General features: G+C 38.6%; 8 protein-coding genes and 1 pseudogene across 8 annotated transcripts; 6 read left to right on the forward strand and 3 right to left on the reverse strand.

Moving 5' to 3' along the window:
- Positions 1-9,601: 9,601 nt before the first annotated feature.
- LOC145492201 (uncharacterized) lies at positions 9,602-32,374 on the reverse strand. Its single transcript, XM_081471545.1, has 11 exons — positions 32,203-32,374; positions 29,218-29,598; positions 28,402-28,605; positions 27,495-28,009; positions 26,504-26,629; positions 25,863-25,952; positions 25,107-25,481; positions 23,458-23,638; positions 22,775-22,939; positions 11,351-12,021; positions 9,602-10,645 (listed from the first exon to the last, which is right to left on the reverse strand). Exons 1-11 carry the CDS (start codon positions 32,288-32,290, stop codon positions 10,250-10,252), a joined length of 3,192 nt encoding a protein of 1,063 aa, XP_081327671.1. The 5' UTR covers positions 32,291-32,374; the 3' UTR covers positions 9,602-10,249.
- LOC145492206 (uncharacterized) lies at positions 14,998-17,943 on the forward strand. Its single transcript, XM_081471552.1, has one exon. The coding sequence runs from the start codon at positions 14,998-15,000 to the stop codon at positions 16,147-16,149; it is 1,152 nt and encodes a 383-aa protein (XP_081327678.1). The 3' UTR covers positions 16,150-17,943.
- On the forward strand, positions 17,990-19,799 carry LOC145492211 (uncharacterized). Its single transcript, XM_081471563.1, has one exon. It carries the CDS (start codon positions 18,062-18,064, stop codon positions 18,959-18,961), a length of 900 nt encoding a protein of 299 aa, XP_081327689.1. The 5' UTR covers positions 17,990-18,061; the 3' UTR covers positions 18,962-19,799.
- LOC145491673 (uncharacterized) lies at positions 19,297-20,762 on the forward strand (annotated as a pseudogene).
- Positions 32,375-32,657: 283 nt separating the features above from the next.
- Positions 32,658-35,229, forward strand: LOC145492204 (transcriptional adapter 3-like). Its single transcript, XM_081471549.1, has one exon. It carries the CDS (start codon positions 32,731-32,733, stop codon positions 34,078-34,080), a length of 1,350 nt encoding a protein of 449 aa, XP_081327675.1. The 5' UTR covers positions 32,658-32,730; the 3' UTR covers positions 34,081-35,229.
- Positions 35,230-35,301: 72 nt separating this feature from the next.
- Positions 35,302-37,461, reverse strand: LOC145492216 (profilin-2-like). The gene is made up of 2 exons (XM_081471567.1): positions 37,274-37,461; positions 35,302-35,764 (listed from the first exon to the last, which is right to left on the reverse strand). Exons 1-2 carry the CDS (start codon positions 37,382-37,384, stop codon positions 35,489-35,491), a joined length of 387 nt encoding a protein of 128 aa, XP_081327693.1. The 5' UTR covers positions 37,385-37,461; the 3' UTR covers positions 35,302-35,488.
- Positions 37,462-37,561: 100 nt separating this feature from the next.
- On the forward strand, positions 37,562-46,633 carry LOC145492207 (replication factor C subunit 4-like). The gene is made up of 13 exons (XM_081471553.1): positions 37,562-37,779; positions 38,944-39,102; positions 40,172-40,232; positions 40,685-40,743; positions 41,797-41,866; positions 42,077-42,150; positions 42,434-42,554; positions 43,709-43,753; positions 44,223-44,303; positions 44,396-44,476; positions 44,693-44,737; positions 45,442-45,513; positions 46,377-46,633. Exons 1-13 carry the CDS (start codon positions 37,670-37,672, stop codon positions 46,476-46,478), a joined length of 1,080 nt encoding a protein of 359 aa, XP_081327679.1. The 5' UTR covers positions 37,562-37,669; the 3' UTR covers positions 46,479-46,633.
- A 303-nt stretch (positions 46,634-46,936) lies between these two features.
- On the reverse strand, positions 46,937-49,215 carry LOC145492768 (uncharacterized). Its single transcript, XM_081472154.1, has 2 exons — positions 48,859-49,215; positions 46,937-47,746 (listed from the first exon to the last, which is right to left on the reverse strand). Exons 1-2 carry the CDS (start codon positions 49,213-49,215, stop codon positions 46,937-46,939), a joined length of 1,167 nt encoding a protein of 388 aa, XP_081328280.1.
- A 7,127-nt stretch (positions 49,216-56,342) lies between these two features.
- LOC145492771 (gamma-aminobutyric acid receptor subunit rho-2-like) lies at positions 56,343-60,722 on the forward strand. The gene is made up of 4 exons (XM_081472157.1): positions 56,343-56,801; positions 57,173-57,300; positions 57,963-58,103; positions 59,795-60,722. Exons 1-4 carry the CDS (start codon positions 56,554-56,556, stop codon positions 60,385-60,387), a joined length of 1,110 nt encoding a protein of 369 aa, XP_081328283.1. The 5' UTR covers positions 56,343-56,553; the 3' UTR covers positions 60,388-60,722.
- The last annotated feature ends 475 nt before the right edge of the window (positions 60,723-61,197 follow it).

Here is a 61,197-nt window from a genome sequence, read left to right on the forward strand (position 1 = left end):
TAATTAGTCTCCTTACTGACTGCTTTGTAGTTTACTTTATTGTTCGTTTTGAGAATTTCCTGGTACATCTGTGACAACAAGACAATGTCCCTTAGTTGCGACTTTCTTGAATTTTCTTTAAGGAGACATTACAATTCGCTCCCTCTTGGAATGAGACTTCTACTGAAATGGTAAACTAAACAACCATGTACTTATCTGAAATAAGATGTTTGTCATCGCCAACTTGCACCAGAATTCAAGAGCTCAGGCACTGTGATCCAGAAGAGGCGTACTGTTTTCCAGAAAATCTGTGTTTGATCTCCAGAAGAAAAGACGACGTGTCAATAATTTAAGCTATTTTTCTTCCATTTAACAGTTTCCAGTCATGTCGTTGTTTTTATTTACACAACGAGGAATTTTGAAGTGTCCTTTTAAGGCAATGGGACTTCACTATTGATCAGGTTACTGAGTTGAAAAATCTCGTACAAACGTGTGTTGGGACCATATCAAGATATTTTTTGACAGTGAGTATTAATATGACAGATTTTGAACACTTTTAGGCTCGACACAGACAGTAGAAACAAGAGAACTGCGCTTTTAACATAAAACGGTCAGTAACAAACGATAAGTTAAATCAAATGAAGTCATATCAAATCGTTCTTCACACTATTTTGATCACAGAGGAAAAATGCAGAAAACAGAAGAAAATAAATGTACTGTAGGTTATATAATATAAGTAAGAAATATATGAGTTTTAAATACGTGTGCATCACCCAAAGCTAAGCAGAGCTTTCGACTTGGCTGCTGCCGTGAGCTTATTCACAGATAAATGAAACGAAAAGAAAAAGTAAACAGGAAACGTCGATGTAGTCATACTTACCGAATTAAGATGATTCCAGAAGACAGCTTGCTGTCGAGTCCAGGAGTTTCACACTTCAATCCAAAAAGGCTAAACCATCTTGTAATACATAGAGAATAGAGAGAAAATATCAATAAATCAAGATCTTTATATTTCAATTTAATCCAGCAAGGTTCAAACAGCGTTAATTTAAAACGTTCCTTCAAAAAACAGAGAGATATTTTGGAGGTACATTTGCCACTATTTGTATTCAAAATGTTTAGCTTAGCACGGCATTGACTCAAACATCCTAAAAAGTAACTACATTGTAAATAATATTTTTGACAAAATAAGATAAAGAGATGTTCTTGTAAAAACGCCCAAAGCTGTCAGAAAACTGCCTTTCTTTCGCCAACCAAAATGATGTGGTTGCCCACAAAGTCGCTTGATAACAAACAGGGGCGAGGAATAAAATATCCTGTCATTGTAAAATGTCCAAACCGACCCAGTTATTTAAATCACCTATAAAAAAGTTTTAAATACAAAACACTTCTAGAAAAAACCCTCGAAATCGAAGGGGGACTCTCTTATGCACAGTACTGAGAAGTTCCCCCAAGGTACTAAAGTTGCATAAATATGAGAAGTGTCCCACAAATATAAGTTGCCAAACATTCCTCACGTACACTAAAAATGGGGCACAGTAATATTTGAAAGTTTCATGTTGATCAGACAAAATAGCAAACTGGATGATAGCTTTTTCAGCACCAACATCGAAGTAACAAGTCTCCTTTCGACTGGTTTGCATTTTCCTTTGCATTTTGTCAGTTTTGAAAATTTTGGGCTACATCCGCCACACAAGACAATATCCTTTAGTTAACGATCTTCTTTAAGACATGTTTGTGCCTACTTCATTAGGTCTTTGGGGACTTTACATTTTGGTCCCTCTTGGAATTAGACTGTTAAATGGAAAACCATAGAAGCGAGAGAAAACTGTTCCTGAACGACGTTCCGAAATGATTCTTGGTCCGGAAACCATAGAAATAAGAAAACAAAGTACTTAGCTGAAATAAGATGCTTCCAACAGCCAACTTGCAACAGAATACAAGAGCCATCCACTCCAACCCTGAAGAGGCTTACTGTTTTCCAGCATACCTGTTTGCAATTGATCTCGAGAAGAGAATACATCAATAATTAATTTTAGTTAAACCATGAGGCATTTTGAGGTTTGATGGCGCTGCATGATTGATAATACTGCCGTTAAAATCTTTTTCAACGTGTTTTTGGCACCACAACCAAAAAATCTCCCCTCACCAAATAGCTAATGGTTTTCTATAAGCATTATTGACGGTATGTATCGATTGATAGATTTTAGACTCGAATCGACAGAAGAAAGAAAAACACTGCTCTCTTAAACTGAAACGATCAGTAGTGAACAACAGAATAAACTAAGACAACGATGTACCTACCAAATTAAGATGATTCCAATAGTCAGCTTGCTGTCGAGTCTAGGAGCTACACACTTCAATCCAAAAAGACTGAGCCCTCTCTTATAACATAGAAAATAGAAAGAAAATATTAATAAATCAAGATCTTAATATTTCAGTTTAATTCAGCAAGCTTCAAATCGCGTAATTTAATACGTTCTTTAAAAAAAAAGAGAGATATTTTAGAGGTACATTTGCCACTATTTGTATTTAAGATGTTAGCTTAGCTAAACGTTGCTTCGATCTTTCTCGAAAGTCGCCGAAAAAAGGCGCAAAGCTGCCCCAAAAGTACCCATTTCAGCAAATACGACAGGGAAGTTGCTACTATTTTGATAAATAAGACAAAAAACGCCCAAAGCTGTCAGAAAATCGCCTTTCTTCCGCAAACTAAAGTGAGGTGGTTGCCGAGCAGAGTCCCTTAATAACAAGCAGGGGCAAGGGATAAAATCCCCTGCCATTGAAAAATGTTAAAACCGAACCAGTCATTTAAAATCACATATAAAAACTTGCTGAATACAAAACATTTCTCGAAGAACGACTTTCTCAGCAAGACGTTCCCTAAAAATGTACGCTGCCAAACATTGTCGAAAATTTCATTCCCGGTTACTTTAATTCGTCACACTTCTAATGTAGTTTTCGCTAAAGTGGCACACAACAATATTTGAAATTTACACGTTAGTCCCACAAAATAGCAAACGGGATGACAAGTTTTTCAGTACCCTCATCAAAGTAATTAGCCTCCTTACTGACTGTTTTGCGGGTTTCTTTGTTGTCAGTGATAAAAATTTCGTGCTACATCTGCTACACAAGTTAACGATTTTCTTTATGACTAGTTTGTCCTTAGGGGTTAGGGTTAGGGTTAAATATAGATCTTTTCATTTCACTTTAAGTCAGGAAGCTACAGATCGCGTTAATTTGATACGTTCCATCATAAAAGGAGAAATTGTTTTGACTTTAATACCTTCTGTTACTATTTACGTTTAAAATGTTAAGCTTAGCAAAACGTTGCTTCAAACTTCCTCAAAGTTCGCCAAGAAAAGGTGCAAGGTTGCCCAAAATTACCAATTTCTGTAGAAGACGGCAAAGAAGTTTGTAATATATATTTTGAGAAATTCTCTCAAGGTACCAAAGTTGCATAATTGGCGGGTTATCCTTTCAGCCCTGATAATCCGTCTATTTTTATCCGTCCGATTATCCGTCTATTTCAGTAGACGGATAATCGGACGGATAAAAATAGACGGATCATCCGTCTCTAGTGTGAAAACGGGCCATACCAAGACGGAAAATGTAGCAGACGGATAATCCGTCTCAGACGGTGAAAACGGCCAATATGAAAGTTGCCAAAAATTTAAAAGCTGCCGCACATTTTCAGAAATTTCATCCCCAGTTACTGATTGATTCGTCAAAAATATTTATGTTTGTGTTTTCACTAAAAATAACATGCGAAATTGAAATATAACAATTATACGTTGATCCCACAAAATAAAAACTCCAACTCCAACTCCAACATTGAAGCAATTAGTTTTCTTACTAACTGCTTTGTAGTTTTAATCACGTTGTTGTAAATTTTTGAGAATTTCTTGCTACCCCTGCTGTACTCACTGGACTGGTTAAAGGGCAAATTATATTTTTATCCCTCTCCAAATTATACTGTTAAATAGCAAACAACAGAACTTGAGATAGAAGAAAACAACGAATTACGTACTTATCTAAAATAAGATGTTTTCAACGGTCAACTAGCACCAGACTTCAAGAGCTCCGGCACTGTGATCCAGAAGCCGGTAACTGTTCCAGCATATCTGTTTGATCTCGAGAAAACAAAAAAAACATTCAGCTCAAATCAAACCTTTCCTCTCACTATTTTGATCACAGAATGGAAAAATACAGAAAACATGCAGTTGAGCACAAATGTAGGTTATATAACTAAGAAATGTATCAACCAACTCGAAAGCTTTGCTGCTTAGGTTACTGCTTATTCACTGATGAAAGAAAGGAAAGGAAAAGAAAAATTAAACAGGAAGACCTCGATGTACTTTCACTTACCGAATTAAGATGATTCCAATAGACAGTTTCCTGTCGAGTTCAGGAGCTACACGCTACAATCCAAAAGGACTGAACTCTTTTTCACTCTATATAGCCAATAGAATGAAAAGATCGATAAATAAAGATACTTTTTTTATTTCAATTTCAGTCAGCAAGCTTCAAATGGCGATAATTCAATACGTTCCTTCAAAGACAGAGTGATATTTTAGAGGTAAACTTGCTCCTATTTTTATTTGAAGTGTTTAGCTTAGCAAAACGTTGCTTCAATCTTCCTCGAAGGTCGCCAAAAAAAGGCGCAAAACTCCCCCCAAAATTGCCAATTTCGGCAAATTAAGACAAAGAAGTCGAGTTCCTGCTGCTTGTACACAAATAAACTGAACGAAAAGAAAAAACAATTTACGGGAAGACTACGACGTACTTACTGAATGCTTCCAAGAGTCGGCTTGTTGTCGAGTCCAGGAACTACATCCAAAAGGGCTGAACTCTCTTTCATCATATAGAAACAAATACACAAATCAATATTTTTTTTGTCTCACTATAATCCAATTTAATTCAAATCGCATAACTTGATACTTTTCTTAAAAAAGACAGACTTTTTAGAGTGACGTTTGCTGCTATTCGTATTGAAAAGTTCTTTTTAATTTGCTTAATGTTGTTTCAGGCTTACTTAACAGTCGCCGAAAAATGCGCAAAGTTGTCCAAAAAATGCAATTGCTGCAGAAGATGTGAAAGATAATATTTTTGACAAAAGAAGAAAAAAAATGTTCTAATTGACGAACTGAGGTGATTAAAATTAAACGCCCAAAACTGTCTGAAAATTGCCTGTTATTGAAAATTGCCGGCTTTCGTCCGCCATTTCTGTGTGACCACGACCCACTAAAATATAGCGAGGTTGCTCCGCTGCGAGCAAGGAATGAAATACCTATTGAAAAACGTCTAAACCGACCCAATTATTTCAAGCACGTATAAAAACTTCCTAGACACGGAATATTTCTCGATATCATATTAGAAAAACGCACGAAGAGCGGCCCAGTATAAGAAGGTGATCACTCTTAGACTGAAAGTGAAAGTGTCGTAAATGGCGAAGACAAGAAATACTGAAGCGAAGTTGACGAAGTAAACTAAGATGTACTTATCTGAACCAAGGTGTCTCCAATATAGTCAACGAAGGCCAGAGTCTGAGAACTGCAAGCTGCAAACTGGCCGTCATTTCATTCAGAAGAACTCTTTGTTGTCTCCGCGGAGAGAAAAGAAAATGGAAACACTAATAAATTAAGCAATCTTTCTCTCATTCAGTAAGTTTCCTGTTGCGGTAAATTCAAATATTACAAAAAAACAAAACAAAACAAAAAAACACGAAATTTAATAGGATGGCGAATTTGGTCAAGATATCAAAACAATTTCCCTTCTTACAATTTGCTTTGAATGATACTTGCATTGATCTTTAGATTTCAGTTGATCACACTGCAACTGAAACCGTCACACAGCAAGAGACAAAAGAAACAAGAAAACTACAATATACTTATCTGCAATAAGATGTATCCAACCAGCGCCAGAGTCCACGAGCTACTCATTGAGGACCGCAATTCCAAAATGACGGCTCCGCTTTCTTTTGAAGGCATATCTGACTTGAGCAAGGCGAACAACAACGAACAAACGTCAGCAAATTAAGAGCTTTTAGGAAATTTCACAGGTATGTTCAGACGTATTGGAGCAACTTACAAAAGCAATAACGCAACTGTACTATTGGTTTTGCATTATACATGTAAAAAAAATAGAAAGCTCTAAAATAGACCATTTTACAGTTGTCTGCCCAGTGACCTGGCCTTTGGATGGCAGTGAGGCTGGAGTTGACCTTGTTTTGATACAGACCTCACTGCTTTTGTTGTGTAAAACAAGTTGTTCTGATGCTAACAAAGGTGTATTTACATCACAAAAGCAGTGAAGTCTGTATCAAAACAAGGTCAACTCCAGCCTCGCTGCCATCCAATGGCTAAGTCACTGAGCAGACAACTGTAAACTGGTCTATTAGCACTGGTCAAGAAATCTTGAATAACCACCCTACTATAAAAAGGTCAACCATCTCAATAGAGGGAATGCATTCCCAGCCAATCACACGAAACCAATGTTTGTGAAAACTGGTGTAAGAAAAATGCACTCATCAGTATACTTCATCGTAGTAAAGTCGGATTTTCTTGGCACACGTGAACATTGAAAACAAAGCCATGGAAATAACGTTTCCTTAGTTTTAAGTAAAGCACCACGGTAGTTAATGTAACATTTGTCAACCTTAAAACATCGCAAGCCGTAGAAATGAAAGTGTTTAGAGGAAAATTACTTCCAAGTCAAAGCTTGCCGATATTTCTAAGCTAGAAATTTCTCCTAAAACTTCAAGTTGAAACTGTTCAAGATACAGCAAAGCAAAAGTAACGGGTGTGATTGTCATCTAGATATCTGCCACAGAGACTTTATAAATTGCCTTAATCATCAGGTCGAAACAAAAGCGACCAGCTCGTCTAAACATTACAAAACCAAAGCTGAGAAATAGCACAATTTACTGAAACAGACCTGCTTGGCAAAGCATCTGAAGCAGGGATGCAGCGAGGACGGAATCTCCGGGTCGACGAGAGCTAGCTTCAAAAGCTGCACATGTCTCAGTAGACTCACCAAAAAGGATACAACTCTTTTAGATATTTCTCAGTTCAGCTTTTCTTGTGGAGGAGAGCAACACATCTGTCAATAATTTATTGGAACTTAATGCTAATTTAAATAGTTATGAATAAAAGATAATTAAAACTGATTCCAGTGTATTAGTTGATATCTTTCGAGTTTTTTTAAACAAACTTCAGTTAAAATTCAACTTAAGAAGCATTGAAGTCAAAAGCGAGATCCTACCTTTGGAAAACCCTTGGAAAAAAAGAAACACTTCTGTCAGGAGAGGTACTGAAAAAGTCAGCCACTTTGTTAAATTTGTTGGGCGCAATAACAGCGGCATCCACATCCTTTTCAACTCAGAGCCATGGGTAATTTTAAGACACGTTTAAGTAGGAAGAATAATGTACCGTCGCGGTAGCACTCTTAACAGAAACGTTACAAACCACTATTAGCTTCATATGCAACGATTTCGTTTGCGCGTCGATGATGGGCGCGTTGAAACCTTCGCAACACAATGGCGACCAATTAACCTGTAAAACAGATAAAATTAGAATTCTAGCAAGAGAAAACGAAGCACTAACAACTGGATGAATAACACAGCTAAAAGAAGAGAGAAACTTTGGACTTGCCTGGAGTAGAACGCATCATTGAAGCAAGATGTGGACATGTACGTTCACATTCACAGTGCACAACGACTGACCAACCCCAAAAGAATCAACGTGTCCTTTGACACTCTTGTTTATATACGTCATTAAAATTCATACCGCCTTCAAGAAATATGCTTTGTTGGATCGGAATATTTTAAGACTTTCATGCGCTGCATAGCTCACTATTCAAATAATGCAAGCACTTCAAGAGCTTTTTGTGGACTCAGTGTTATTTTTGTTTGATAAAACAAAAGTTGCCAGAGTTTTCCAAAAGAACAATAAGAGTTATCAAGAGTTGTCGAATGTATTTGCAGAAATGTCAGCTTTTCAACAACACCACTATAACTGCCAGTCAAGGGATAAAATGTGGCGTGCATCTGAAAATTGTTTCCCATGAAATTCCTCGCCGTTTTGACCAAAAAGAAGTGAAAATGACACTTCAATTTAAAGTGAAGATTATTTCTTTAACAGCATTGAGCGCCTACCGCGTAGGCTTATGGAGAGAGGAAACAAGCGTCCCAGCGAGTGAAAGTGGGGCTGATCATGAATGACGATGGTCGCCAGGGAAGCCAACAAAATTATCCAGCGCTCGCTCAGCAAAACGACTGTCGTGCAGGCTAGCACGCCATTATTATGGTCACTTCGGACATGGTAACGTTTACTTATAAAGAAAAGGAGTTTAATTGAATGCGGCGGCTTATTCTAAGAAATACCTCAACAGTTACGAAACGAACAACATTCAATCAAGTTTCTTCGTCTTGTATGTTTTTTTTTGTTTTTGTAACTTGCGCTTGGAACTGTTACTATTCGACCGCTAAGATACGTAAAAGCAGGAGACATAATCGGGGACGGAGACCGCAAGTCTTGGGATCCGCGCGCACCCATGATATGAGACAATTTTTCTATTTTTAGAACAAATTGCGCCATCCTGACGTCATATATCCGCGCGGATTCACGCACATGTCGGGGGGCCCTCGCGTGGATGTTGTCACGTTGCGTGATGAAATGGTGAGAGTTGCGAGATTCTCCTGCGTATTTTTCACCGCGATGGCAGGGAATACGAACCAGGGCGCTTATATGTAGTTTTATGCTCTGAGCCAACGGAAAAGGTGGGTTTTTCAGGGTCGAAAACAAGACTTCAATCTCGCGCTCGGAATGAATAATAAGATCTGCTCGCGCTTGTTGTAAGCTTACGCGTATGTTTTTGCGTTTGTTCTGACTTAAGAATATGGCAAGAAAACTCTATACTCTGGTATCGAGTTAATTTGTGAGTTTCTCAGACAATGGTTAATCATAACCAAAACCTGTTTTGTTCTAAAAATAGAATTATTGTCTCATATCATAGGAACAACCCCAATACTTGAAATGGCGCGCGCTTACGGTCTCCGTCCCCGAATATGGCTCCTGGTAAAAGGCAATGGGCCATATTAGTATTCTCGGTATTGGACTGGAACTAGCTTGCAAGTGAGGCTCATGTGGGGAATGTCGTTAAATAGAGACTTGTCATTTACATGTATTTGAAAAGTTTTCCCGCATAAGCTTGGCTAGTTCTAGCCATACACAGAGAATACGAATATCGTCTATGGCTGGTTTGCAGTGTTACGCCATCAAAAATAAAGATCGTAACCATTCAATAAATCAAGTCAAGAAGCTGGGATATGAAAGATGATTGATATATAAACAACCTGACCAAATAAATGCAAAATGTCAGATTTAGTAGCGGCTTCTGGCCTCACCTTACAGCCATCCTTTCTACTTTTTCATTAAGGCTAATAAGTTTTCAACAAATTTTCCTTCTTCATTAAGGAAAAATATCTTTGAGATCACAGTGACCCCAAATGTTTCTTCCATCTTTCAATGGTATTAAATCAGCCGTGTTAAATTATTTCAATTTTCCCTGACTTTTCTTCAAAATATCAATTTTCCCGGCCTGACTTAAAGTGAAGTTCCCTGACTTTTTTCTGACCTTGAAGATTTTTTTCTCCCTTGATCATTTCCTGACCTGTGGCAACCCCGACTATCCACTCATTGGACAGTGATTTATCTGGTAGATAGTGTTATCTACCCTTTGAATACCAGGGGCCTGATCTGTTTTTTTTCCCTACGTTGTACTAAGTCATGACTTATACCAATCACGTTATGCTAAGTCGGGTTACACCAGGGGCCCGTTTCTCGAAAGCCCCGGAAACTTTTCGGGCCCGCAAAGCCATTTTTAGTTAATCTGTATCTAAAAACAGAGATGTGTACACGCCAAAAACTTCTTGTATGAAAATAAGCTCTGATCGTATTAAGAATATGTGAATAAAACAGCTCTGTAAATCATAAGGTTTGGGATTTTACGACGGCTTTCCGGGTGCGAAAACTCTTCGGGACCTTCGAGAAACAGGTCCCTGGTCGCGTTATATCGAATATACCGAGTAACGTCCGAGGAAGAATTAACCCAAACTGGTGGAGATGGACTGGGAGCTAAGAAAAGAGCCAAGAAAGGAGTGTAAATAATTTTTCCTTGTTTCTAATAAACATCCACTTTTTATTTCATATCAAACTTGGCAAGCATTAGAAAAGTTTTATATATAAACAAATATTCTTGACTGTCTTTCTTATCAGCGCAGGTCCTGTAAATTAATTGTACTCTCTGGGTACGTGTCGCCATTGCCTTCGTCTTGTTCTGAAGAACTATGAGTGTCCATATATGGAGATAGATCGCCTTTCCCCAGACTTCCTCTTTCCTCTGGTACATCTGAAAGGGATGGAATGGGTACCAGAGGAATCTCGGAGGGCACTGTATCAGCGGGGCTGTCATTTGTGTCCACTTCCATGTGTTCCACATCTGACGCATGAACCATGGCGACTGCTGACTCTGTGATTAATCCCTGGGGTAAACTGACCTGCATTGATTCCTTCGGGAGTTGCACTATAGGAATTCCCTCGGGTGATTGTTGGATTTGAGCCACCAACACTTCAGCTTCGTTTTCAGTGTCTGAAGATTTGATTTCATCCTAAAATCAAGAAGGTGCATTAGCAAACTTTGAAGTCCTCATCAAATAGTTTTAAGTACAACGACCATAACACGTTTCAGTCCCTTTCGTACGAAAAGGGTTTTTAAGAGGGATTCCGCTCACAGTTCGAGCAATAAGTACAAAAATTATTTACTAACAATCTTTTCATAGCACGGTAACTTTTGGAATCCCTATCTAAAACAACTCAGTGCATCATGTTTCAGAAATAAACGTCTACTGTACTGAAGTAGTTTACAATGCAATGTAAGTTTGCGTTTCTTTTTCGCATTTTTCGACCGAGAAATATTTGAACATCAGCGAACTTAAATACCATACATGATGTACATATTTTTTTCATAAATCTGACGACACTGATGATCTGGCACTAGGCACAAGCGGTTGATATTTAACGCTATCAGTCTGAGGGGTCTATAACGCAAGGTCGGCCATGTGGGGTAGTGGTATACCAATATACCTGAAAAGAAAAACCATTCTACCCAACATTTCCCCTCAAACGGATGTGAAATATCAAAATTTGGAAAGACAAGGTATACTTTATAGCGGTAATAGACCCAATTTTGGCATCAAAATACCGTATACTCGATTTAAAATCCCGATGTATACCGTATACTCTAAAACCCTGGCCGACCCTGACAACGGGCAAGGGGTTGGAAAAGGACTGCAGTAAAAACCAGACAGACAAACCTGAAAAATAACAGCAGGGGGCGCAAACTGATCCTCAGGATGAACATCTCTGAAATCAAGAGTTCTTGATCTTTTACCAGAGTCTGAGGACACAACAGCTGAATGTAAAGCTTTCGTGGCTGATCCAAGCCCTTCCTGCCCTGTCTCGCTTGTTATATGACTCATCATGCTCGTTATACAAAGATCAAACCCTCCAGTGAGCTTGCTTCCTTCCAAAACAGTCCCTCCGACTACCTCCGTGTTTGCCTGGGTGGAGTGTTGAGAAATTGGGTCTTGATCATCACCAGTGCTTCTCACGACAAATTCAGAGACATCTAGTTTTGAATTGTTTTCTAAACCCTCCGTAGCAAACTGCTCCTGCTGAATAGAAATTGGTATTTGAATTCCTGACACCGTAGTTTTAATTTCTCCGTCATCTGACTGTTTCGTTTCCGTTTCCAGCACTATTTCACCAGGCGGTGAGATGAGTGGGTGTCCTGCGGAGGTAACCAGGGTACACAGGGTGCCAACCGATGAAAGGCGAGCAGCATCGTCCAGGTGAAAATTACTGGAATGGAAAGCACCAATGGTGGTGTACATGACCTCAGGTTCTGTTTCACTCGTGTTGCTTCCACAGCTAACTGCACTGAGTTCAGCTGTTATATCACCATGTGATGAGTCATTGAATTCCACTGTAAGACAATAACAAAAGTACGTGACGTGTCAAGGAGAGTGTAACTGAAATCATCCGATTTGTGCTAAAGATATGCAACTGTTATATTATTTTAAAATTCTTGGTACAGGGTACCAAGAATGGGAGTATGAAGGAAGAGTCTTTTCAAGTCCAGTGACCAACGGCCGCCGAATCGTAACCAAGATTCTGTAGAATGAAGTGACTAGGAATATTTCTGCCCTCCCCAGCGCCCGTGACCTCTAAATTTTAGACACGTCAAGAATACACTTCCAGTCATTTTTAGAAAACAGTCCTAAGAAAATACGCGCGTTGATTGGATTGTTCTATCACGAATGCCGTTCTCTGATTGGCTACGCTACCCACTATCTATTCTGTGATAGATAGTAAGTAGCGTAGCAGTGTGCCCTTGCTTACAAAATAACGGCTGAATGTCTGTGAAGAGGATTTCGATAAAGTTTTGAAAGACTAGTAGAGTTATACTAAAACAATTAGATTATTCGCTCTCGATTTCTATGCGTGATAGTTGACGAGGGCGTTTAATAGAAACACTCGTGAAAGTTTGGAGAACTCGAAAAAGCTGTGGAAACACTCGCCTGCTGCTCGTGTTCCCACGACATTTGTCGTTCTCCCAAACTTCCACTCGTGTTTCTATAACTCGATAGAAACACGGTACATGTTTTCTATTTCTTAAATACTCCTAGATGGAATGCTACTCCACCGGAGGGTTAACCCCAGCAATTTGTTATCCATTTATACCCCTGGGTGGGATGAGGCACTACGAAAATCAAATATCTTGCCCAAGACCACAATGAGCCTGGCCAATTCTCGGCGTAACCATTGATAACAAACTGATATTTAGTGAACACATCGGTGACATTTGCAAGAAAACGAGCTGTAAGTTGGGGTATTACTGAGACCCCGTAATTTAATCCCATGGTCTGCAAAGTACAGTTGCACAAGTCTAATATTTTGCCCCATCTAACATATTGTGATATTGTATGGCACTTTTGCAAATCATCCCATAAGACGAAAATGGAAAGGATTCAAGATTCCGTCGTTCCAGATAAATGCGCCTGCACCAGATGGTCAATGCTGTACTGGTACATCAAGGTGCTTCTGCTCATTTGAATGCTGTGATTCTTTTTTTTTTTTTTTTTTTTTTTTTTTTTAATTTATTTTTTTTTTAAATTTATTTATTTGCAATAACACAAGGGAAACCAATGCTTACTTACAACACTAAGGCTGTGATTCTTTAGTCTTAACGAGCAAATGTCAGAAGTATAGCAACTCCCCAATGCTACTATTGTTTTATTATTGTAGCAGCTGTTATTTTCTTTAGGCTAGGAGCATTGTTTCTGTTGTTTGTTCTTTGGTTCCCTCAAAGGGCATTGAGCCATTCACATAAAACCTTACGAGAGCTCCTACATGATGCACAATTTTCCGTTCCACACAACCTATTTCCTCTGAGTAGATCACTTCTGCTGTCACTATAAAGGTTTTGCCGCGAATGATTTAATTTGCCCACACACTTTTGTCCTTGCTGTGATACTTAGACCCCCTCCCCCCGAGTCACCCTGGCCGAGGTAACTTTTAATTTATTTCTTTGCAAAATTCAACCAACCGTTTACATCAGGATCGTGAACCCGTCTCGGGGGGCGAGACCACTCGGGTGGACGAGTTCTCTCGCCTCGGCAGGTGGGGTAACCCTGGCAAGCGGGACAACTTTTCTTCATATAAACGCTTTGGTTCGCCTAACCGGAACAACTTTCGGCGTGGCGAGTGCCGCGTAATGCCTAGATTTACGATTTGAAGCAAAAATTCGTATCAGCGGTTGTGTTTTCACTAGGACGATTTTGCCTAGATAAAGTCGGAAAAGTCCAGAAATGCAGTGAAAACAGTTCGTCTCGAGTTTAGCGAGTTATAAATGCACGCTGAAAAAAGAAGCGATTATCTCGCCAATATGACCGGAAATTCACATTGTGCGTAGTGACAGACGCCTGCAAAGAATTTGGCAATAGTATTTACCAAACGCTCGTATCGCGGTTCATTTTGCGAAACAGAACTTTAAGCGGCAGACTAGTTCAACAGTCCTTCTCAATTATTTCGGTTTGCCATTCCTACGGTCCCGCTAGATTCTCCAGTTCCTTGGCCAGGACACGGCGTCGCTCGACGTACAGAGCAAGTTCCTGCATTACAACATTTCGTCGCATCTTCCTCATTTCTGGGGACATTAACCGCATCCTCTGGATCCTCTCGATCTCCTGCGCATAAATATAGCTAGAATCAATACAAGAGAAGTCATTAAAAGCGCCTCCTCTCTCAGCTATTTTTGAAAGTTGCGCGGTCTTGTAACTTGAATCTTCTGAGTCAGCTGGTAAAATTCTTATTTCTTAGTTTTAATTTCCAGTGAAAACTGATGTCAGCAAATGTTGGTCTGTAAACAATCACCTAGAAAGAATGTTCAGCTAGTTAATAGGCCATAAAGTTGCCTCGGGGAGAGGGTTGTCTCGAGACCATATAAATGGAGTCTCAGAAGCCAGGATACAAAAACGCGTTTCAAAGCCGTATTACAAGAAAATCTGTTCACTATAAAAACCTACTACTGTGTAGGTTGTTTTGCACTAAAAGCTGAATAACATGAGCTGAAAAAATTTTGTGATGACGTGCTGTTTACTGCCCTCGTTTCACTCGGTTGCCTGTGTGACTGACAGCAGAGACGAAAGAATTCAACTTGCTAGCACTCAGGTGACTGACACTTGATCATGATCATCCTCGACAAAGTTTCTCGGAATTCAGTCTGCTGTGTCAGTAAATAACAAATAATTGGACTGAGCAAAACAACAAAGATGCTTTGTTGCGGCCAGAATCCGTTGTTCTGAGCATCAAAACAGGATTGTGATTAAGATCCTTCTGATTGGTTAAAATAAAGTAATATAACACCAGACTAGGCTCCTTTCGTCTTGAGTACACAAACATGCTTATTGAATTTCCTTTGTTTGTGCGCTCTGGGCCTCACTCCAAAGCTGGGTTTTACCAAAACGAAAGTCGTCTGATCAGGTATATTACATTACATGTACGTGTTCGACTGAGAGATCTCGTTGTTTTCTCGGCAAGGCTGGAAACCGAAAGCAAGATGGCTCGGAGAAATGTTTCCGATGCTACCTCGAAAAATCTCAAGCGCCAATTTCTTGAATGGTGTGGTCAGAAACAGAGCAAGACATTTTCTCTTCTTATCATAGGCAAAACTGGCGTCGGTAAATCAAGTCTTGTGAATGCTCTTGTTGGCACACAAGCGGCTAAGGAAGGGCCTGATAAAGGCCCCTGCACATACGAAGTTACTTCATACGATGTAGACATTGAAGGAGTGAAAATTCGCGTGTGGGATACTCCGGGGCTACGAGATGATGATGATGATGAAGGCGGCACAGGTAACGACGAAAAGTACCTAGCGAAAATGATAAGCAAAATAACAGAAGAGCTCGACCTTGTGATTTTCTGTCTCAAGATGAACGACACACGTTTTCTTCGCGACGACAAGGAAACATTCAGAATAGTGACGACACATTTTGGAGAGGAACTGTGGAAGAACGCTGTGATAGCTCTAACCTTTGCCAATACAGTCGGAGATCCAGCTGGGGGCGACAGAGAGTGGTACTTTTTGCAGGAGCTTGCACGATGGAAAACGGCGATACATTCATTCCTCAACGAAAAGCTCAAACTCGACCCTGAGCTGGTGCAATCCCTGCCAATAGTACCAACTGGATATCACCGACCACTCAGCGTCCTACCCAATGGTGGAAACTGGTTATCCAAGTTCTGGATCGCCTGCTACTACGCTGCAAGGAATTCCGCCGCTTTCAGCTTGTACCGAGCGAATAAGGCCCGACTAAGATTCCTTGGGAGCGAACTGAATGTGGCAGCTATCTTTGGTGGATCCGAAGTGGCTCCTATATCTCCTTTCGCGGATAACTACGTGATGCCTGCGATTGACTTGGACGAAGAACAACAAGAGTCGTTTTGGAGCAAGACATGGGAGGCGTTCAAGGAATATAGTTTAAGTGTTGGTGTAGTTTTGGGTGTGCTAAGCACCGTAGGCATTGCAATTTTAAAGGCCTCCGCCAAGTAACGAACAGAATAGGTATGCACGTTTAATGCAGCTGAGTTAAAAGTTATTAACTGGTGTCGCAGCATTCAGAGTTGTCTTTGTTACTTTTCTTCGCTTTGGTCTCCATGTGGTAGAAATAACATTTGCAATTTAAGTAACCACCAAAACTACGCCGAGGAAAACGTCGATTAAAAAATGAATTTATATTTTATCTTCGAATCTCGCGGTACTCCTAATTCATTAAATATGGAACACAGCGTTAAATTCGAAACAAAAAATGTAAGAAATTTTACGATGTTGTTTTGCAGAGGATGGTAAAGAAATGTGCAAAGAGTACAGCCATTGTTCTGCTCATTAGTCCTTTTGTTTAGTGACATTCCCGTAAAGGCCTCCAGGCAAGTTGTACCATACATGGACACGCTTGACTACTTTGATCGTTTTTTGTTATAATAAACTAAAAGTGAAACACTCCCTCGAACTTTACGACAACCTTCAACAAAACTCAGTTGCTATCACATGTATTATCCATGTTTACTGGCATTATAAAACGGTATTGTATCTTCAAAGAAACAGCTGCGATATTCTTATATGTTAATTGAAAATGTAAAGTACTGATAACTAGTCAATTAAGTCCATCTTTTCTTGCACTTATTATTACCACCGCTAATACTTGTGTTGTAAGGAATGTCCTTGATGTAATTTCCTCACTTAGACATTTACTACTACGAAGTTTTGGAAGTTAATTATAAGGAACTCTTCTGTTCTGTTAAAGAAAAACAAAGCAAATACATATGTTTCTAGCTGGTTGAATCTCTATGCTGACTGTTTAGTGCTAAAGATGTACAAATGCTATATTTGAAGTTTACGAGCCCGGTGATCTACAGCTGCCAAATTTAAACCCAGCTTCTGTACACGGAGCGACTATGGGTATTCCACCCTGGGATGCTAGTCCATTTTTTTAAGTTTGTTATCCGTTTATACACCTGAGTGAAGAGATACAAAGCGAAAATCAAGTATATTGCCCATGAACACAATGACTCCAGCCAGCGATTGAGCTTCAGGATCCCACGCGCTCATTATTAGTACTATGTCTATGTCACTGCTTCTCCCACGGAGGTAAGAGTAGGAATCTGCAATCTGTCATTATCAAATCCAAGTGTTCTTGTAGCTTCATTAAACGGCGAATATGGGCAGCAGGTACTCTTGTTACAAAATGCACCAGTCCCTTTTCAGGCCTTGATTGCATGTACAAACTTGTAGGTTCAAGAAAATGAATACTCGTACTGTACTTCTACGTAACGTTAATTTGGCCACCAGCCTTTGTCCCTGCTGTGACACTTTAAAGCCACTGTACAGGCAGTAGGACAAACTGTTCACTGTTGAATACAAAAATCGTGTGCTTTGCTCATTCAACTGCTAAATGTACATATTCCAATTTAATTATTTTTGATCTGTACTGTGTAGACATTTATAGTGAAAGCTGAATAACAAGACCGGAAGAAAATTTCGAGGTGTGATGTCAACTGCTCTTGTTAAATTTGACTCGTTGCTGATGCTATTGACAGTGGAGACGAGAGAATTCAACTTGATGGCACTCAGGTGACCGACACTTGATGATGATTACCCTCACGACAAAGGTTCTCGGAATTCAGTTAGCTGTATCAGTAAATAACATGTAATCCACAATTTGTATCATTTCTGAGAAATGAATAAAGGAAGTTAAACTGGGCAAAATAACAAAGATGCTTTTTTGTGATCGTGATTCCGTTGTCTCAGCAACGTGCCCTCTACGTGCCTGTGCCCTCTACGCCTCGCTCAAAAGGTGGAATTTATGAAAAGGAAAGTAGCCTATTCAGGTATATTAAATTACATATAGGCGTTCGAGTGAGCGATCGACGTTGTTTACTCGGCAAGACTCGAAAATGAAAGCAACATGGCTCTCAGGAAACCTTCCGATGCTACATTTGAAGCTAAACATCACTTCTTCGAATGGTGTCGTCAGAACAACAAAACGAAGTTTTCTCTTCTCATCACAGGTAAAACTGGCGTCGGTAAATCAAGTCTTGTGAATGCTCTCGTTGGCAAACAAGTGGCTGGACAAAGGTTTCAGACAGCTGACAAAGTTATTCCCTACGATGTGGAACACTTAGAAGGTGTGAAAGTTGACGTGTGGGATTCTCCGGGGCTAATAGATGACAATGATGATGACGAAGGTGGCGCAGGTAAAGAAAAAGCGTACCTGGCGAAAATAGAAAGTGAAATAACAGAAGAGCTCGATGTGGTGATCCTCTGTCTCAAAATGGACGACAAGCGCTTTCATCGCGACGACAAGGACACATTCAAAATATTGACAGAAACGTTTGGAAAGAAACTGTGGAAGAACGCTGTGATAGCTCTAACTTTTGCCAATAAAGTCGAAGATCCAGCTGGGGGCAACAGAGAGGACTACTTTGAACACGACCTAGCAAACTGGCGAGAGGCGATACATACATTCCTCAGCAACACGCTCAAACTCGACCCTGAGCTGGTGCAATCCTTGCCATTAGTACCAACTGGATATTACCGACCAGTCTCCGTCCTACCCAATCGTATAAACTGGTTATCAGACTTCTGGAAAGCGTGCAACAATGTTGCAGGGAATTCCGCTCCTTTCAGATTGACCCGACTCAAAAAGGACGAAGAGCAACCAGATTCGTTTTGGAAGAAGACATGGGGGACGTTTAAGGAGTATTTTTGTGCTTTTTTTTCGCAAGTTTACTGGAAGATTCGTGCTTTTGTTTCGCAAGTTTACAGGACGATTCGCGACGTGATCAACACAATTTTTAACGGCTAAGTTAAAAGTAATTCACTTGTATCGCAGCAGTTAGTATTGTATATTTTAAGATACATATTTTTGATTATCTCCCTATTACTACCCTTGAACGAGTCTAGGAAAAAGCTTCCAGGCAAACAGTTCCAGCGTGATTGATATTATAAACTAAAAGAAACATTCCCTTCTTTGTACTCCCTAGTGATACTATATAACGAGTCTAGAAAAAGGCCTCCAGGCATGCCGTTCCAGACTCGACTCGCTTGACTACTTTGATTGTTTTTGGTTAGACTAAACTAAAAGAGAAACATTCCCTCAAACTATAAAGACAACCAAGAACAAAACTCAGTTGCTCTAACATGTATTATCCATCGTCTACTGGCATTAGAAAGGAGTAGAATATCCCGAAGAGAAACAGCTGCGTGACCATACGATATTTTTAGACGTAAATATAAAATGTACAGGACAGAGAATTGCTAAGCTAAAGTTTGTTACAATGATTCTACTTTTAATTAGTACTGCTAATTATTGTGTTGTAAGTAATGTCCTTGGTAGAACAACACGTCAACATTTCCTACCATGACTGTTTTAAAGTTTATAAGGAACTTTCCTGTTATGCTACATACTTTGATTGAGAGTAATTTTGCTCTCTTTTTCTGTTTATTTACTTCGTATACATGTACATTCAAGAAGAAAAAGGCGAATTCCAATGTTTCTAGCCGGTTTAATCTTTACGTTGTGTTATTCTTTCGTTACGAATATCTGTGCGTACACCAGATGTCAATGTTGCACTGGCATGCCAAGGAGCTTATGCTCATTTGCTTTGATGTTTCCACTTCTAAAGAACAAATTTCCGTTTCGATACGAATTCTGTTATCAGAAAAAAACAAACGAAGTTTTCTCTTCTCATCACGGGCAAATCTGGCGTCGGTAAATCAAGTCTTGTGAATTCTCTTGTTGGCAAACAAGTAGCTGAGGAAGGGGGCAAAAAAAGCCCCTGCACATACGAATTTACTTCATACAGTGTAGCCATTGAACGTGTGGACATTCGCGTCTGGGATTCTCCGGGGCTACAAGATGATACAGGTAAAGACGAAGAGTACCTGGCGGAAATAGAACGCAAAGTAACAGAGGAGCTCGACCTTGTGATTTTCTGTGTCAACATGGACGACACGCGATTAAATCGCGACAAGGAGACATTCAAAATATTGGCAAAACAGTTTGGAAAGGATCTTTGGAAGAACGCTGTGATGGCTCTAACCTTTGCTAATAAAGTCGAAGATCAAGATGGGGGCGACAGAAAAGCCTACTTTATGCAGGAGCTTGCAAATTGGCGAGAGGCGATACATTCATTCCTCAACGACACGCTCAAACTCGACCCTAAGCTGGTGCAATCCCTGCCATTAGTACCAACTGGATATTATTGAAAGGTCTCTGTCCTACCCAATGGTGGAGAGTGGCTATCCGACTTTTGGATCGCCTGCTACAGCACTGCAAAAAGTTCCGCAGCTTTCAACTTGTATCGAGCGAACAAGGCCCGAGTAACATTTCCTGGGAGTGGAAAGGTGGCTGCTATCTGTGATGGATCCGAAGTGGCTCATACATCTCCGGACGCTGATGACTCCGTGATATACCCGAGATTGACTTAGACGAAGAGCAACAAGAGTCGTTTTGGAAGACGACATGGGAGTGGTTCAAGGAACATTGTTTAAGTGCTGGTGCAGGTTTGAGTGCGCTTAGCACCGGGTTCGCAATTCTTAAGATACTTATGAAGGAATACATAGCTAATACATGTAGGTACGTACACTTATTACAGCTGAGTTAAAAGTAATTCACTGGTGTCGCAGCAGTTATTGTTGTCTGTTTGATGAGAAATCTATGTAACTCTTTTACTTCTCTTTCTTTGTTTGTATTACAATATGTTTTCTAAGAATATCGAGGCTGAGATTTTGAAAAGAATATAATCCTGTGTGTTGAAAAGTCACAAGTGCAAAACAATTATATGTTTTAACTAAACCGTACAAAATTTTTCCTTTCTCTAAACGGCAAAACTAGGTAAATAGCAACAAAAATAGCACTAGCCGTGTGGTCGATACTAATAACATGTCTGCGAGAGGTTACGTGTGTTTTAATGGCTGCAGGCCGGCTCCAGATTTACTTTAACACCATCCAGACACCAAATACATTCGAAAACAGAAACGTCAAACGCTATTACCTAAGAATATTCACAAAGAATGTTTTCAGCCTAAAACCGGCAGAAAAATAAAAATATTCAGCCTCAGCCGGAAAAAGTAATATTCTTATAAAAAAGAGTGTATGTTAGAAATAACATTGATATCCCTGAACGGGTCCAGAAAAACGCCTCCAGGTATGCTGTTCCAGACTGGACTTGCTTGACTACTTTGATTGTTTTTTGTTATAATAAAATAAAAGTGAAACATTCCCTCGAAATATAACAACAACCTTACACAAAACTCAGTTGCTATCACATGTATTATCCATTGTTTACTGGCATTAGAAAAGAGTAGAACATCTTCAAAGAAACAGCTGCAAAACCCTGCGATATTTTAAATTTAAAGTTTTTAAAGTTTTAATTGTACTCATTGTTTAGTACTTGCAATTCTACCTCAGATTCTTGTATTGTAAGGAATGCCCTTGATAGTACACACAAAGGAACGTTTTTGTTATGTTACATTTATAGAGCGTCCTGTAGCCATGCAAATTTATTGGAACAAAAGAAACTGTTTACATAAGAAAAGAGTTCAACTCCCACAGGACTGGTTTGGTACAACAACATGGCCGCTGCATCATTGTTTTGGCACAGCAATATGGCTGCCGTGACGTCATGTGAAAATGCTCTATAGAGGATATTACATGGCGGCGCGAAGATATGCATTTTATTTTCGAGTGAAAACATTATTTAACGAGCAATCCCAAACCACCAGGTAATTTTCTTTTTATGATATAGAAAACTGGTTGTTTACACAAACAACCGTGAAAATGCGGGCAATGACGTCATCAGTATCTTCTCTAGTGAGGATATGGAAAATACGCCCCTCGGGTCCCGGATGTAGTTTCGTAGTTTTTCAGTAAACTGACACTCGCGTCTATAATTCTGACAAATACTCTTACAGTAGAGATTAGTTTTGTTCTCCTCTTTTGAATATAAAATAAAGAAGACCATAGCAAATGTAAATGTTTTAGATGACTGAATCTCTATTTGTATTGTAATCAGGTTATTTGACCAGCAAATCAACATGATCTAGAAACGCGAGAAGACGACACCATTAAACCCCCAAAGCATTCACATCACAGCATCATGTCATTCTTGCTTTTTATGTTGTTTGTTACCTTTCTTTGCAGCGCACTGAGGCTTCCCCAACCATTGAGCCAAAAAGGCAATATTCTAACTCTTTACAAGTGTTACATTATTTCCTTGCATAGTGCCTTCAAAGGGACTGGGAGAATCCTTTTGAAAATTGGAGGTAAACAGCTAAAACGAATGTACTTCTGAGAGCCAGGAACTCTTCAGACCAGAATACATGTTTTTCTTCAGTTTCAAATTCCCTTTGTCAAAATCTCTTAAGGTCTGTAAGTGCTACTTCAGAACAGTTTTAGTCAGAAATCAAGCTGTGGATATTTTCGGGATGGAAATCAGCATTGAATTAGTGCCCAACGTTCTAACCAATCAAATCAAGTGCATTATCGTAAGAGCCACCTCTAGCTCATGCCACGCCCCACCTGCTTAAAAGGACCTTTACTGAAATGTTCTGGGAACGAGAATGCACAAGACATTGGGGCTTCTACAAGTCAATGACACAATTACATGTTCCATACCTGTTAATGCCTTGTTTCCATGTCGCTTTTGGTGAGCTCTCAAGTTTGCAGCAGTTGTGTATGTTTTATTGCAGCCATCTACGTCACATTTGAATGGCTTTTGACCAGTGTGTTTACACATGTGAACATTGAGACTACTTCCAGCTGTAAAAGCCTTGTTGCACCCTTCAAATAAAACACATATACTCATTCAGACTAAATAAAATTACAGGTCTCCCACAAAAAACAATAGAAATCAAGGAGACTCATAATACTGGGGTAGACACAGTATTTTAGAGAAGGGGTTCAACATACGAACCGCCAAAGGCCGTCCCCTGTAGGGGGTCTGGGGACATTTTTCTGCCAGAAAATTTTGAAAATTGAGGTCCTGGGAAATCTGATTCCTGACATTCTGGGGCCAAGTTGAGTGTTATGTCCCAATTTTTTTCACAGTTTAGGAGTTTGACCGAACCTCCTGAACCCACCTAGATCTGCCCCAGAAATACATGTATTACATCTCTGGTCAGCTAAAAGTGTTTAGAAAATGATTTTTGGATGAGGTAGCTGACTAGAGAAGTACATATCAAGACTTCTGACTTAACCACTTTGGACTTTTAAATTTTTGGGTGGTCTGGTCTGTACAATGCTGTTAGTAAATTAGTAAATCCCTGTAATTTAGACTGTAAATGTGAAAAATTTCCTACCCTCAACTGGACAAACATAAGGTTTTTCTCCTGTGTGAACAAGCTTGTGAGTCTTTAGATGACTTGACCTGGTGAAGGATTTACAGCAGCCTTCATAATTGCACACAAACGGCCTTTCACCAGTGTGTTTCCGCATGTGTCTCTTCAGTTTGTAAGCACTTGTGAATGACCACCCACACCCCTATGATAAAAAAGACAAAATATTATAAAACTTATCATATATGCATGCTTGGAGCATTTGACGCTGGTTTTTACCATACCCTTTACAATATTTGGAGAGGAAGCAACATCATCCTTAGCTGGTTTTTATGTGGGTCCCCTATTCTAGTCAAATTGGAATTTGGAGATGTTGGATTTGTGGAGGGAGGAAAACTGGCTACCCCAGGAAAACCCTTGGAGCAAGGCGAGAACCAACAGCAAATTCAACCCACATATGTCAACGGGCTAGAATCAAACCTGGGCCACATTGGTGAGAAGCGAGCGCTCTCACCACTGTGCCATCCCTTCTCCCTAGATGCATTAATTCCAACAAGAATTCAAGCAGAGCTGATCAATAAAGAAATACAGTGGATTTTACAATCGGTATTCAAATCAGACACAAGTCATTACAGAATGATGTTCTTCATCTCACAAGCATCCATGTACATGTAGGACAAAGATGAAATCTTTGACTCTCTGATGGGACTGGATTTGGAGAGCAGGGATACATGGCACAGTGGTGAGACAGCCCACCTCCCACCAATGTGGCCTGAGTTTGATTCTGGCCCAGTACCACATGTGGGTTAAGTTTGTTGTTGGTTCTTGCCTTGCTCCAAGGCTTTTTCTCTGGGTACTCTGGTTTTCCTCGCTCCACAAATACCAACACTCCAAATTCCAATTTGACCAGGATAGAGGACCTGCATAAAAACCAGCTAAACCCTCCCCTTAAATCATACATAAATGTGGTTTATTTTTCTTTACAATTATTATATTGATTTGGGTTTGAATCCTTTAAAGAATTTTCAGCTAAGATCTTTTCTTCGCCTGGTGCCCATGAACTGTGGTTGCATCTTTCTCAAAAGCTGATCACCCTCTTGAGTCTTGGAAATGGAAATACTGGGGAAACCTGCTACATGTAGACTGATCTCGCAGAATCAAGTATTTACTAATAGTGAGGCAATTCTGCTAGTCTTGACAAAAGACTCAATGTACTTTTATAGAGATGGAAAGTTACAGTAGTACTAGCTAACTTGCCAATTTCAGTCTTTAATGTCAAGTACAAATTGCACAATTTTTTTTGTGCACATCTGAAGCCACTCCAACTCAACGCAACTTCTTTAATTTATTGTGCACTATTTACAGTGTTTACATCAGTTAGTATTATGGTACATGTAAAATAATAACTAAAGAGAATTATTTGTAACATCTGATTAGGAAAAAGACTAAAAATATATGTACCTGGTAACAAGAGAAGCCATTGGCTTTTGAGCTGGTTACCATCATGTTGAGCTAAATACATTAGTATTAAAAGTACATTACAGAAAAATAAATGTCATCCTCCTGGTAGCCAGTAAAATCAAAATCCTGTTACTACACTGTACAGCTGTACATATAATTAGCTGCAATAACAAACATTGAGCAAAAAAGGTAAGAACTGTTTTGTACCACACCTCAATTTCACAATGAAATGGTCGCTCCCCTGTGTGAGATCTTAGATGTAACTTTAACTTGGATGCTTTGGTAAATCGCTTCTCACATCCATCAACAGGACATGCATGAGGTTTTTCACTGCTGTGAGTCCGAATGTGAGATGTCAAAGTTCCAGGAGCAGAGAACACTTTGCCGCACCCCTCTATCTCGCATTTGTATGCTTTCCGGTCAGCCTGATGTCTCCTCTCATGTACTTTTAACTTGTGTGCGGTGGGGAAAGTTTTGCCACAGCCTTCGTATCTGCAAATGTGGGTGTCTGCCTGGTAGTGTGCATTGAAATGTGTTTTTAAGTTGTAAGCAGTGGTAAAGCATTTGCCACATCCTTCATGAGTGCACTATCAAAATGAAAGTCACACAACATGGCTGTCGTCAGCTTGTTTGATACCAAATATGCAAACATGCATTCCAAATCACTAACTTTCACTAATGTGCAGCTTAAAGCAGTAATTTTTGCCAATGTGAAACCCAAAGCAGTAAAGAACTGTTTGGATAGACTACAAAATACTACAAATTTGCAAAACAAAAATCTAAAACACTAGTGATACCCTGGAGAAATGTCAAGTGTTACAACACAAACTGGGTATAGATGAAACTGGAGGCAAAACACTAGGCACACACACAATGCTTTTATCATGTACATGTAGTAGCACATACAGCTTTCTCTGCTTCATAGGCTTTATTGAGTGACAACAGTAAATGCAAGTAGCATAACTCACCAGGTAAGGTTTTTCTCCAGTATGACCCCTGGCATGTCTCTTTAATTTATAGGCTGTAGTAAATGCCCACTCACACCCTTCATGTGGACACTGAAATGACACAAGTCTTTCAATTCCAATTTCTCACTTAGAATACATACAACTTGATTGTGTGGTGTTAAATAAAAATAACATTATCAATGACACAATACCATAGAGACACTGGACTTGATTGTACCAACACCTCTGAGCAAATTTGGTTTTTCTTTTTTTTTTAAACAACAAAAAAAATTGAAAATGCAAAGACCAAAAGGGATTGCACAAACGGCAAAGTATCCCATGCGAGGCACAGCCCTAAATCTAAAAAGAAGAAGAAGAGGAAAAAAAATAATAAAAAGATCTAAAATTTAATAGAATTAAGTTTAGGAGTAAAACAAAAATTAAACAGACAAAAAATCAATGTCCTAACTCTCAATCGTCCTCAAAGCAATGCCTCAAATATGAGTAAAGGAAGTGAGTCATAATGGCAAACACTTTCCAAACACTTGGTAAAGTAAGGTAAATTTTCTTGAAAAAAAAAAAGAGAGAGAGAGAGAGAGAGAGAAAGGTTGGATCTCATGGAATGACTTTGCTCCAGGGAATCAGTACCTCACACAACATACCTTGTAAGGTCTCTCTCCCGTGTGTGTCAGCATGTGCAGCTTCAGTTTGTAGGCTTTTGAACATACTTTATTGCAATCAGGGTGAGGACACACATGGCCTTTTCCATCTGCACACTCTTCATCCTCCTATGAGCGAAGAACAAAACAATCAGTATCTGTGAGTAAAAATGCTTTGTGGTCTTATTATACACTGGGTAGGATATTTGCTTAATAGACACTTCTTCACCTCCTGGACAGTCACGGGTGTTCATGTTTTACTCAAAACGCCAGTACTATGCAAAACCTAATTTTTGTCAAACTACTACATTTCAAGCTTCTCATTTCAATTAGATTGTCAAGTTATGGAATTTACTTTGTACAGTTGCTCCCTTCTGCTGTTTTTCTAGTGTACCTGGTTTTCAGTTAGGGACTGTTCCTGCACATGCCATAGAAACTAATTTTTTTTCTTATAGTTTTAATATTATTGTAAATGGCTTTTTATTACTATTTTTAATACTACATGCCTCGTAAATAGCTTATGTTTATATATATAATATATAATTCTTGGAAGCGCCTTGCATGGGTACATGTACTCTTGTCCCATTCGCGCTTTCCCTTTTGGGAATATTATTATATTCTCTTTCTTCTTTTTTTGTATTTCGTTTTGTTTGTTTGTTTGTTGTTGTTTTTTTTTTTCACTACATTCCTAATTAAAAGTTTTACTAAATTGCAAGTTTTTAGAAGCCCCACATTTTTAAACTTTTTAGTGGAACTATTACATGTATGTCACTTTCTGGTTACCAGGACTACTAGAAATGATTAAAAATTGTTGTAACATGTAGTGCTCATTAGGTAGGTATCATACATTGTAATTATTGTTCTTTTAGTAAAGACAGTTAGTTTTAAATAGTTTGAGACTGTGACTGGATTAGGTAAGGCCTTTATTTAAACCAGCTTTAGCTAAATTGGACCTGCGTGTATAACTATAACATGTAAATAAAAGTTTTTAAACCTGGTCTCTCTGTGGAATCTCATCCATGTCTATACAGGCACCACCCTCCTGTGTCATGTTTATGTGAATTGCTTGATTAGCAGTGACGCCAGGAACAAGCATACCACTTAGCAAAACTTGTTGCTGCTCGGTCAAAATGACATTCCTGCCAAAGTCTGATGATGAAGTTAACACATCCAGTGCAGCACTCCCATCTGCCTGATTGAGCACAGAACTGGTCGTAACAACTTGATACTGTGTTTCATTATCTTCTGCATCACCTTCTGTTAATATTGCAGGAACTTGTGTAGAAAAGGTAGTGACATCAGTGGTAAGGATTCCGTTTGTAACTAGGGAAATGGCCTGGTTATGGCCCGGGTAAACCTGGATGGTTATCTCCCTCATATTTTTACCCTGTTCCTCTAGTAATGCAGCATTGGTTATATGATTCTCACAGCCTTGTGGATCTGAGTTTATTTCTTGTGCCTTGTTTGCAGACATTTCATGAGATCCTTTGTTCATATTGGAATTTTCAACTGCAACACAGCAAAAAATGAGAATTAAAAATGTAAAATCAAACAGCCATGTTAATCACTTCTACTTCGGTGGCCTCATGGTTAATGCAGTTGACTCCAGATCAAGTGGTCCGGGTTCGAGCCCTAACCGGGGACATTTTGCTGTGTTCTTAGGCAAAATACATTTACTCTCACAGTCTCTCTCTCCACCCAGGTGTACAAATGAGTAGTGGCAAATTTAATGCTGGGGGCAACCCTGTGAAGAACTAGCATCCCATCCAGGGGGGAGTAGAATACTCCTAGTCTCTTCATGCTACAGAAACCGGGATAACCTCACACCTGATGAGCCACTTAACTCGTATGCAGACTTTATCACACACCCCATTTACTTCACATGCATACCCCTTGCTTACTTGATGAAGCAGGAGTTTCCCGTGCGTCAGGTTGCTGATGGTCACTTTGCAATGCTGATGACGAACATTGAACCAGATCAGGATCATTAGGTGAGTGTAAAGGATCCAGTTCCAATGGAACAACTCTGTCATCGACATTGATCAGATTGAAATCTGGCTTGATTCTTTCATGTATCTGTCCTCTTTCTAAGTGACTCACTTCACCTGTAATAAAGGACAAAGCTGTTACAAAGGAAATCTCCAAAATTATACAAGACTAAGTGATCCAAAAACGATCATTACTTGGATGTATGTTCTTATTTCACAACAGAATTTCAAAGGGCAATTCACTTTTGAAGTATTTTTCAGTCAAGAAAACTATTAAATAAGTTTAATAAACTCTATTATCTTATGACCCCTACTACCTTGCAAGCTATTAAATATACTTGGACAACCATTAGAAAAAAGGTCCTGTATGGAGGTCGTATGAGTTGAAGTAATAGGGTCTGAAAAATTAAATGTGTATGACCCTACAAGAAAATACGTATGTCCCCACTAGAAATGCCATGAGCATACCCTCGTTTCACAAAAAAAGTGGTTACCATGATATGTTAAAATGGTTACTGACTAAACGAGGTTAGTCGGAACAGGAAAATACTTGGCTCTCAGTCAGGACTCATGGACTTCACTATGCTTGGTCCATACTTCTTGACCTTGAATCAAATAATACCCAGCCCACTCAGTCAATAAGTAACTATTCTCCCTTGTTTTGAATTCACATTCTGTAGTTTGCTGCACCTTTTGAAAGATACCAAAACAAAATACAGTCACATGTACCTTCTTCACTATGAAAGGAATCAACATCTTTATCTCCAATTTCCCCATACACAGAGCGTGGGAATGTCATCTCCATTTCCTCTTCGTGGTGCATGGCACTGTTATGTTGGAAATGGGAAGAAATTTGTTCCTCTATATTGCCATCCACAATAAAGCAATCTTGATCTGAACTAGTCTGGCCTGAATCACAAAACCCTGCAGACACACTCTGCAGGAAGTTTTTATTGTTTGTTGAACCTGCACAAGTTGTTGGAATGGCAAGCTCATTTTCAAGTACATTAGAGGATGCTGTTTCCACACCATGCGATGAATGGAGTGGGTGGTTTTTGTCGTCATCAAGCTCAAGCATTTCCTTGCTTTTTTGGAATCCATAGTTGGCATCTTTTTAAGAGAAAGAAAGAATTTTACTGAAGTTATTTACATGTATCTTTGGATTCCCATGAGAGTGAAAACATGGAATGAAATGTAATGTTTGTATAGGAATCCAAATGCCACATAATTTTGGCACAATCTTAATTTTTAAATCTGTTAAAAGTTTGTGAACTCAAGATACGTTTGTAATGTCTCTGGTAATATGTTTTACTGATCAAACTTGAGAGCTCAATGTTTTAGAAGAATTCAAATTATGGCATTTTAGTTTTCCATGGAGAATCATGTGCACATCTGCGGTCGTGGGTTGATCAATACCCTCAATTGACCTTCAAGCAACATTCAATCAATCTCTCGCTCAACACTTGATCAACAACTCGATCAATACTCAGTCGACACTCTATCAGCATGTCGATTGACATCTGATTGACACTGGATCAAGTGTTGGTTGATATACACCTGAGTGTCGACTGACTCATATGTATCAATCAACTCACGACCAACTTTTGACTGAGATGTTGATCAAGTTTTGATTAAGGGTATTAATCAACACTCGACCATGGATGCCGTTAGTACACATGATCCCATGAAATGTGTATGTCTGTCTATTTCCCAGGCATGACCCATACCACAGGTAATTGCTGCCACCTCTTGTGCCTTTTAGTGTGAGTCTAATGGCTGTAGGCTAAAAACTTTGATCTCATGTCAATTCACACCTCTGGACCAATTTCTCCTGCGAGCGCCAGCAGATTTATGAAGATGACCCAAACATTCGTATCTGGAGATGTCAAGTAAGATCTCTGAGGGAGTTTGGAAGAAATTTACAAGTCCTTGAGTCCTAATATGTGTTTTACCAAAACTTAAATGCAAAGTCACCAGTATTTTACCCTTGAAAATCAGAGAATAGGCCCTTTTTTATTTATCAAAATTAGGCTTGGGGGAACAAAACAAAGGAAATTAATTATTCATCCTTCAACCTTGATGCTGACTTTCTTAAATTGTTTCACTCCCCCACGCCTAGAAACCATATCAGAATTTTAAGTTACTGAACAGTATCAAAACTGGCCTATTGGAAGAAGTGTACCATCATTTACATGTGGCAAATGTGAATGAAGAGTGCAGGGGGAGGGGGGGGGGGGGAATGTGTGTGGGTGACTCACAAGATGGTTTCGGCTTTACTCGTAACTGGAAGAGAAAGTGGTACAATCACAACATTAAGTGATGCAAAACTAAAGAATTGTAAACACTCATTTTTAGCAGATTTATGGTATAAGTATTGTATTCTGTTTTGTTTATGTTCTCGAACATATTATCTGATTTTAGCTACCTAAAATTCGAGAATACATAAAGTATTTGTATGTAGGTATGTATCTATGCACGCACGCATGCATGCATGTACTCATGGAGAGGGACATGCAGGGTAAGACTTTGTGGTGTTGCAACAGCTGACTACTTTTCTAATGCAGTGATGCAGTGAATAAAATCCCACCTTGCGGTGTTGCAGTGATCTCAAACCCTACAGTATGCAATGTTTGTATTTTTCATGCAATGGTGTTCAGTGAAATAAAATTATTTGAGGTGCTATGGCTTCTTGTTTGACCTTTCTCAGACCTAAATTTAGCTTGAAAACTTTGCCAATTCATGCTAATTTACAGCTGTATATTTAACAAACCAACAAATAAAGACTAACACAGGCTAGTTAATCTCTGATATTTTCCAGCTGCTAATCCAAAGCTGTTTTCAACCTTTATAGGGAATTCAGCAGCATCGACATGTAGGCGATGAGAGTTGTTGTGATGTGACTAATTTGTGGAAAATTGCTGAGGTATAAAGGTATTATAACAAGTGTAGACATTCAAATCATGGGCTAAATAATATGTTGCGGCTGCAGTAATGCGGTGTTCGATAATTTGTTTGCAGTGTTGCAGTGTTCAGGGCACCCAGATGAACCTCTCCTCATGTGAAATCCGCTCTCGAAGTCAGTGTATGACATTTGCAAACTGCTGACTACAGATGATCTTCGCCATCTACAAGTTAATATCTGTATAATTTTTTCTTGACATGCTTGACCTGCTGTCAAAAAAATCTTAGACCTCTGTGAAGTCTTCCTTTTTATTTGTGAGACCTTTAATTCAGCTGTTTAGTTGCAACTGAAAAGTCAATGAACGCTTACATGTAAGCTTAATTAATAGAAGTTAAGTTTAAGATCACAGAAGCTGCATAGTTGAGGTTAACTATGCAACTCTTTCGTATAAACTTTTTAGTGTGTTACAAACAAGGCGCATGAAATAACGAGAGAATAGGAAAGTGTTTCCTAGTTGCCCTACAACATGGCGTACTGAAAACTGAAACCTTTCCACCTAAAATGGAGACTGGGAAAGGAGAGCAACTTCTCAACTTGAAAGTCACTTGAAACAGCGTTGACTTTGTTTGAATAAACAAGTACAGCGTTCTTTTTCCCGCGCAAATTTCGTTGTCGTCAGAGTGATACAGACACAACAAGACAATGAGTCGACATAAACAGAACATCACAAATTTTTAGCAGTCTCTCTAAAACTAAAACTACAAGTATTAACAATCCTTTTAAGACCAAACAGACTACACACTATGTCCTACCGTTCGAATTTTGAGAGATATCTTGGTCACATGCCCCTGTTTCTTGGTCAGGGAGCCCCTTCGAAAGTGATGGCCCCTGCGTATCCATAATGGCGCTCCCCGCACTGCTGCCAACAAGAAACCAAGATGGCGCATTTGGTTCGAGCGATTACGCAATGTTCACTATATCCCATGGGGGTGGAGTAGGGAGAATCTTTTTCCATATTCTTGCAGAAGTTCATTTTTTTATTGAGGCTACAAACTTTCTTGACTTAATTTTTTGCAAGATAAAGCGAAAATTTGAGAAGGATAAAAAAAAACTACGACATATTTTTTCGCGGACATTTCTCGAGTTACGCGCTCGTTTACCAATCCACGTTGGAACGCGCGAGACTGGCGCGCGATAGATACCCAGACTTCTTTTACTTGCGACGAACACAGAGGAACGGCTGCTCAGCATATTTTTATGTGCCTATCTTTTGTCGCTGGAATCTGGGGCAATTGGGGCAATTTCTCATCGTATTTCACTATTTTCTCCGAGGACTAGCGATGTCTAACGTGATAGACGATGGGAAAAGTGATACAGATCCCTGCCCACTCCAATACTTTGATTTCAAAATGGTGGATCACAAGACAATGTGTCCATTTTATACCTCTTTGCTGACACGCTCGCCTGAGCAAGGGGTAACCCCTGAGGATCTTCACCTGTTACAGAGCGACCTGGAAACTCTCCTAGCTGGCGCTAATCGGCGAATACGGCAAATAGATTCTGAGACGAAACTGTTGGTTGACTGGGCAGAAAAAAAAGACAAGAAAAGCGTTCGACAGCGCGAGTTAGAAATTTTGAATTCCCTGCAGTCTTTGAAACGTAGTCGACCTGTAACAGAAGAAAAGGGAGCAAAACGGCAAAAATTGGAGGAGTCCAGAAGTACGAGTCCAGCTAGTCAGCCTGTAGGAAGACCGAAAAGTAAACAATCGGCATCTTCTGAAGGGAGCCAAGAAGAAGAGACATTTCCTGCCAGCGTTAAAGCTAAAAGTGATGCTCCTAACCGCTTTTGGACAGCTGTTGAACCTTACTGCGCTGACATAACAGTTGAAGATCAGAAATTCCTCGAAGAATCCTTGAAACTTCCGGATGATGAACAAGAGTATTATAAAATACCACCTTTAGGAAGACATTATGGAGAAAAATGGGCACAAGAAGATCTGCTTGAAGAGCAAGAGGAGGGTTCCAGAATGCAGGAAAAAAAGTTACGTGGAACTTTAACTAATACAACTAGTGACAATAACAATAAAGCAAGTGAAGAAAAATCTTTACTTAAAAAGGCAGATTCTACTGGACTAGGAGAAGAAGATCTGTGTCCATTTGGAAGTCTTACTCAAAGATTAGTTTCAGCTTTGATTGAAGAAAACATAATTGCACCCATTCCTGAGCAGAGCTCTGGATCTGGCAGCTCTGACAGTGCAACCACGAGGAGTGGTAATAACCCCCCACGCACCCCCACAAAGGCACCTCATGTACCTCATACTCGCACTTTAGAGGCACGGATTAGAGAGGAGCTGATATTCCAAGGATTGTTAGATGCTGATGATCAAGCAGATGAGGAAGTTGATGATGAAGTTTTAGCTGAGCTGAAACGCCATCAGAATGAACTTCGAGTCCTGATGGCAAAGAACAGACAGCACAAACTAGAGCTGTCAAAATTAACACAAGAGGAAATGAGGAGACAGGAACTCAAACACAGAGCACAGGTTGCTGACTCTGAAGTTATGGAGTGGTTCAGGAAAATGATGGCTTTGAAACAGAAAAGAAAATCTCCAACAAAAAAAGAAAAAGAGGCAGCCTGGAAGGCTCTGAGAGAAAGGGAGGCAATACTCAGAGTCCTTGGGAACTCTTGAGTTTGTAACAATTTTGAACTTCAGGAGCTGAATTATATGCACATCTCTACAACACTTGGTTGAATCAGACATGAACACAATACAGCAACATTCACACCCTTTATAAGCACTAAGCAACCTACCTAAGCTCAATTCTTGAGAAAATATGATCGATTGTACTCTGGTAACATCACTGAAGCATGACAATACTTGTCTTGTATTTGTGTCACTCATGACTATTCTGATTGGTAGAATGTCGAAATAAGGAAAACAGAAGCACAATAAAGAGTAAGTCTGTGCTATAGTGGAAATGCACCTTGTTATTTTTTTGTTACTTTGGTATATATATCCTGTGTGAACCAGGCTTTTGGGAGCTCTGTCTATTGGCGGACTTCTGTCATGAGAGGACTGTCACTTCTTTCCAAACATAACCCCAGGAAAGGATACAATTATAAAGGGTCACTAACATATAAGTTGTCACTAGGTTACCCCTGTCCTGTTTATATGAAAAGTACAGCAGTAAAAATAGACCTAATTTACAACCAATCTGCTTGGCTTACACCTGAGTGACTGTATTTACTGAGGACGGTTTGACTGTGATAGATCAGCAAAGCAAGTTATTTCAAATTAAAGATTTTCAGTTAAATATTGTTCCTCTCTTTCTGGTCACTTTGTTAAGTGAAACTTCATAACAATCAGTGGCAGATATAGTTGAGCCCAACCCTCTCTTTCCCTTATATTTAAATGAGGGAAAGTCCCATCGTCACTCCTGGGCTCACCTTCTTAACAAATCTTCATCTGCCAAATGCCAATGCAAATAGAGTTCCTTCAGTTATCACCCCAAGTTATTAAAGAACAAACAACATTCCAGAGGGAGGTTTGCTATCATTGTAGTTTCACAGCCAAAAAAAAAAAAAAATGTTCCACCACCACGAAACATTGCTCTCATTTGGTACATCTTGAAATCCTACTGTTGACATGTTGGTTGAGTTATCATTATGTTGACTACTATTTTCTATGGCGTTTGACATGCAGCACCCTGGCTACCTTGACATTTACCTGTAAATTATAGACAACTCCCATTTATGGACACCCATACAGATGTATGGTAATTGTTAGTGGGCATTAACTTACAGGTAAAAAATTATTTGGTTCGACTTTAAAAGTAGCAAAAAAAAAAAAAAAAAAAAAAACACAAACAAACAAAAACAATACAAAATATATTTATTGATCATACACTCTTAGCAATTTTCATTATTTACAGCTTTTAGTTTTATGCACATAATTTGCTTTCTGGAGTTCCATTTGGTATCAGTTTGTGAAATGGCTATTGAATAATAGCACTAAAAAAACAATATTCAGTTGTAATGACACAGCCATCATGTGTGACATCAACTCTTGCAATTTGTTGTAGTTCTTGCTTTAAATCTCAATATCCTATGGCAATGAAGTAATCTGCTAGTTTCTCCATAACTGCGCTACAGCACCCTGCCTGCATTCCATCAGAATATCCTCCAATCAAAAGGCATCTATTAGTTTTTACTGCAACAGCTCCCTCGTTGCCTTTGCGGCAGTAAATGGCATGTCCTGGATCTGATCTTACAAATACATACTTTGTTCGGCTTATAGCAATGCCTTTAGAAAAGAAAGGAGTCGGATCTTTTGTGATGCCATTTAGCAATGCTTGAGCCTCACTTGGTAGAACCTGTGACAAATTCAAGACAAAGTTTAAAAAAATGTATGACTAACCTTTGTGATGAAATGAAGTAAACACCCACATATGAGAACCATGATTTTGGGGTTCACACTGATCTAGTTCTTACATTGTATTTCTCGGGTGCTTAGTGAGAATTCAGCGTGAAGATGATCTTAATATGTTCTTAAACTTTGTTTCACAAATACTACACATAACATCTTATTAGAGGTTTAGTTAAGCATGTTTTATTATAAATAAATAAGTAAGTAAACAAATCAGTAAATCAATAAATAAAATAAAAATCTGTCAGGTAGTAAACTAGTTAACATTAATGAGTAGAAAAGTAGCATTAGTTTCAACATTTTTCTTATTGTGACACCCTCTCCCTTATTATTACATAAGAAAATGTTTTATTTATCAGGCTGAACTGGTTCATATATATATTGTATTTTATGGGCCAAATGTCACCCTAATGGTCTTAATATCCATTTGTTCTTATATATGGGTGTTTACCATATTGTACAAAAGTTTTGACTCAATAAGGCATGATTACAATGGCAAATCTAGGGGAGGGGCCTGCTACCCTCTTTGAGCTGAAAGTTATAAGACCCTAAGTGATGAAAAATATTCCCTGCCTGCCTCCACCCGTTACTGAGCAAGACAGACTGACCACTTTCACTTCAACCCTATGCATATGAGCTCCTTCAAAAAATGCTTAGTTTGTTGTAAGATCATAATTGGCACTGCTCTCTCTGAGTCACTTGAGCCCTTTGAACAGGAAAAAGGCAAAACATACAAGAATCTGTTCTGGCTTGAATAAGAAGACAAAGAATGATGCATCATAGTTAATCGATTTTTAATTAGGCTAGATCTCCATCGTACGCCAGCTGGCGTGGCATGGTCTACACATGTACCTATACAAAGTGGCTGCCGACGCGACGGGGCGGTTTTTTTCAACGATACAGGAAGGATTATTAGCAGTTCTTGGACCGAGTATTATCGTGATTTTGTCATAACTGAATGAACCTGGACATGTCGTGACGTTTAAACTTAACCACGGTATTTCGCTTGTCGGGAATGAATGCTATGCGCTCAGCCCGATGAAACACCTCGAAAACATTTTATACACCAATGCAAAAGAAAGGGCATGTTTTCATGATAACAGATTTTGATTCACCTTTTGCTTTATAGTACGACCTGGAAATCAGATTTCTCCAGCAGATGAAACGGTTTTACCAGAAATAAGCGATATCGATCGCTTTATAAAAGTGATTCGTTGAATATTGACAAAACGATGAACCGTACGTAAGGAGATTTATATTAGACGGCCCAAAAAAGAACGATTTCACTCGCACAGTTAAGCGACTGATTCATCTTCGTTCTTCTGATAAAACTTGGAAGTCGATACATCACCACAAATCAAAACAACTGAACTAGAACCTCACTTCATCAAAACTGGAAACGCTGGAATGTTTACGATTTCAAGTCTAAACATCAACAAATTATATATATACACACCACAAACCCAGAGCTTGAGGCATATCTTGTCCCGTCCAACCCATGAATAGAAGCTCTTGCTACTTGACTTGTGCCCAATAAACTTTCATCGACAAAATTTTGCCAGCTCATTCGTTCAGACGGGAAAGAGAGTTAGTTTCTACTTTGTACAAACTTATTTCTTGTGTAGTACCGATTTATCAAAAGGACGGTCGTCACGCAACGCTTTTCATTAGTATGACAAAAAACCGAGAAAAGACTAGGCCTCAGTCTCAGTCTTCTTTACCGCGAAAATTGATTGGCGGGAAAGTTTACGAGAGTTCGCCATTTTGACAAGCGGAACACATCTACATGTACGAAGTATTTTAGCTTGTTTTTTAGGCTGATTTTCATCGCAACAAAGGATCGAAAGCAGTGATGGATGCTTTTTTGCGCGGACAAAGCTCTGCTAAGCAAAAGCATCAAGCAAGCGAAGAAACGGCCGGGACTTCAAGCAAAAGAACCATCGTTCCTTGGGTTGAAAAATAGTGAGTAACGTTTGAATGCTGTTTTATTGAACTCTTTCTTTGATCTCCAGCTGCGATTAACGTTTCATTATCTTTTATGGACGTTGTGATAACAATGCTTAACAGTCATTTCTTGTTAATGAAGGAACTGGTTATCTTGAGTGAAACGTGAGAATTTATCAGAAGGGAAACTTTCCCAATGGGTATAGGCTTACTTACGTAAGACAATAAAAAGGATTTTAAGCTGCTGATCTTGGAAGTAAAACAGTGAAATAAATATATCATGAATATGTCATTTTTTAATACACCGTTGCTCATTGTGTGGTTCCAGAGAATATCTATATCCACCCCAAGGAGGGTTATTGGAAATCTTAAGGGGGAGGGGGTCTCAAAAGCCAAAAGTTTTAAAGGAAAGTATGAACCACAACTGGAATTTCCAGAGGGATGGGAGGGTTTAAACCAAAAAACCCATCATGGGAGGGCTATAGTTATTTTCTGGACCAATGCACTGTGCATTATGCATATATCACAGGCTTCCCCCAGGGATTAACCTTGGGGTGACCATGTGGGTATGCCAGGGAACACAGCGGGATTTCAAATATTCCCAGGTTGGGGGAGAATTCAAGACCTTTCAAGCAGTTTGAAGGAGAAGGGAAGGGAAACTTGGTGTGTACATTTGGCAGCCACATTCATAATATGAATATTCAATGAGGACCCATAACAAGCGGAGTACCAGAATACCTAGGACAAATGATGACTGATCTCCGAATCAATGGGTGCCCTCTAGAGGGGTCCAGGGCCATGTTCCCTTAGGAAATGTTCTGGATTTTTTTATCCCTCAAGTCCCATCTTGGGGGTTTCTGAGTAACTCTGAAAAATTTGACGTATTTCCGAAGGTGGAAACTGGTATGGATCTGCACCTGATAAGATTGTTACTTAGGATTAATGAAAAGTGTCTGCAAAGGAAAATGTAATCTAGAGAACGTTTTTATCATATAGTTCTTTTTGCAACTCCCATGTCTAGCCTGTGGGTCTTAAATTTGAGAACGATTTGTTGCTAATAGAGGGTAGGGTGAGAAAATGACCCTTTTATTTTCATTAACAGCAGCAATTAAATTATACTTTTATCAAGGGTAATTTAGGGCCTTTATACTAATTTGCCATTTACATTCTTTATTCTGTCAGCCGTCCAAGGTCTGTAGATGATGTTGCTTATCAAGATGAAGTTGTATCTGTGTTAAAGAAGTCATTGGAGGGAGCTGATCTTCCTAACTTGCTGTTTTATGGCCCTCCTGGAACTGGAAAAACATCCACCATACTTGCAATTGCAAGGCAACTGTTTGGGTATGTACTTATAGCAGAGATACCAACCTAAAAAATGAAATCCAGGAGATCACTAATTTTACCTTCTAAAGTTCTGCCAGTTCAACCACAAAAATGTGTCAAATTAATATCTAAAAAATTTCCAGTGAAATGCCAAAAATCAGCAGAAAAGTGTTAAAAATGTTGCTTTAATTCTTTCCTTCACGTAATTGGAGATTTGGTGAATTACATGGGAGACTGGGAGGCAGTGGTGGTGGCAGCGTGGCCGAGTGGTTAGAGCGCCAGATTTGAAATCCGTAGGTCCCAGGTTCAAATCCCATTCTGACCGCTAGCTGATGTTGCTCTCGGTAGCCCCGAGTTCAACTTCTTGACTGCACTTATTTATCATTGTTTATTTTCATTGGTCCTGAAAAGCCCCAATGGGGAGTGGCCAATTACGTATACATACATACATACAGATCGCCGGAGCCTGTATGAGGGAAACGCCTGGATAACTGAGAGATGTAAACAAAGCCTTTTCCTAAATGTTTATTCTTTAATTCTGTATATGGTCAGTTTCTGCTAGAGACATGTTCTGTGCAACAGAAGTTATGAAAAATGCTAAATTATTTGAAATTGAAGGAACCAATGCCTGACTGAAAAAAAAAAAAAGAAAATTATTTGTAGTTGAGGAGGTGGATGAAAATCATAGAAATTTCCAAGATCTTAAAGTAATTTCTATGGGGTTGTTAAGACCTGGCCCCATTTGTTCGAAGGCTATATAACGCTATCCACTGGATAAATCACTATTCAGTGGATAAGTGTTAACAAAACAAACCAGGCTATCCGCTGGATAGTGATTTATCTGCTGGATAGTGTTATCCACCTTTTGAACCACCCAGGTCTGGAGCCTGGTTAGTAGAAAAAAATGAAAACTGCAAATTTTCTAAGTTTTGATGTTCTCGCAAGTGTCTGCAAAACTGACGTTATATTTTCTCACCTAAGCATGAGGAACCCTCTCCTTTGCACACACCAAATCAAGGAAAAATGAGTGAAATTTTTGCCAGGGAGATATTGTCAAATAGCTGTTTTGTTTGATTCTGCTGTTTAGACCTGAAATGATGAAAGCACGGGTACTTGAACTCAATGCATCAGATGAGCGTGGAATACAGGTTTGCAAAAAAATAAAACATTTTAGACTTGCCACAGGTGATAACTAAAGGAAAGCTCGTTATCTCCTAAATAAAAAGAAAGTTTTTCTGACATGCCATAAAACTGTTAAAAGCAATAAAAACTTTAGCCCACTTTGTTCAGTTACAGAGGCATTATCAATAACACAGCTCAATAACAAATAAGTGGGAAGAAATACTGCTGAACTTACCCTTCATTTATGTTGTTATCACTTGAGCTGGTCTTTGACACTTGAAAGAGAATGGTGAATAGTCTCATTTTAATCAATTAAACTAGTGTAATTGAATGCTTCATTTTATAATTTAAGTAGTTTGTCAATGTAGTTGAATTCTGTATGTAACAGAATATTAAGCTGACATGGGAAATGTTTATTGTCAAAATTATTTGTAAATTACTATTTATTTATAAATTATTTATAAATTGCTTTTTACAGGTGGTGAGAGACAAGGTGAAGAAGTTTGCACAGCTAGCAGCATCTGGTGTTCGGCCTGAGTAAGTGATGTTAAACCAGGTGGTAGAGCAGGCATTTCCTGGCTTCTTGGTTAATTTGCTCACATTTGGATCATTTCATTGTAAAAAAGAATGATAACAAGAGCGGAGAGTAGACTAAGTTACCTCAGATCTGTGTGGCTACATTTGATGCCCAGCATTCATCAGTGGCTGATCCAAATATACAAGGAAATAAATATTGAGGAAAACTGTACTTCAGACTGTTGTTTTATACCCCTTTGAAAGGGTCTTTCTTCAAGAAAAGCAAAAGAAAGTACCATTTAAAGGGGTGCCTGGAATAAAGCCCTGAGTGACTTTTGGGAAATTTTGAGTTAGCTAGGATTGAAATACAGTGTACCTCCCAGCAATGTTCACATTTAACTTTGGTGTCATTATGCCTTAAAGTAACTAGTTCTTTTTACTACAATTAAGACAATAATCAATACCAGAGTAAACTGTGAAAACTGCTGGGAGTATTTCAATCATAGCTACCTCAAATTTTCCAAAAGTCACTTAGGACTTTATCCCAGGCACCCCTTCATTTGTTAGCTTGCTACTAAACCTGCCAATTCTCTTGCCTTAGATGTAGGTCTCATGGCTGGAGGTCGAAAACTTCGATCTCGCATTGATTAACTTACACCCTTAGACCAATTTCTGAGAATACCTCTACAGTCCAATTTCTCATGCCTACCTAAAAAACGTGAGCTGTTACAGCCTTAACTGACAGTTTTGAAGAATATTCAAATGTGGACCATTAAACAAAATCTTCATGTAAATGATGATATGCATCCCTCAAATGCTCTGGTTTTCAAGGGAAAAGTAGTAGCCTCTGTTATGGCAAGACGCAGCTCTGGACTGAGGCCGGTAAATATTTGAAATGTCTTCAGTAGTCGTCAAAAAGTTCTTGTAAATCTTTGGATGTTCAGATACATGTACATTTGGGTTGTCCCTGAAAATCCTGAGACTCCTAGGATAAAATTATTATCATGCCTGTGGCTCAGAAAAAGTTGGCAGGTTAATGCAACACACTTGACATTCATTTTGTTTTTGTTTCAGCGGTAAACCATGTCCAGCTTTTAAGCTGGTTATTTTAGATGAAGCAGATTCTATGACACCAAGTGCTCAGGTTAGCCTTTCTTCATACTAAAGATACACCTAGTTGATGATTTTCTATATTCTCATCACTTGTCTGCTCACTAGTTTATTGATATTGTTAGAAGAAATTAGTTTTTGATATATTTAGCAGATTGCACTGTAATGTTGTTACTGATATGCCTAGTAGGGGATGGTCTTGTCTTGATCTTGAAATTATGCTTTTTTTGTTCCTGCACAACAGGCTGCCTTGAGAAGAACCATGGAAAAAGAGACAAAGACAACTAGATTTTGCCTTATTTGTAACTACGTTAGCAGGTAATGTGTAAAGTGTACAGTAAGAACTCTTTCAAAATGCACTACATGCACAATGAACAGTTTGCTTCTTCTTTGTTTATTAAGAGACCTGATGAACTTCTGCATACTGTTCACTGTCTGTGTTACCGGTGTTTATTTCCATGGGAAATCAGAAAATCTTTCCAATTTATAAGACTTAATTAGTTACTTCTGGGATATGTGACTTCGGACAATCTCGGGATTGCAGTGTTTTAAGTATTTTTTTTGGTATATTTTTAGCAGTGATGATTATTTTACCTTGCAGAATTATTGAGCCCTTGACATCGCGTTGTTCCAAGTTTCGTTTTAAGCCATTATCCACAGAAACACTGGAGAAAAGACTCAATATGATTTGTGAACAGGAAGATGTAAAGTGCGACAATAAGGTATAGAAATGATAAGCTACACATGTAAATAGCAATGTCAATATTTTTGTAACTTGTTGGATCACAGATGACAAGAGCAGCCTATAAGTATTTGTCAAAGTAAACAAAAGAGGAATATACTGTAGACCTCTTTTACAATTAATTTCTTGAAAAAGCCTCTATTTTCGTATTTGTAATAACAGTAGTAGAAAGTTTGTCTGACTTTTGGTTGGATTAAGTTCATCTGTGACATCTTTATAGTTCTGCACACAATGCATGCCTACAATGCTGTGGTGCCTCTTACCCTCTCAGCATTGGCCCTCTGCATTGGCGTGCAATCCACACAGAAGACTATGTACAGCTAGCTATCTTTCCTGCATTGCTTTCCTACAATGCTAGGTTATTCAGTGGTAGTTGAGTGGAAAAGAATGGATCACACTTTTTTTTCAGAATACCTTGGAGTGAAGCAGATGAGATTAAATGAAGTATTGAGTCATCCAGTGGATGATATCAGTCAATGTATATTGAGATGATATCATCCAGTGGATTTAGGCTTAGTGTAACAATCTTTAGTATCACCCAACTAATGGACTAATGCAAATCCTGCATTTTGATTGGCTACGCTACTAGGGGACTATTAGTAATAGTCATCGAGTAGCAAAATTGGCGCAATCGAGCGTGACACTTTCTTTCGTTTTATTCCCAAATAAATATTTCTTCAACTTGCATTTGCTAACTGTATTATTACCTTTTTTGTCCGACTAGTTGGGTGATACTAAAACAATTAGACCCTTCACCCTCAAGGGCCACGGGCCAATAGCCCATTCGGCTTCGCCTCATGGGCTACGGGTCTAATTGTTAAGTAACACCAACCACAATCCCAGACAAAAGTAGTTGAGCCAATAAGCTGGATGATGTATCCCCCATCCCCCTAATCAATGTTGGAAAATGTTGCCTTTTTTCAAGAATATCAACACTGTAAATGGGGGGAGGGAATAACTCTCTTGTTTTCCCAGCATTTTCGTCTGGGAATGTAGTAGTTATATCTATGCCCGGAAGTGAGAATTTCTTGTACATAATGGGTAAATATTTCAAGGTTTTAGTGAATTTGCCTGGTGCCTGGCCTTGTCCAAACTCCAGATATCTACTTCATTATACATTTTTCTTTCCACAAGGCAATTCAAGAGTTAATAAAAATATCAGAAGGAGATATGAGAAAGGTAAGACAAGAAACAGTGATGACTGGAAATGTTTTTCTTTTGAATTAACCTCATTAGATACTGTTAATAGCTGCAGTGACAAAAATTATCATAATGGAGAAATAAGATTTTTTTTTAAAAAAGCATGATTCTGATGCTTTACCTCTCTTGTGCTCAGGTCTACATCAGAAAAAGGATTGAAGAAGTTGTGTACAAAACTCTGTACTTGCTATTTTTCCCATCCTTACTTTCCCACTGACAGCCATTTTGAAACAGTTTGCTTTGTCGGTGTACATACATGTATGAGTTACATGTGTGAGATCAAAATGGCTGGATATTGACCAAGTTCATTTTTTGTGCAAAAAAGAACAATATTAATATCCAGCCATCTGAAGAGAACAAGCTCGGCCAGTAAAGGATTTATAATAAGGGATAAAGAACAATTTTGTGGGTCAATGCTGTAGTTAACATTGGATGTATTCTTTTTAAGGCTATAACGTACCTTCAGAGTGCATACAGACTGAAAGGAGATGAGGCTGTGGGGGCTGATGACATTACGGAAATAGCTGGGGTATGTTATCAAGCTCATTATGACTGTCATAATTAGATACTTTAGCCACTTGTTACGTGGTTAACACAAAACCTCTTCACATCATCTGTCAGGTTGTTCCCTCTGAAATGGCTGACAAACTTTTTGAAGCCTGTGGTTCAGACTCGTATGAAAAACTGGATTCAGCAGTCAAGGTAAAGAGTTCATTTACCGAATTTGTAATGTAAAGAATTTTGTATTGTGGACATGGAAATGTTTTGGTTTCTTGTATCATTAGCAATTTTGCCTCAAATATTGGTCAATGTCTCTCTGCAGTAATGAATGTAATTATATAATAATTATTATTATAATTTACAGTAATTATAATATAATTCACTTATCCGGATTGCCTTTCTCGTTGACCTCGACAGGAAATTATAGCTGAAGGACATGCAGCCACTCAGATTATAAACCAGGTGAGATATTAGATGCTTATTGACTGGGAGGACTGGGAAGGAATATCTTGAACATGAGGGTATGAAATCTCTCTTTGGTGCACTTTGCCTGTCTTTTCAGTCAGTCACTTTTCAACTTGGGAGATCTACCAGCTGATGTTACAGATGTCAGAGCAAATCCCCTTATTCTCAGCTAGTTATTCTTCTGTTTGGGATTTCTTTACAGTGCATCATTTCTTTTTAGACCAGCTTTAGTGTGATGGACGTGGAAAAAGAAGTTTGTTTTGCTTACCTGGTTTTAATTCTCTGTTGTTGTGTATTTTTCCACCTACTTGAATTCATCTGAGTTCTCACTTTCAGTTTTTTTTTTTTTCTCAAGCGCAAGAGACTGTGTTTTACCCCATTTCCAAACATCAAGAAGAGATCAGAAAATATGACGTACAGTGGGGTATTTTTGATGCCTTCAGGCATTTGGAGATCTCACAAGAGTGTGATATCTCTTTTCAACTGAACTAGATGTATGGAGAAAGTAGAGGAATAAAAATTGTACAAGTCGATTCTATTTGAGATTGGATATCCAAACACTGTCCTGGTTAAGATTCCCTTATTTCAACTTGATGAATTATTTATAAGTTTGAGATGTCATGTGTACTTCATGGAAAATTTAACCACTTTTTGTAAGGTTATAAATAAATGTCTAAATTCATTCTGTCTAAATCTTCTAGGTTCATGACAGGATTGTTGAAATGTCTGAGTTAAATGATCACCAGAAATCTGCCATCATGGAAAAAATTGCTGTAAGTATGCACAATTTGAAATTTTGCTACTTCCAAGATTAATTCTGCATAGATGTAAGTGAAATGTAAACACAATATGGTAACAATAACTCTTTGTTGATAGTAGTGTCAATTGACTAGCAAGTTTCTTTCCTCTGTGTATTCCAAATCACCCATTTTACAAGGTTACTGTAATAGTCAAGAAACAGTAGGAACACACTTGCTTTGCAAACTATTTATTTGTTCTTATACATTCCAGGCTCAAATAAACTGTAAAATTCAAATAAACCCAGATCCATGGTGCCACGTTTGAAATAAACGCCAGCGGCGTTTAATTGAGAAAACACAGAGCGTGACAAATTTTTACGTTACTGCAGTTTTGTAGATGAAGTGAACACATGTACACATTGCGTACCTATTTATTGAATGTTACATACTTTTGCACAGCGCGCTACGTTATTGTACATTACATTGCGTTAAATTACATTTGCTTTGTGTCAACGACTTCTTGACTTTATATACGTGACAACTTTTTCACTCTGCATTACATTGCTTTGCATTACAAAAACCAACATCTCCAATTCCAATTCGATCCTGGAATGCACGGGCATTTCTGAACGAGTTCTTGTCAACTCCTTGGTGCTCCGTGGGTAAACAAATGACATATTTATTTACATTGCATTAGCATGGTGTTTACGGCTGCAAAGAATACAGCTTCCTTAAAGTGGTGGACGAAGTAATAAAACGGAATTTCAAAGTTTAAGGTTTCTGATAAATTATTTGGAGGACATTGGCGATTTTGTTGTCATTTAGTGATAGGCTTGAAAGCTCAGTGTCTACAGCTTACCATGTATCATAATTTGTCTTTCTTGTTTTTTTTTCAGATTGTTGATAAATGCCTGTGTGATGGTGCTGATGAGTATTTACAAATTTTAAGCTTGTGTTCAGTAATGATGCAACAGTTTTGCCATGCAGGACAAACATGACTGGATTGGACAAGGCAAGATGGCGTGGCAGCATTCTCATCTGTCTTGTGACAACATTGCTGTCTGTGGTGTCACATTGTTATCTCTGTTAGGCTTATTAAACTTTCAGCTGTATTGTGTAACTTTTCTATACATAAAGCATCAACCACAGATAACGCAGTAGAGACCTCTGATAAGTTATAATATTGTGTTCATGCAATGTAAATCTCGAGTCCCTGGTTCGGTTTCAAAGCTGAACTGACATTTATTCACTAATACATATATTCAGACTCTTGTTCCAATTTCAAGTTTCACTTTGAAATTAGTCACCTGTGGCCAAAAGCTCACAACAACAACAAAAAAATTGAGCGGCAGGCGCCATTAATATGCATTCATTTCGAACATTTGTGCGTCTAGTTCCAAAATAACAAAATGAAGGAGATAAGATTTTTTTGCGTAAAGCGAGGTTTTGTAATTATTCATTTTCTACTTCCAATCCAATGCTGAGTGGTTGAATTCTGTCGGGAAGTACATCTGAAGTTCACATTAAAATAAACATAATATCCAAAATTTTGTTCGTGAGGAACTGCTCCCACCTCACCGTTAAACTCACACCCAGCAGTGCTGACGCTCCTTTCACTGTTAAGATGCCACATCTCGTTATTTTGCCAGGTGCCCGCGGTGCATTCATTACACTCAATATCCCGTATGTTTAGATATTCATATGTACGGCACTGTGTATACCACTGACCAAACAGATCGTGGCCCTCCAACTTTGCGCGAGCGTAGTCAGTGTAGACGAGACCATCCGGGAAGTTGCAAGTGGCTCTAAAATGGGTTGACGAAACTGCAAGTGACAGCATACGGGAGAGGGATAACCGATAAGCGCCCCAGTTTATTGTGCTTGCCTCTTCGTTTACTGGGAAGTCAAGACCAAATCTCTTAACCTTAAACTGGTCGTTATTTCCGTAAGAAAACGACTGTATTAGCGTCCAAACATAGCCAGGCTCATGAGTCAAGTCGCAGTAGACTTGAAAAGGCTTGTTTTGCGAATCGTAAACTCTGAACCTCCCAGAAATCTTTGCGCCATTTCTTGCCACATCCTTGCAGTTACGAGGATGCTTTAGTGTCTCACACCGCTGACCAGTATAGGCGGGAGGGCAACTGCAGTTAAACCTCACAGTGGTGGGTTCACAAATCTCCTGACAGGTCCCACCCTGCAGACACGGATTGTTTTGGCAGCATCTGTTAACACAGCGGTCAATTTTGTGGTGAAAACGCCTGCCATGCTAAACACAATGAAATTCATCAGCATTAATTTCAGTGATATACCTTTTAAAGATCCCCCCGGTCACATTCTCTACGGACACCCGCTTATTACCTACACCCAGTTATTACGGACAAGTGCTCAATACGCACACCCGTTTCATACGGACACCCAGTTATTATTGAGCAACACCTGTTTATTACCGACGCCCGCTCATTGCGGATACCCGTCTATTACCGACGCCCGCTTATTAAAGACAACTTCGCAATACACACACCCGCCTAATACGGACACCCGGTTATTACGAAGGTCCTCTTATTATGAGCAGCTGCTTAAAATGGACGTGCGCTTATTATGGACAGCCGCCTATTACGTACAATTTTGTCGAATAAGGTCCCTGTCGTTGTTCAATTTTACCCTTGGTAGAATATGGTATTTCCTTTGTTCTAATGTATGATAATACATTGCATGAAGAAATGGGAAGTAACGTGTTGCATCAATCGTAAAACTGTACCACAGCATACCCATTCATTACTAGAATCAATTTTAAGTACAAAGTTGGACCTTTGTAAGTTAATACTTATAAACTACTTGTAACGTGACTATGCTACTCACCAGCTTTATAGACTAAGATACTTTGTATTAAATCAAGATTAGAAATCGTTCCTCTTCTCCCTTCCCCGCGCTGTTAGTTGTTTGTTTGTTTTCTTACCTATTTTTTTTATTTAAGTTTTCCTTTCTTTTTCTTTTTCTCTTTTTTCTTTTTTTTTCCTTGTTTGATTTAGTTATAGTAAACGTGTATTGTCAAAATTAACTAATTATTTTCTTTTCTTTCGTTTTCCTATTGTAAGTAAGCAGCACCTGGTGTAAATAGGTAATGTAGTATGGATGTAGTAAAAGCACAGTAGTTTGGTATTGCAATTTGTAATTTGTGGTACAAATAAATTGTTAATTATAAAGGTGTGTTACTTAATATTTAAAAAATCAAAAAAACATTCATTAATTAATATGAACCGTATCGTAAACACATAAATTCTCGGGAAAATGAGTCCAACAAAATTAACCTGTTCATCACGTCTTTCCTAAAAAGCTCCTTCAATTAAATTATAAAGAACAGGAAATATCCTTAATGACTATACTTACAATGATGTACTCCCGTACCAGGTCGTAATAATTTGTTCCAGCTTTATATTTCAGTGCATCTGGTTTCATGAGTTTGTTAACATCGTTCAGTTGGCAGTTGTTTCGTGGAGTGTTTTGTATGTAGTTCATTGAGATACAACGACAGTCATCTTTGCACGTCACGTGACACCAGCTGACGCTGTCCACTGTTAAGCTTTTAAACACATGACCTTGAAGGGCGTGGTCAGCGACAAGATGTTGGTCTATGAAAAATTTGAAGTTTTGACATATTTTATCTGTACAGACGAGATGTTCTTTCAGCATATGGAACGTTAAAATCAACTTGAACCAAAGCGAGGTCTTCATCATCCTCAATGCTTTTAGAGATTCAGCTAAGTTTCCTGTAAACAAGATGAGATGTATATCTGTATATGAAGTTTATTTTTCGACCATTCAACGTAATAGAAAAGGGACATCTTAGAAAACATTTCGGCTTAGTATGGATGGAGGCACACATGTTTAATATGTAGTTTGAATATGTTTAATATATGTTTTGGTTTCGAATATTTTGTGTTGTCATGGGAAAGATGACCGTGATTTTGTTGTGGTTTAGGAGTGCGACTCTTACTTTTGATTTTCATCTAAACAAGTATTGCAAATATATTCTTAAATAAAAACTGACTCTACGGCAATAGGCAAAATTAAATTATCAGAAAGTAAATTTTTTTTTTTTTTGGTAAACTTAACTCGATTTGATTTTTCTCTTGCTGTTAGAGGAACGTACCTTGAAAAGGCCGATAACAGAATCGGCACAAACAGCGAGAACTTCGGCTCAGAGAGTTGACGGGCGCGTGATCTCAATCTGAAAGTTTTGTCAAAAGTTCGAAGACAAAGCCAAAGGAAAAAATTGCCTGGTAGTTTGCCTTGAAAGTTCTTCGATGACAGTTCAACTCCTCAAGGTTGTTTCTTATTCTGAAAACAAAGTAATTGAATTAAAGTTGAACGGTTACGCAACCTCAAATATAACGCGATTATAGGGCTACGAAGTGGAATTCTTTTCTTTTTCTTAATTACTTTGTTGCTAGTTGAGCAGGTTTGTTTTCAAATACTCACCTTTTAATTGGAAATTTCCTACTGGGTCCACTAAAACGACCGGCGATATCTATTGTAACGAAACAAAAGGGAATAAGTATGTGGAATTATAGCGCGAAACCTGATATTTTGTCATATCGCTGGGATGGCAAGGTCAACAGTCAGTTAGAAAACTGCAAATTTTTGTAGATGCTATCTAAGTTTTGGATTACTATGAGAAATTTGACGGCAGCTACCATAGAATCAAGCATTCCAAATCAAGAGATGTTTATGCTGGAGGGTCAGTAGGGGGCCTCCCACAATATTAGTTTACCGTCTGGTTATTTATCGCTTCTATTGATTTTTTGCTGTTGTCATTGATAAATCTTTTGACAAAAGATAGCACTTGCCCTCCTTGCGACAAAAATAAATGCATTAAATTGAATAAGTTGAAGTTTGAGCGAGTTTTGACCCTTGTTTCTTTACAAACTTGGCATTGTTATTGCTTTCTATATGATTCTCTTTCCTGACAAATGTGACCGCGGATACACTAAAACTGAACAAATTCAGCGAGTAAGCCAAATAAAAATATGTATAACTAAGGTCAAAGAGGATAAAAGATTAACCAAGTTGGTTTGGATTTTTTTTTTTCAAAACAAAACAAAGCAAGCGAGCAAAGAAAATAAAACAGTTAAAAACTAGCATCATGCATGAACTGGTTGTAGAGTATTTTCAAACAAAATTAAAATTTTGTGGCAAACTTGGCCCAAAAAGTCGATAAGATCTCTGTTTATGTTTTAAGTAGTTCTTTTTATTCACCTATTGAGACAAATCTCACAGCAGGTAAACAAAAAAAATTGCTTTTGTGTGGTGTTCAATGCCCTCTCCTAGCTAGTTGTTAGGCTTGCCACTTAAATTCGAAGAAAAGGAATTTCAAATAAACATTAAAATGAATGTATATTTGTGGCCGAAGGACGGCTATAATCACATAATCCTGTTATGACAATCAATTATTCTTTATCATAATCATTGATAAAAAGATTTCGATTCTGATTGTTTCTTAGAATGTTCTCAAATTTTCACGGAATTAGATCTCAAGCAGGTGGAAGTTAACTATTAAAAAACAAAGCGCACTGTAACTAATTATGGAATCGTATGATTGATTAGGTGGCCATTGTAAACCTTGGGAGCTATGAATGTTTTCGGCGAATTAAGGTAGCTTACTACAGTTTTGATGGATTATAACAGCTCAACTTCTAACTCTTTTGAAAAATGTTCCAAGATGTTTTTCCTTTCTCTATTTACTGTTTATATAAGTCTTTTACCATTTTATGTGAAACTTGAACAATTAAACGACGACAAATGGCCTAAATGAATGACCGAGTACCTAGGGAGAGACTGGGCACTAGTAGGTTGAATCACGTTTCTCTCAAAATTTACCCGTATGACCCCACATCAAAATTTCAGGAATAGGAAATTGGCTCTGATTTAACATTCATGCAAAGCAAAATGAAAATCTGTAAGACAGATTTTCGCAAACTAAGAAAATGTGAAATCAAAAATGGCTCAAAATCTGTCTTACAGAGTTTTTAAAAGTTTTGACTCTAAACGTGATTCACCCGTACAAATCAACTGTGAAAATTTCATCACGGGTTGTACGGTAGGTTTTCGAGCAATCCTCGACCAAAGACTGGCTTTTACAACCTTGGACGAGAATTGAATTGCGTATGCCCTTTACTTAAGCTTACGCTCATGTGACGCCATGTATCGTGTGCGAGAAAGCAAGAGTAATTTAGAGCTCTTTTACCGGTTGTTTATCGAGTTTTTTTTGTCTTTCAAGTGCTGAAGTGGATTTCGTTTCTTCTTAGGGTTGCTTGCGTCATTTGTGCACGCGCGATTAATACTGACGTCTGGCAAGCAATCATAGCGCGCGTTACTAGTCTCCGAAAAACTGTAGTAAACCACCTTCCAATGTTGTTGTTTATAGTGGTCAATACGCTTAGCTACACTAAGCCAGTTCACAGGCAATTATATAGCCTGTTAGGCTTAAAAAACCCAACTGAAGGGAGGTAGACCAGTTGGCTATTTACAAACTCGACCGAGGAGTTGAAATAGCTAGGGTCTACCGAGAAACAACCCTATCTAAGTGGCCAGAGCGGGAATTGAACCCGCGACTTCTGGACTTCTGACTTCCGCGCAAAAAGGCTTTGGCACAAAACGCTCACGGCTTATGAACCATTTTAATACTTCAAAACTGTTATTGCATTTGTGATTGAATGATATGCTCAGTGTTTTTGTTGTTAAATTTTTTGTCTTGCTTTCGAAGTTGGAAATATTAATTAACAAATCTATTTCTTACCCTATTTTCGCGGACCTTCAATTTGCCGTATTTCACTCTATACACGCAATACGTGTGATTGATTAGTAAGCGAGTCTTGAGTCTGTCGTAAATCTTATTTGTTGTCGACAACCATGACTAATTTTGTCGTTCATCTCAGGATAGAAGGTGGAGCAGTTTTCCCAGAATGTTGCTCATAATAATTGTTATAATTAGTCACTGTGTTTGCGTACAAATGATAGCTGGTTTAATTAAATATTGCGGAGGGGCTCATAAAGTATTTAAAGGCAAAGCAATAGAAACTGACATAGCGGGAACGTAAAAGGAATGACATTTTTTCTTCGTATGTTGCGTTATCATACAACAAAGAAAATAATTCAGGTCTACACGCATTCCACACTTAAGTTGACAAAAAGTAGCTCTAAAATATGACTATTCTAGAATGTTTCAATGTTTTTGTCAAACTAGTCAAATTTAATAAAACAAGGATAAGAAATTGTTTGTTTTTGTAATCAAATTCGATGGCAAAAAAAGAATTTGAATACTGAATGCAGTATAGGCATATTTTAAAATTAATTTTGCCGTCAACTAACAGTAGACTTCTAAATTATTCGGTTTTGTTTCATGCTTAAGCAAAGAATATAGGAAAAATCAGCACGCAGGATACTTAATAGTAAGCGAATAATTTCTGCTTAGTATACAAGACTTCCCGGGCTGTGATATTTCTTCGGCAAATATAGTTTTAATAGAACTATAGTTGTCCGACGTTTCGATGTTGCTATCATCATTATCAAGGTAAAAATGACAGTTTTGCCTTTTTTCTTATCAGCACGCGATTAAAAATTCTGATTAGAATCAACGACGTAATTAATGAATCGAAGAGAATTACGCTGAAATAAGAAATTCACCTGCATAATCTCAGTCTAGACTAGCTACTTGAATATTCCCATTTTACACCAAGCCGAGCAAAATGCGCACATGTAGGGCGAAATACACCTTATTCCAAAATGGCCGCCATTTAAGTATTCTTTTGTTTACTTGCAAATTAGCCCTTTTTGCCTCGTTCTTAAACTCGAAATTCAAAAGAATATTTTCCCTTAAACAAGGCAACAAGGGCTCATTTTCAAGTAAACAAAAGAATACTAAAATGACAGCCATTTTGGAATAAGGTGTATGGAAAGACATAATGAAATAAATAACGTAAAATTACTAGTGAAAATCATGTGTAAGTAATATTAGTGACAAAAACAAATAATGGAAACGAATATAATTAAAGTAGGTTAAACGATATCCGTAATAAATGATCTAAGCACTAGAAGTGCAGAAAACAAAAAAAAAGTTTATGATAAAAGAAATAATAATATTTAAAAAAAACATACATATATTTTTAAAAAGACATGCATAATAATATCGTGTTCGGCAAGAGAGAGGTTAGGTGGAATACCTTTGTGATACATGGATAAGAATTGATACCGGACTGGTCATGAATTAAGAATTAACTTTCACTGTATAAAGACACGAGTGTCTGTTCTACACATGCACCATCCGGGACCCAAGCGGCGTATTTTTCATATCCTTACTGGTGAATATACCAATAACATCATTTCCCACTTTTACACGGTTGCTTGCGTAAACAGTCAGGTTGTCTATATAATAAAAAGAAAATTACACACTGGCTTGAAGATATGAATTTTCTTTCTCGTGTTAAAAACAATACTTTCCTCGCTGCGTTTGTTTGTAAAATAATGTTTTTATCACTCGAAAATGAAATTCATATCTTCACCCCGCCGTGTACGGTAATATCTTACCTCAATATAAACCCACCTTCAAGAGAATACGCTGGTTATAGACTGGTGATACACCGAGGCAGAATGACAAGAACCTAGCCCGCTATGTTTTGAACTAGAACCCGTCTGGTTAGCGCGAGGAAAGACATGCGAGTTGACAAATGATTTGGGTCTTCCATTTGGTTAACAAACGGTCCCTTATGCTTAGTTACTCCCATAGAGCAGAGTACATTGCATGAATTCATAAATTGATTTCTTATTAATGAACCCAGGAGACTAAGAGCGAAGTAAATTAAATACGGTACAACTCAGAAAATTTTTTGGATTTCGGTGAAACAACAGGGCTCCCAGCAGTGAGTTAGGGCAGAATATTTTCCAACAGCTGCGCTTTTGAGTGAAAACTGTAGCAGTAGATTTATCACAGACATCACTGGTACAGGACACCTTCGCTGTCGAAGACGTGTTCACAAAAGCGAGACAAGCGATGATACTTTTTCACCTCAGCGATATGGAGGCAAGACCGCTGAACCAGGTATACCTGTTCTGTAAGTTATTCGTGGTATTCCTGTGTTTTGGTTGGCTGAGTTCCGTGCAAACAGCAACAATCAAATACAACGAAAGGTGAGTGTATGTTGTTTATCTAGTTTTCTAGTTCACCTTTTTATTCGTGTCATCTGCGCACTACTTTATTTTTCGATCATGAACATTTTAAAACTGTTAAAGTTAGTTGAATTAAAACAAAAAATATGGTCCTTTGGGTAAATAATCACCTTGCATGTCCCAATTCTTTTGCAAGTGGGCTAACTTTTGATCAAAGAAATAAGAACGACTTTCACTTCATAGACATGCTCAACCCCTTCCTTGTCTCAAATCCTGAATAAACCTTGAAAAGATGAAACTCAAACTTTAAAATAACAACATTTGCTCCCTGTAGTTTTTTGGCCTTCCTTGATTTATATAAGTCTTATTTTAGTAGTGCAATACATCCTCTAATGAAGCATTCGGGGAAATCCTGTAGTGAATTCTGCCCACTGAATTTCAAGCAGAATATGGAAGGTGCAGCCGCAAGCATTTTACCGGCAAGAATAAGGATCTATCCAGAAATACAAAAGGAGAAAAACAATTATAATTAAATCAGTTAAAAATTAAAATTGTCGAGGTTAATATTGGAAATGAAATAATACATGTCAAAGAAACAGGCTGGAAACGAATTCTGAGTGCACAGTCAAAGAAAGTCACATGGCGTGATTCAAGCTCAACTGCTGAGAGAATGTAAATAAAGTCGTAATAGAATAGTAGTTACATAATATTTATAGGTAGTTATATAATGTTAGTTAGTTTAGCCGTATAATATGTATTCCCAAATGATATAGTTTATTTTTCATTTGTCGCACACTTAACTATGGTAACGGTGCGTCCCATAGACTTGAAAAGCAGAGTCTACAGGACGTACCAGCTAGTTTACAGATGCGCCGCCAAGAAAACAATTTTCTCTTGACTATATCTATGTGTACGTAATACTGAGAAAGTTGAAAGAACACCAGCAACTAACTGAAATGTGAGCGTCGAAAGGTCCATGCCACGCCAGGGAAACTAATTTTCCGGGTTAAAATATGTGATTCTATATTTCAGTGCTGCGGATAACGCCTCTTTGCAGAGAGTAAATGAGATGGGTCATGTGCTTGACACTTTATTGGATAAATATGACAAACGTGTCAGGCCGGATGTAGGAGGTGAGACTGGTGATGGTACTTTTTTCACTAAAGCGGAATGGGTGAGTGAAGCGAGCGAGAGGACTGGGTATCTGAATCAAGTGGAGTGAGAGGAGTAAGTAAACCTGTATTTCTCGTGCCCATGTCACGCCGTCTAAAAAGATCGCGCGGTTTTTGTTCCCCTGGACACAAATGATGACAGTCAATCTATAGCAACAGCTGTGGTTTTGCATACAAACTTCAATAGCTACAAAATGTCTGTAAGAAGGCTTTTTCTAGATCTTTCAAAACATTTTCTCCGTTTATTATGAAAGGTTCTATTTACTCACTGATTGCTAAAGCATTTCCCTTAATTCCAGGTTCTCCTGTGATAGTTTCTGTTGATATTCACGTACTTGCCATTGTGCCCATCCATGAGATCAACATGGTGAGGATATATCACGTAATTTCTTTTTGTGCATGGTGCCAAAATTTAATTGCGTTGCAGTGAAGTCAGATAAGAAATCTTGCAAGAATTTTCCTGTCATCATTCATCATGAGGTGAAACCGCACGTATACACGGGCGTGACCCGCGAGCGTAACAAATTGCTAACGCGACGTGCGAAACAAAACGTTTCGCGTGCTGTTTGACTCGAGTGATTTCCGTTTATTATTCATGAGAGACGCGTGTAGCACGCGTATATTTTCGCGCTCGTTTCACACAACCTTGAGATGTTCATAGGAGGCTTAACAAAATTAAGTATGTGTGTTGATGACAATGAGGGAAATATCATAGAGCAGACTTAATATCAGCGTTCGAATGTTAACTTCGGGATTTTCTTTTCAACAGGATTTCACTGCAACCTTTTTCTTCCGTCAGTACTGGAGAGATCACCGCCTAGCATTCGGAAAACATCTTCAAGCAGCTTCCATTAAACCTGGAGCTCCCTTTGTCGATCAAATATGGCTGCCGGATACCTTCTTTGAATCAGACATGACTGATCATAAAACTCGACATGACTTCCTGCTGGAGATTACTGCAGAGGGAAACATCACTTATAGCATAAGGTGATTACTTCAGACACTTGATTACATTTAGTGTTTTTCCCGTCAAGTGTTACAAACTGAGTTACGATGTCTGCCGATTTCCTTAATTTCTCCAAATGGAAATGAACACCTTTGTTATACCATGTATTCTTGGAACGTGACGCGAAGAAAACGTTGCGCTGGTGAACATGGGCTAAAATGCGCGCGTGCATACTAAAACGCGTAAAATAATGGATATTCAGTTGTTTGGGCCTTTTTCGTCCAGTGTAACGTAAGGTAAAATCTATGCATATGAACGAAGTGGCCGTTCACGCCGGAGCTTATCCCGGTTTCTGTAGCATGAAGGGACTGGGAATATTTCTACTTTCTTTTAAATACTTATTATCATACAGACTCAAAAACGTGATGGCACTCGGTAAGGATGGTTTTTCTTTTAGGAAGAGAGTACAGTCTTATTGCCTCATGGATCTGAGGAATTTTCCGATGGACGAGCAAACATGCGAACTGTCTATCCAAAGCTGTAAGTATTCACCGTATTCTGAAACTGCAGTTAGTCTATTTCAATCATGGCGAGATACTTACCACCTGTTAGGTTAGAACCCAGACCTTCTGCACTGCTTGAGATACGACATTATACAACGCTAATCATACACAGAGCATGCGGACCATGAGGTTAGCAGTCATAACCATGAGCCCTGATTTTTTTACCGCGTGTAAATAAAGTTATCTATCTATCTATACCCCTCCTTCACCCCCGTCTCCCCACCTCCAAAGAACTAAAAAATAAATAAATAAATAAATAAATGATATTTATAGTTAACAAGGTCTTCTACTGCAGTTGAATGGAGGACTCGTCCTAAGGGGTGTAAGACATAGCCTTTTAAATGGACTAAATTTGCTTTTACAGATCTGTACACCATCTCCACAATTTTAAACTATTTCTTTCTCTTTACAAGTAATGCATATTCTGCTTAAGAACGCCAACAAAATTTAAATTGGGCGCAGAAATAAACTGTTTCGATAAATTTTATCCTGAATTTCAGTAACCTTTCTTTTCTTTTTTAATTGTTCTTTTTTTTTTTTTACGGGAAATACGAAACAGGGAAGACAAGTAAAATTCTAGTTAGGCTTAAAGATTCAAGAATTTTAGTCAGCAATGTTTTCTATCTTTTCTCTGGATAGTTGGATACAATGATAAAGACCTAGTTTACGCATGGGCAACGAAGGAGCGCACACAGGTCACGATATCACCGAGACTTGCAATCCCACAATTCACTCTGGTTGAATGGCAAGTACTTTCCAGGAAAGACACTTTGGTAACAGGTATAAGTAGCGCAAATAACAAATCACAGGCAAATAGCAACATTTTTCAAAGGATTAATATTAATACGGCTTTTGTGTGTGTGGGCAGCTCAAGGTTCCAGCAGTTGACAGCGAAATTTTATGCTAAGCTTAATATCAACAATTATAATCCATCAAATAGTTTCGCTCGCGCGCAATTGGTCTAAACACTTTACGTGACCGAATATTCCCCAGCTAAAACTGGGGAATATCCGAGGTTATTTTTTCGCAAGAGGGCACGGTAACCAATCCTGCAATCTGATTGGTTCTTAGCGCGGTCCGGATTTTCCTATCTCTGACCACGGTCACGGTAACGGTGAGAAACAGCGCGGGTGAATTTTCAATTTTCTTGAGTGAAATAGCGGTAATGGTCTACCTTTGCCCTTTTTACACTTCCATCGATGATTAATCCACACAAGTTCATTTCTATTCACTTTTAAATGACAAGGAAAGTCACTGTAAGTAAATTTAATTGAGTATTTTGACGCTGTAATGGCGCGTAATCCTGTGTTTCTCTCGCCACACAATTAACGCAAAAAAAAAAGTAAATTGCAGTCCAGTTTACTTCTCTGATAGTTTCTGCATTTAAGAGAATTTCTGTGGGATACACTTAACGGATTTCCTTGCTTTCTGCTACTCAATTTAAGGTAAGAAAGTCTGATTTCGAGTGATTCGCAACGACTGATAGAAATTGTTTTTGTCGTACAACTTCAAACTTTGCACGAAATTTCACTCCGGAAAAACAGTTTTGTGAACTTAACTGGTGAACTAAATGCAACTAACATAAAGTAGTTCGAAATAAATCTGTTCTTTAATACATCTTTCTTTGTCTAGTATCTGAGTAGCTCGCTCGTTCGCTCGTTAGATTTTTTACGATGGCTTTTAGACGGCGCGTAAGCCAATTCAATGACAAAGTTGCGTAAAAAAAACCACTTGTAGGCCAATTTACCGCAGGAAAAAAATAAATATGTTATTTGCCGGCTTAGGGTCGGTCCGTATAGTGGAAAACTGTGACCTCGGGTCACTATATGAACCCCCCAGCCGGCAAATAACATATATATATTCGCGCAAAATGGAGGGTATTGTTTATATAAACCTATAAATCAGTTTGCTTTAGTTTTTGTTCAGAACTGAGTGATATGATTAAACTGAGATCTGCTATTGTTATTTTCCGTCTGTTTGGCTCTTACTCGGTGTAGAAGACAAAGTTGAGTAGAACAATAGAGAACAAAAGAACAAAGGAATGAAGAGTAAAATGAAAGTTTGTGAGGCGATGCTCTATTGTGATGTGGCTTGTCTCTTCTAAACCAAGAAAGCATGGTGCCAACCTCCATCTCTTGTACTAACTCTGTGAGTCAATCCTTTCCGTATCTTTCTATTTTTAGAAACAGCTCTTGTGGGAGTTTTCACACGACCCCTTTTCAATACCCAATGATACCCCAGCTAACACCATTCTTTATGAGACCCCACTTTTGCCCTCTATTTTGCATTTTCTCTCTAGAGAAACAAGATATTTCGTGGGAAACCAAGAGACCATTGCGCTAATTATAGTTCTAAAAATAGAATGATACGGGAAAGGTTGACTCTACGTTATATTATGTGTGGAGGCTCCTGGTGATGGGCTCCTGACCTCAGATATCCATGCTCTTTTAATTAACGCCACAAATTGATTTTTCCAGGAAACTTTTCTGCTCTGGCAGTTTCTCTTAGATTAAAACGCCATATTGGTTATTACATCATCCAAGACTTTATTCCCACTGCACTGATTGTCATGCTCAGTTGGGTCGGCTTCTGGATCAATGAACACAGCATACCCGCCCGAGTCTCCCTCGGTATCACCACGGTGCTCGCCATAACAACACTTCTCTTTGGTGTCCAGGCCTCTCTCCCTAAAGTCGGTTACATCAAGGCCATCGATTTTTACCTACTGGGAAGCTTTCTCTTTGTTTTTGGTGCGTTGGTAGAGTTTGCGGTCATCTGTACCGTGACAAATTTAAGGGAAGAGAAATCACGCGTTGCTTCAGAGAGGAATGAGGATTCCCCGCGTGATCCATCCGCGATCCTCGCGAGTGGCTTCAACAGCCCGTCGATGGGTTTCAAAGAGCCCAAGGTAACTTTCAAGAAGATTCTGATCTTCAATCACCTCATTACTTTTTTTAACGCTCTGTTTACTATGTGGTTCTTTTTACCCGGACGGGGGGACGGGGTTGCTCGTTGTACCTTTTGGGAGTTAGAAATATGGTTTTGGTATCTCCTTGGGTGTTAAACCTGAAAAGCTCCACAGCGGGAGCTTTCGCGTTACCTTTTAGGGTAGCGAGTGGAAAAAGTTAGTGTCACTTAATGTGTTGTTTTAGAATTGGTACCTCTTAGGGTGAAAAAAAATTTCAAGGCACGCCCACAAAGCAGTCTCTTGGCACTTCTTAGGTTTTGTTTTTCAAAATTTTTGACGAGCACCTTTGTCTTTTTTATATGGAAGTCCCCCCTGGTCATTATACTCAAAGTTCTGTAAGGTTTGTCTTCCTAAAACTGCCTCCTACATCGAACACTTTCCAGGTTAGGCTACCTTGTCAAACCCTCTTTTTGCATCGTCATTGCAAGAAAATTTTCAAAAAATGGCAGCATTATATTTTTGTTCTATGCTTTCAATTGTAACGTTCAACCCAGCAGTGATATTGTTTTATTTGCAGGATTCTATTAAAACGAGTTCGCAGTCCTCTTTATGTTATCCAGTCTGTGGCAAGAAGATCGCGGATAACAGGACTAGCGATGACAAAAACACCAAGCCGTCATCCCGTGTGAGGAACATGGCTCACCCGATCGACCGAGCGTCAAGGATATTGTTTCCTCTTGCTTTTTATCTCTTTGTTATGATTTATTGCCTGATATTTGTAATTCTGTAAACTAAAACTGTAGAAAAGCTGAGATGAACAAAGAGGCATGTATTAAGGACAGAAGTGATAAGACCATCTTGCTGAGAGTAATGTATTTAATGTAAAAAAATACCCTTCATTGTTGACATTTCTTCTCAACACGAACGTTGATTGTAGAAAGTTCATGGTGGTCGATGCATTTAGCT

The sequence above is a fragment of the Orbicella franksi genome, chromosome 7, assembly GCF_964199315.1.
Source record: "Orbicella franksi chromosome 7, jaOrbFran1.1, whole genome shotgun sequence".
NCBI lineage: Eukaryota > Metazoa > Cnidaria > Anthozoa > Scleractinia > Merulinidae > Orbicella > Orbicella franksi.

Bases quoted from the DNA above. Each gene is read 5' to 3' on its own strand.
- LOC145492771 (XM_081472157.1), top strand. From the start codon at position 56,554: ATGTTAACTTCGGGATTTTCTTTTCAACAGGATTTCACTGCAACCTTT. The intron at 57,301-57,962 runs GTAAGTATTCAC...TTCTCTGGATAG, and splicing joins CGAACTGTCTATCCAAAGCT to TTGGATACAATGATAAAGAC. The intron at 58,104-59,794 runs GTATAAGTAGCG...ACAAATTGATTT, and splicing joins GAAAGACACTTTGGTAACAG to TTCCAGGAAACTTTTCTGCT.
- LOC145492216 (XM_081471567.1), bottom strand. From the start codon at position 37,384: ATGAGCTGGCAAAATTTTGTCGATGAAAGTTTATTGGGCACAAGTCAA. The intron at 35,765-37,273 runs GTGTGTATATAT...AATTTGTCACAG, and splicing joins CCTCAAGCTCTGGGTTTGTG to GTTCTACCAAGTGAGGCTCA.
- LOC145492207 (XM_081471553.1), top strand. From the start codon at position 37,670: ATGGATGCTTTTTTGCGCGGACAAAGCTCTGCTAAGCAAAAGCATCAA. The intron at 41,867-42,076 runs GTTAGCCTTTCT...CCTGCACAACAG, and splicing joins CTATGACACCAAGTGCTCAG to GCTGCCTTGAGAAGAACCAT. The intron at 42,151-42,433 runs GTAATGTGTAAA...TTTACCTTGCAG, and splicing joins ATTTGTAACTACGTTAGCAG to AATTATTGAGCCCTTGACAT.
- LOC145492211 (XM_081471563.1), top strand. From the start codon at position 18,062: ATGGCTCTCAGGAAACCTTCCGATGCTACATTTGAAGCTAAACATCAC.
- LOC145492206 (XM_081471552.1), top strand. From the start codon at position 14,998: ATGCTTATTGAATTTCCTTTGTTTGTGCGCTCTGGGCCTCACTCCAAA.
- LOC145492204 (XM_081471549.1), top strand. From the start codon at position 32,731: ATGTCTAACGTGATAGACGATGGGAAAAGTGATACAGATCCCTGCCCA.
- LOC145492201 (XM_081471545.1), bottom strand. From the start codon at position 32,290: ATGGATACGCAGGGGCCATCACTTTCGAAGGGGCTCCCTGACCAAGAA. The intron at 29,599-32,202 runs GTAGGACATAGT...TCTCTTAAAAAG, and splicing joins TATCTCTCAAAATTCGAACG to ATGCCAACTATGGATTCCAA. The intron at 28,010-28,401 runs GTAAGCAAGGGG...GCTGTGTTGCAG, and splicing joins GGAAACTCCTGCTTCATCAA to TTGAAAATTCCAATATGAAC.
- LOC145492768 (XM_081472154.1), bottom strand. From the start codon at position 49,215: ATGATGAAGACCTCGCTTTGGTTCAAGTTGATTTTAACGTTCCATATG. The intron at 47,747-48,858 runs GTCATTAAGGAT...CATTGTGTTTAG, and splicing joins AGTACATCATTGTAAGTATA to CATGGCAGGCGTTTTCACCA.